Consider the following 72089-nt stretch of genomic DNA (forward strand, 5'->3'; position numbering starts at 1 on the left):
AGCCCACCTTTGCTGGTATTAACATTTGTCTATCACAGATCTTTATGCATTATGATGCTATAACTCATACATTTATATGATATAATCTTTTCAGCAGGATATTGATTTAGTCGCAGTTTTTAATTGGTTTTATTCATTGTTGATTCTCATTGTGTCAATAATTATTGCATGTTAATATATTGGAATAAACTTTTTTGTATTTTTCCCAGTGGTGCTGTACATGTGGGCTTTCTTTTCTTCCCTTTTAAATTAAAAAAAAGTGTAGAGATGTAATTTTACTATTTGGCCACAAGATGACTTTGCGCATAACTTCCATATGCGTAGTATTACTACGTAAAGAGGAAGTAATGCGTGCATGTGTAAGCATCGTTTTTTGTGAATGGCGGCGCCGCCCAATAGTTGGCTGCGGTCATTCACACAGGGACTTAGATCAATGAATGGTAACTGTGTTGAAATGTGAGAAACAGCAGTTGCAAAGTCTAAATGACAAAATAGTGTGCAAGTGAGTAGGGAGGATGGCTGGTATCTATTGTGGCAGTTAAACTGCTATTCAGTAAATGCTGTTAAAAACAAAGAAAACCCAAGAATGAACTGGCCCAAAACATGTCGGTTCTGTCAGATTTTAACTGCCTACTTTTTTTTTCGCAATACTGGTCCTTTCAAGGAAACCAGAGACGAGTCTAACTAAAAGTTTTATACATGCCGGGGCCTCCTCCAGCCCCATCCACACAGATCACTCCCACCTCAGCCTTCTCTATCGCCAGTACCAGGTCCCATAACTTCCTCCAGTTGTGACCAGTCTGTGCAAGAGAAGTGCGCCCTCTAGGTATTTCTCCGGCGGCTGCCAGAGAGATACGTAGAGAGCGCACTTCTCTTGCGCAGGCTGGCAGCGATTGGCTGAAGTTACGGGACCTGGTACCGAAGAGGGAGAAGACTGAGGACGGAGGACGGAGGCGTGGGAGAGATCTGTGCAGATGGGGCTGGAGAAAGCCCCAGGTATGTATAAAACCTTTAGTTAGACTCGTCTCTTGTACACTTTAAGGCTTCAGTAGTGTTTAAATCACAACTGAAACAAGCACATAGATACTGGCTAATTGGATTAGACATCAAACAGAACACCTGATGTGAATATTAGTTCAGGGCCTATGGCTAAAGATATTAGAAGCAGAGGGCATACATCTAAAAAGGGTGTTGTTGTAATTCGGGTACCTGTGATAGCTGTTCCCAGTCTGTGCAGATCATAATTCAAAATTCTCCTCAACAGAGAGAGGAATGTCCATGACACTATACTTGATGTTGTCAGAAAAGACTTAGAGTAGATTCAGTACCCACAAGACACCCTGGGTCAGGGTAAACAGTAACCAAAAATCAACATAAACCAAACCTATACATTCTAACATGACGTTGGAGTGTGGGTGTCAAAGCACCCTCTAGAAAAGACACAGGAGACAAAAAGGGAGCCCAATGGAGTAGTGTGTCACAAGTAAATAGATGAAGAAATGGTAATAGGAACTACTCGCAAAGGTGGGTTGCAGAGGGGCAACCGACCACAAGAAGCAGGTGGAGACAATTAACCCGACTCCACTCGGGGAGGTCACCGGGGACCTGGGTGCGGTCGCTCTCCTTGAAGAAACACAGGAAGCAGATCCTAACCGTGGTGAACCACGGATGCTCTGCTTCCACCCCTCAGACGGGTGGCGTGTGGGGGTATAATAAGCACTATTTGGGTAAAAGAGGCGCCCTGGTGTGTGATAAAAGCATTTAAGAACAGTTTAAAAATGACAAGGAAATGAGGTTGCTTACCTCAATGACGAAAAAATATTTGTAGTAACAAAAGATTTTTATTAGTGATAGCACAGGCAACGCGTTTCCTGAGTCTGAGCCCGCTTCCTCAGGCCAATAACAGTGCCAAACTAAATGAACAGTCCAGCATAGGGAGCCTCTCAATGCTGGACTATTCATTTAGTTTGGCACTGTTATTGGCCTGAGGAAACGGGCTCAGACTCAGGAAACACGTTGCCTGTGCTATCACAAATAAAAATATTTTGTTACTACAAAGATTTTTTCGTCATTGAGGTAAGCTACCTCATTTCCTTGTCATTTTTAAACTGTTCTTAAATGCTTTTATCACACACCAGGGCGCCTCTTTTACCCAAATAATTCTAACATGATGCCCATCCCCCACCCCATCTCTTGCCAAACCATCTCTTATTGTTCATATCTCAAGTTCACCCAGGTATGCACAAATTTTGCCCTTCAGGTACTATTCTGTGTCCTCAAACATCTTTATAACCTGGGCTATTTGTTCCCTTGTATATGTTTTTTCAATAAAAGGCTGACATGTTTTAAAAAACCTACATTTCTGTATTGCTCGGAGGAGTTGAATCTAACCATTTTTTCATTACTACCTTTTTAGCAGCTAATAAAGCAAGATGTTCAAATGTATTAATAGTAGGTGTTTCCTCCTCATCATCAAACAATCCTGGGCTAGGAAAAAGACAAAAGAGTGGATTGAACTCTTGCTTGTAACCCGTAATGGACCCTGAGAAAGAAAGAACTTACCTCCAAAAACATTGGATACTATCACAACTCCATAATATGTGATTCAAATCAGGGGTTAAGTCTTGACATCTCAGGCAACTCACTAAATTCAGTGGAATACAGCGTGACCAAGCGTCCAGCGGGATGCGAAACGGCCGTGGCTTGACCCGCCTTTCTCTCATCTAATAACCTCCTCCACCGACAGCCTGTAGCACAACCTTTGAGGTAAAACTGATGGTTGTATTTCCTCTGTTATCACCGAATTGTCACTACAGTCGCAATAAACCAGTTTAGGGTTTAGGACGGAAAGTACAAATGCTTTTGTCTTTCTACTACAACTCACTAAATTCTCCCTACCTTTATGTTTATATGGTCCTGTGATAGGAATGTATGCTCTATAGACTATTCTGAGGTACATTTCCCTCCAATCTTTTCCCAACACTGCTTTTCGGACCGCATTTCAACCATCTCTCAGAAATTCATAAGCCTCATCTCGAGTTATACCCATCATATCTGCCCATTTTTTAAGATGATGGAAATAGCCCATGGGTTGCTTTTGTGTCTCCATAACAATTAAATAAAGTCATGAAAGAGACACCTAAAATTATTTTCAGCCACTCACCTGAAACAGGTTTGAAGATCAGGAACATAAAGCTCTGTACACATGTGCGACCGCAATCATCGGAAACGTTTTTAAAAATTGCCCCAACGACATTAAAAGAAAGCAATTATCTTCCAGGTAGACTGATCCATCCTGGTGGATTGGTTCAGAAGATAATTGCTGTAAATCTTTTATATCGCATGTTGCCAAACAATTGTACCATTCAACATACTCACGTTGCAAATTTTGCACTCCCGGGCCCTCATTTTCAAGCTTCTGGTAATGATTTCAACAGGAGACAGTTGTTGTGCCATAGTGGAATTCAACTGTGCTCCGACATCGACATTGAATGGCTATCGCTAAATTTTGGTGATTCCTCGTTTCCTGACGACCACGGTCGCACACGTGTACATAACTTAAGTGGAAGATTAAAACATCTTATTCACTTGCTGTAGTAGCAAGCATTATAGCCAGATGGTCTATATTGCCGATAGGAAGTTAATATTTTTAGAAGGAGATGACAGTAGTGGCCACCACCGCTCTCTACTGATGGGTGGACTTTAAGGCCAGGTCTTGCTTCATCATTTTGCACAACTCCATATGGTTTGGTACAAAGCCACAGGTGCACTTTAACTTACATTATCATAACACATATTAGTTGAAAACAGTCTAATGCATTTTAGATTAGATTATATTTACTTTTCCAGGCGTTCAGGCACCTTTCACCCGCGCACCCGCAACGTTATTAATGATATATCAATATTTGATGATGCAGAAAATGTAAACATCTCATAATTTGGCAATCCTAACTTAGCAAGATGAACTAGTATCAGGGTGGCATAGGTGTGATACACTTGAATAATTACAAAGAAAAAGATGGATAAAATTCAAATTAAAAAAAATGAACATGATTGCAGCTATTTTTTTTTACATGAAAACAAAATAAAAATTAAACATTATTCCTCACCTCAGTCGTGCTTAAAGGATGAGCTTTACTGAATGTATTTAATGATTAAAATTGCTTCCATTTTACTATATTCATGCATACATTATTTAGTCAACATTAACCCATTGTAGAACCTTTCCTCTACTGGATTTGCATTTCTTAAAAGATACTTTAGTAGTTCTAATTAAAATCTAAAAATGATGCCCTGAGTGTATGTGGGGAAGGGGGATGCTTATAGACTTAATACACCTTCCATGGCCCTGCACCTGTCATCAGTTCGTCCGCTACTGTCCAGGTCCTGGTCAGAGCAGTCAGCACCCTTTGCCGTGGACATACTGCTCTGCGTACATGCAGTATGTCCTCTTGGGACACTTGTGACCGTGTTGAATTCATCATTGCATGGTGTTCGCAGGTACAACACACCAGGTCCCTGGCCCATGAGGACATGCGCAAAGCAGTATGTCTGGGTCAAAGGGTGCCAACCGTTCCAACCAGGACCTGGACAACGGCAGCAATAAAGCGCAAATGAAGGCATATACTTGGCCATTGGAGGTGTGGTAAGCCTATGTGCCCCTCCCCCCGCACACAGGGTTCATTTTTAGATTTTAATTAGAATTGCTTTTTAGAAGGAGGGCTTTTCAGTCTCTTTTAGTCCCCTACACTGTCCTATTCATTTTGGTTCACCCGAGCTGCTTGGTTACTCTGTAATTAAAACTAAGTTATCCTTTAATTTATCACAGGGGTGACATATTTACTCCTTTCAAGGTGCATCACTGTTTTTGTTGTGTGTCCTGAAATGAACAAAAACATACCTTGTCTCCCAGAGTGCACTGGGAGGAGACGTTTACATAGTTAAAAAGCCTAATCCAAACATCACTTAGAGGGAAGGGTTACATATACATCAATATATAGAAACTGGAAGTGTTTCTGATGCTGAAACCAGGATAATTAACATAAAATGGGGTATCCTGAATAATATATATTCTACTGTATGTCATTGTGGTGCCTTTTTAATGACAGTGGGGATTGGATTCTGGTTTAAAACAAAGTAGGCAGAGAATTTTGTGTCTCGGTAAGTAAAACAGTGGGTCTGGGGAAGGACATGAGCATCACAACTGGTTTCGTTGATGTAACTACATTTTGTCAACGGGGTTGTCGAACATTGACTACACTGGGCAAACAGTAAGCTGAGGCCATTATTAGTGCTGCCTTTGGTGTTGGCACCTCTACAGGAAGAGCATTGATTGCCTTCCTTGAACATGAAAGTATTGCATTGACTTTTGCATCTATGCCCATGTTTATTATTCTAAATCCTCAGGATGTCCACACAAAAAAAGTACCATGGACGTTCTTGCTTATTGCTTACCTCTGTTTGTATTTAGCATGCAATGTCCGCTACGAGCCCTGGATAATTTGTGATTTGTTTTTCGATAATGTTTAGATTAGCTCTGCCATATGCTGAACTCTGAACTCAATACGGATGAATAATGACCTACATTTAATTAAGGAAAACACTATGTACACTAATTAGCAACAAGAGTTGCATAACAAAGTGGAGAAGTGGCAAAGCAAGGCTTGCAGTGGTTAACACATTTTGTGTACTCTCAGCTACAAAGTCTGTTTTTATTTTCTTTTTTAATTAGTGGCCACAAAACCGACAGTTATGTAATTTTAGTGAAGGTTTTAAAAATCAGAAACGCTTTCTCATTTGTGAGAGTTCATTTGCATACAGTTCCCAAAATGCACAGACAGAAGTTATGCATCATTTAAAGGAAATACTGATAATGTTTCAGCAAGTACTTCAGGTTAATGTTTATAAAGCTTTTGAATCCAATGACTGAAGGCAAGATCACTCACTGTCTGTCGATATGACTATATGAGCATCTGCTTAGGGACTTTACTCTGTGAAAATTGCCATCAGATTCCTCGCATTTCAGGGTGGCTCGAGTACTGGATTTCTGGGAAGGCCAGGAAAGGTCATGGCCTTGGGCAGTAAAAGCAGAAGGGTTGCAGGACTTGGGAGAGATAAGTGGTAAAGACCCATATGCAATTCACTTTTTCTCCCGAGTTTTCTCCTAGGAGATAATTTTTTTATTTTCTAACTTTTCAGAACTTTGCAATTAAAAAAGTACCATCAGCAGATAGAAAAGTACTATCAAAACTAGTTTGAGTATTTTATTGCTTGGTGATTTAACCACTTCACCACTGAGGGGTTTTACCCCCTGACCACCAGAGCAATTTTCACCTTTCAGCGCTCCTTCTATTCATTCGTCTATAACTTTATTATTACTTATCCCAATGAAATGAACTATATCTTGTTTTTTTCTCCACCAATTAGGCTTTCTTTAGGTGGGACATTATGCCAAGAATTATTTTATTCTAAATGTGTTTTAATGGGGAAATAGGAAAAAATGTGGGAAAAAATTATTATTTTTCAGTTTTCGGCCATTATAGTTTTTAAATAATGCATGCTACTGTAATTAAAACCCATGAAATGTATTAACCCATTTGTCCCGGTTATAAAACCATTTAAATTATGTCCCTATCACAATGTTTGGCGACAATATTTTATTTGGAAATAAAGGTGCATTTTTTTCAGTTTTGCATCCATCCCTAATTACAAGCCCGCAGTTTATAAAGTAACAGTGTTAATCCCTCTTGACATAAATATTTAAAAAGTTCAGTCCCTAAGGTAACTATTTATGTTTTTTTTTTATTGTATTTTTTTTTTTTTTTAATTACAAAAAAAAAAAAAAAAATTGGGGAGTGTGGGAGGTAATGAGTTAATTTATTGTGTAAATGTAATGTTTGTATATGTAAAATGCTTTTAGGGTGTAGTTTACTATTTGGCCACAAGATGGCCACAGAGTGTTTGTTTACATGCGACCTGTAAGCATCCGGAAGGACGCTTACAGGAAGCAGTAGGAGGCTGGGAGACTCACAATGATCTCGCTGTTTCTGAAAGAAGCAGCAGATCATTGCGGGGGCTTAGATCAACGAACGGGAATGGATTTTCCCATTCATTGATCTCTGGGCGAGCGGGCGGCGGCGTGCACGAGCGGCGGGTGTGCGCGCACGAGCGGCGGGAGCGCGGACAGCGGCGGTAGCGCGGAAGGTACGGATTTCTCCGTCCCTGGTTTTTTAGGAGGTAAAAAAGGGGCGGAGAAATCCGTACGCGTGGGGGTAAAGTGGTTAAAAGGTATTTTATTGACAAATTTGAAAATGTCACTTAGGAGAAAACTCAGAAGAAAAAGTTAATTGCACATGGGCCAAAATGTCAAAGTATCTTTCCTGGGGCCCTATGCAATTCACTTTTTCATCTAGGAGATAATTTTTCATCTTCAAATTTAAAATAACTTTCCAGCACTTTTTAACAAAAGAAAGTACCACAACATAGGTGAAAACTTAATATATAATTATTTTGAGTATTTTCTTGCTTCCTGGTGGCTTAAAGGGCATTTTATTGACAAGTTTAAAAATATCACCTTGGAAACTCAGGAGAAAAAGGTAATTGCATATGGGCCCTGGTCCGCAGCCACCCTGCTTTGCTCTACACACACTTTGTGCTGCCTGCATTCAAGAGTTCCCTGCATCTCCCTCACTTCCTGCAAACCACGGTGTGTTGACTGTCATAGTGTCATCTGCTACATCCAGGGCCGGCATTTCCATAGAGGCAAAGGGGGCAAGTGCCCTAGGGCCCTAGATTTTGTAGGGGTCCCCAAGGAGTGTGTCCCCTTCCCTTCAGCTATGGTGACCCACAACAATGAGGCTGCTGTGTTTACTCTGTGTAGGAAATGGAGGAGGTGAATAATGGGAACCCCAAAAATGCTTTTTAGGGGACATATGATGGACACCTAACAATATTGTGTGATGGGAAAGGGGAGGGGGAGTTTGGATCATGCCTCGCTGCCAGTTCAGGGGCCCTGGGGGTGATTTGATTAGAAGTGGGGGCATCAGGGGAGCCTCCAAGTTACTTTTGCCCCAGGGTCCTATCGTAGCTAGAACTGGCCCTGGCTACATCCACTGACCTAAACTGATGATCCTTTCCCGCGTCTGTGTGAGGAGTGGAACATACAAGCTACCGTGAGATGGGCTAGGAGTTGTACAGCAGAGAGCAGAACTCCTGAGTTCAGTAAGTTTTCAGCCACACAGGGAATATCAGCTCTGCTAGTTCCTTCTCCCCCTCACCTCCAGCTGTCAGACAGTTTATTGCTGGTCAATGACTTGAGCCCTGTATTCAGGGGCATAACTAGACTTAAATGTGCACTATGGAGAAAATTTGTAAAATGTAAAATATGTGCAAACATATACAAACACGAAGTACGTTTTTTTCAAAAGCACTTAGTGAATGGCAGTTGCTCTGTCCAACTGCCAAAAAACTGTGTAGCGAGCAGGGAAGCTGGCCAGCATCATTGTTTAAATCCATTTTAGGGAATATCTTTATAAAGAATAAGAATCCCCTATGAAGAGGTGGACTAGTCCAAAACCTGTCACTTCTGTCAGATTTCTATTACCTACTGTAAGTGACAGCAACATAGGAGAAAAGTAATTTATGCCTCATTTTATAAAAAAACTTACTTCTTATTTGTCTACGTTTGCACATATTTTAAATGTTACAATTTTTCGCCATAGTTCTCCTTTAATAGGGTCCTCCTGCAAAAATGATAGCATGGGGCCCCCTTGGTCCCCAAACCCCATGAGGATCACATGATTGGGAGCCAGCGAATGGCAGTAGCAGAGAGTGTTCTGCTGTGAAGCAGCATCTTGAAGCAGTAAAAAACACTCACACTACTGGCTACTCTGCATGGCAGGAGGAGGTGGCGGGGACAATTTTTGTGAGCGAAAGGGGAGGTCTTTTTGCTAACTGGCTTTACTGCCGGTTGGGAAGAGGAAGGAGGAGGGGCCCCCAAAGCCTCTGTGCTTCCCTGCGATGGCAGGGGTCACAGTTGGTGACAGTAGGCTTTGGATGCTGGAAAGTACTAATCCAGGGTGGCCCCATCCCCACTTTCTAGCTCAGAGCACCAATTAGTGTGCAGAATTCAGCCCGACAGGTTCACTATGAAAGTGGGAAAAGCATGATTTTGACAAGGGGTTAGTGGATTAGGTATTTAAAAGAAATAAAATTAGTATTGTATGGTGTTTAATATGTTTAATCTGTAAACATTATCTGTACATAAATTTTACTTGTTCTCTCTCACCTTTCTCTCTACCACCCTAGGCAGATAAACATGGGTACAGTAGGTAAACATGCGAACATGTAGTACCAAGCCTAGTTACAACTTTTTTCTTTTCATTGGAAATTAAAAAAAAAAAAGCTTGGTGCTCTCCAATTACAGCCAAGTGCAGCTCTATTGAAAGCAGGAACAAAACATTTTTAAATGGCTGTGCAAACAATGCTGATAGCAAAAGGGCACTCTTCTAAAAGTTCTAAAGCTAATGATTTATATTTGGGGGATCTGAAAGAATCATGTTTTACACCACACTGATATGGGAGTTGTGCATACTTCACAGGAAAATGTAACCCCTTACAATAAAGATAAGAATATTATTTAGTGTTTTATATTGTCAAAAACCCCAGTTCCTTGTTACACCTCTCACAGCCTCAGACTGTTAGCGAGTGGGGGAGGGGGGAAGTTGTTTCTAACCTGAGGATAGGAGGAGACTTTTCATCACTGAATGATCCATTTCAGTAATTTCTACATAGTTGGGTAATTTCCACTGAGTTTCATTGACAAGTTTGATTCCTATGAAACCACGGTCTACGCATATTCTCCTTCATGTAGATATGAAAAATTAATATCATCGATTGTTTAGATTCTGATAAATAGTTTATACTGTTTGCCAGCATTGATTAAACATCGGTATTTTGTCATATTACACTTAAAACTAGGAATATTGAATTTGTATCACTATAATGTATGAGCAAAGATTTTTTACTCCTAAACATATGTGGATTTAAGGATGTCTGGCACATGTCTTCTAGCCTTCTAGTGTGTGTGTGTGTAATGTGTAGTGTGTGTGTGTGTGCGTGTGTGCGTGCATGCGTGTGTGTGTGTGTGTGTGTGTGTGTGTGTGTGTGTGTGTGTGTGTGTGTGTGTGTGTGTGTGTGTGTGTGTGTGTGTGTGTAAGTGTGTGTGTGTGTGTGTGTGTGTAATGTGTGTGTGTGTAATGTGTGTGTGTTTGTAAAGATTTCTTGTTGTTTCCAGGGTCTAAAGGCTCATAAACACGTGCAACTATTCCACCCAACTATAGTCTAAACTTGGTATGCTGGACAACCATTGGGCATGTGCAAACAACTAGACAACCAACTGATTACAGGTGGTTTGCCCAATCCACCTGGAGGATCAACTCACATGATTGTTGTGCTGATATCGTGTAGTTGGCCACTTGTGAACAAGTCGACTGAACGACTTGAACTTGTTTTAAAGAACAAGCGACACCCATGCTAACCTAGAAATAAAAAAAAACACATATATAAGTAGATAAATACTACTTATACTTACATAACAGATGTATTGTGCTATCCACATAATGATTCCTGTGAATTTTACAAAGGAAAAGCAAAAAATCCTATTCTAAGCAGTGGCCATCTTGCCAAGCTAATGCTGACATCATATCCTCCCTGACTCTTGTGTTCCCCCCTCCATTCTCTTGCTCATTGTGTATTCATTAGTTGCCCTCCTCCCAGAATCTTCAGACACTCCCACTGAGGTGTATATTAACAACTGCACTGTCGCTTTTTTGATTTACACATCCAATCACTGAGTCACCTCAGCCTTGCTTGTAAACACAAGTGATCAGAGGGTGTTTCTGATAAGCAGCAAGGCAGGGAAATAAATGGAAGAGGAGGAATATATTATAGATAAAAAGAACTCCCAGCATTCAACTGTTTGGCACTAGGGCCAGTGCTCCTAAAGTATGTGATAACTGCAAACCATAACAGCAGAAAATGTTTTACAAGTTTTGAATGCAGGATTAGCATCTTTATCACTTAATACACTCAGACCAGTTGCTGTTGAAATTTGATGTTTACGGTGACAATACCGCTTTAAATGTGGTAAATGTGCAGTCTGTAATTCCACTTGTGTGTGCAATATGTAAATGAGTTGTTTGTACTTGAAAGACAAGTCGTGTCCAAGGGTTCGCGTGTGATTAATCATGTTGTCTTGTTGGTTGTACAATTTGTTGGATGTGTGTACGCAACTTAAGGCAAGAATTTGTCCATTTAATTCCTGTATTCTTGAAGGGAATCTTAAGTTAATATTAAAAAATGATTTTAACTTACCTGGGGCTTCTTGCAGCCCCTTGAAGTCCTCCTGTGCCTACGAGGCTGGTCCAAGTTCCTCCGGCCAGCAGAGGCGAGCCCCACTAAGCTGGCCTGCCATGCATCTCATCATCACGCTCTCGTGGGACGGAAGTGTTATGTGAATGCTCTGTACATGAAAATTACTACTGTGCATGCTGCGGGAGTACGATCAGGGTGCGTATGGATCGTGGACAGACACGCATGCATGGTAGCTACAGGCCAGCTTTGCGGGGGTCACCACTGCTGGCGGAGGGACTTGCACCAGTGTGGTGAGCACAGGAGGACTCCAGGGTCCTGCAAGAAGCCCCAGGTAAGTTAAAATCATTTTATTTTTGTCTTTAGTATCCCTTTAAAGAGAACCCGAGGTGGGGTTCTTCCATCGCAATCCATATACAGAGGCTGGGTCTGTCTATAGAGCCCAGCCTCTGTTGCTAGTTAGTTTCTTTCAAAGCGCGCTGTCAGACCCCATAAAACACAGCCGCGCTGGCGACACGCAGCGTGTCGCAACAGCCGCCTGTGTTTAGCTCACTACTGTCAGTCTCGCCGCTCCCCGCCTCCTGAATCGATCTGGTCCCTGCCCACGTCCCTTCCCCTGCCGCTGATTGGAGGGAAGGAACGCGGGCGGGGACCGGAGCGATTCAGCAGGCGGGGGATCAGCCGAGACTGACAGTAGTGAGGTAAACACAGCCGCGTAGCGCGGCTGTGTTTTATGGGGTCTGACAGCGCGCAGGGGGGGCTTTGGAGGGAACTAACTAGCAACAGAGGCTGGGCTCTATAGACAGACCCAGCCTCTGTATATGGATTGCAATGGAAGAACCCCGCCTCGGGTTCTCTTTAAGTGGAACTCTATGCTAAGTGCATTGCACTAATTCTGATTTCCATGAAATTCCAATTTCCATTTTCTGAAATTCCGCTCGGAAATGCGGATTTCTGATCGGAAATGCGGAAATTTTCAATTCCACGGAATCTAAATGATCATCCCTAGTTGTGGCATATCATATATACTATTGCTATTACACATACGACTCACGACCTGCTATCTCTCAAGTATATTTTCATGTTACGTTTGCTTTAATGTTAGGTCATATATAATGAGTCAAGTATAAGTTTGTGTTGGATCAGTTCTGATTTCCCCACAGGTGATACTTGGAGATCTCTAGAGATTCCTTAGTAAATCAGATTTTCTTTGATAATTTCTCCTATAAAACTGACAGCCGGTTCCTTTTGGAGCCATCACGTATCTATCAAATATCTTATATTAAAGAAGCATTCATATCACACCTTTCGCTTTTATGTTTTATACAAAATTCTCCCTGCCTTTTCATGTTGCTTGAGTATTTTCAATAAAGTAATAAAAGACAAAGATAAAAAGGCTGTAATAAAAGTCAATCAATACTTGAAATTTCTGAATAGCATGGAAATAAAAGGAATCCGAACTAGGTGTCATGATTTCACCTTTCTTTATATCTCTAATGGAATTTAAAATCAACATACAGAGAACGCAACTGATCAATAATTGTAACGAAAAGATGACATTTCTTCAGGTGTCTTTGGGATATGACGAACATTAGAAGAAGAGTAAAGATGTAAAATGAGTGCTCGACTCATTCTGCCTGTGTCACTGTTACCAAGGTTCTTCTCGACGGTAAGTAAGAGGCACCCAAATATATATAAGATAAATAAAAAAAAATATAAAAAGGGCATAAGTGAATTGTGGGCCCAATGAAAAATTGGGCACAGGAACAGTGGCAATAGTAGAAATAAATATTGGTTAATTAATTAATTGTTGTTAGCGAAATATGATATTGGTAATTGTTACTGATATTTTACTATAACTAAACCTAACCCTACTCTCACACAGAACCATCCACTACCTATGCGTAACCCCAAGACCCCCCTGGTGGTTCCTAACCCCCCTGGTGGTTCCTAACCCTAAACTCCCCCGCTGGTGCCTAACACTAAGACCCTCCCACTCCCCCCCCCCCTCGGTGGTGCCTTACTCTAAGACCCCCCTGGTGGTGCAGAAATAATTTAAAAAAAGATAATTATCAGGTGCTACCTGGCACCTGAATTTGCCCCTTGTTGCTGGTTATGCTGGTTTGAAAACAGAGAAAAAAAACATAAAAAAAAAATTAGGGCATTGCCTGGCACCTGAATTTCCCTTTTGGCATCGGCTTGCCAATATTTTCAATTAAATTCAATTTTCTATGGCAGCTCCCAATTTGCCTGATACCGTAAAAAGGAAGTAGTTGCTGGCTTATATCCATAATAGCTAATACACATATCTCTCAGGCATGATATTTGACCCGAAGAAACTGACTGAGATCCGTGAAACGCTTTGCCTTTCTGTGTCATTCAAATACAGCTGATTTTCCATTGCAGGTTTAGTTTAGAGACTGCCCCGTACACGAATAACTTGCAATTACATTTCATACATACAAACAAGGTTGTCTTCATGCACAAAATATACAGTACTGTTTTAACCATTACATATTTTTGTTGCTATATGCTGCACAAGAGAAAGGGATGTGTGCTCTGACCAGTCAACTCCTGATTTAAATACTGGCTGCCTCAAGTCTATTGACTAATTAAAATGGCAAAGCGTTTGCATATTGCATTCGCCCACCAGAATATGCAGGATCTAAGCTATCCACCTGCGCTTCCTGCAGGAGTTGGCCCACGCAATATACATTGCATCTCAACAGGGGTGCCGTGTGTAGGCCTCCTTGTATCCTTCTTGCTATATGTTACAGTATTGTATAAAATGTTGTAAGCAACTTAAAACACATGAAAGGCACATTGAAAACAACAAACATTATTGTTTATAATCCAGACTTGTGTGCAAGTAAATACTTAATCCACGCCTCACTCATTATTTATGACACATGAGTGTCAACTCAACATACAAGCAACCACCCGTGAATGGAACTTATAAGTAGTGTTGGGCGAACAGTGTTCGCCACTGTGCGGGTTCTGCAGAACATCACCCTGTTCGGGTGATGTTCGAGTTCGGCCGAACACCTGACGGTGCTCGGCCAAACCGTTCGGCCACATGGCCGAACTAAGAGCGCATGGCCGAACGTTCCCCGAACGTTCGGCTAGCGCTGTGATTGGCCGAACGGGTCACGTGGTTCGGGCCCGAACGCGCTCTGATTGGCCGAACGGTCACGTGGTTCGGGTAAATAAATACCCGAACCACGTCATATCTCCGCCATTTGTCTGTGGGTTTAGCTTTGGGTAGGCAGGCAGGGTAGTTCGCTCTCCAGCCACGCTAGCCAGGGTCCCCCCCAGTCATTGTGTGTCGCTGCTGGGAACAGTAGTACACCGCTCGCTCAGCCACACTATATATAGCATTGTTTACTGCCACTGTGTACCTCGCTCAGCCACGCTATATATATAGCATTGTGTTTTCTGACACTCTGTGTACACGGCTTAGCCTGACTAATATAGCATTGTGTGTACTGCCACTGTGCACCTCGCTCAGCCACGCTATATATAGCATTGTGTGTACTGCCACTGTGCACCTCGCTCAGCCACGCTATATATAGCATTGTGTGTACTGCCACTGTGCACCTCGCTCAGCCACGCTATATATATAGCATTGTGTTTTCTGACACTCTGTGTACACGGCTTAGCCTGACTAATATAGCATTGTGTGTACTGCCACTGTGCACCTCGCTCAGCCACGCTATATATAGCATTGTGTGTACTGCCACTGTGCACCTCGCTCAGCCACGCTATATATATAGCATTGTGTTTTCTGACACTCTGTGTACACGGCTTAGCCTGACTAATATAGCATTGTGTGTACTGCCACTGTGCACCTCGCTCAGCCACGCTATATATAGCATTGTGTGTACTGCCACTGTGCACCTCGCTCAGCCACGCTATATATAGCATTGTGTGTACTGCCACTGTGCACCTCGCTCAGCCACGCTATATATAGCATTGTGTTTTCTGACACTCTGTGTACACGGCTTAGCCTGGCTCTATAGCATTGTGTGTACTGCCACTGTGCACCTCGCTCAGCCACGCTATATATAGCATTGTGTTTACTGCCACTCTGTGTACACCGCTCAGCCAGACTATATACCGTTGTTTACTGACACTCTGTGTACACCGCTCAGCCAGACTATATACCATTGTTTACTGACACTCTGTGTACACGGCTCAGCCTGACTATAAAGCATTGTGTGTACTGCCACTGTGCACCTCGCTCAGCCACGCTATATATAGCATTGTGTTTTCTGACACTCTGTGTACACGGCTTAGCCTGACTATATAGCATTGTGTGTACTGCCACTCTGTGTACACGGCTTAGCCTGACTATATAGCATTGTGTGTACTGCCACTGTGCACCTCGCTCAGCCACGCTATATATAGCATTGTGTTTACTGCCACTCTGTGTACACCGCTCAGCCAGACTATATACCGTTGTTTACTGACACTCTGTGTACACCGCTCAGCCAGACTATATACCATTGTTTACTGACACTCTGTGTACACGGCTCAGCCTGACTATAAAGCATTGTGTGTACTGCCACTGTGCACCTCGCTCAGCCACGCTATATATAGCATTGTGTTTTCTGACACTCTGTGTACACGGCTTAGCCTGACTAATATAGCATTGTGTGTACTGCCACTGTGCACCTCGCTCAGCCACGCTATATATAGCATTGTGTTTTCTGACACTCTGTGTACACGGCTTAGCCAGACTATATAGCATTGTGTGTACTGCCACTCTGTGTACACCGCTCAGCCAGACTATATAGCATTGTGTTTACTTCCACTCTGTGTCTGCTGGGCCTGGGAACAGTAGTACACCGCTCACCCGCCACTGTATAGCATTGTGCTCTGTGTCGCTGCTGGGAATAGTGGTACTGTATAGCATTTCTGTACTGCCACTGTACTGCTGCCAGTCAGCGTGTACTGTAAGGATAAGTGAAATGAGGAAGAAATCCGGTGAAAGAGGAAGGGGCAAGGGAAGAGGTGTTTCCCCTGACGGTTCACGTACAGGCCACAGGGGAGCACCCAAGAAAACCCACTCAATACCGCCCATGTTGTCCAGGACAACAACCCTCACAAATCCAAAAGAACAGGACCAGATAATTACTTGGATGACCTCTCAAGCGTCCAGCAGTGGGTTAAGCAGCACCAGCACATCACGCACGAGGTCCGAGTCCTCAGCCAGTTACAAGGAGCCAGTGGGCACAAAGCTGACACAACCGGCAGTGACACCACGCACACAACTGCCAGATAACCAGTCCTATGAATTACCTCAGGACACAATGGGGTATTCGCAGGAGCTATTCCCAGCCCAACAAACTTCCACCTATGAAAGGTCAATGGAGGAACAGCCAGAAATGTTGTGCCCGGATTCACAACCATTAACTGTGGGAAATGCACCGCGCACTGAAATACAAGGCGAGTCCGAGGAGGACTCGGAAACCCAAATCCCAGAGCAAGTTGGGCAGGAGGGGTTGCAATTGCAGGAGGTCGGCCGACAAGATCTGGAAGACGACGTTGGAGTGAGCTGCGCAGAGGTTGTTCTGGGGAGCTCTACTCCACGGCGGCGGCCCCCCACAATGACATATGACGAGTTTGAGGAGATGGAAGAGGAGGGTATGGACAATGTGGACAGAGACCCAGATTTTATTTGTGAACGAGAACATCGCCATCGTAGCAGCAGCACAGATGAGTCTGTTGAAGAACCCACTGCTGCACGAGTTCGCCTTGTGCCACAAGGTAGGCGGCGCGCAATTTCAGGCACCACAAGCGTGGAAGTTAGAGTGAGAGGCAAAAGAGGAGGAAACAGAAATCGCCAGCAAGGAGGCAGGTGCTCCAAAGTCTGGGCTTTCTTTGAAGACTGCACTGAGGATGTTACCATGGCGATTTGCAAGGTGTGCAAGACTCGCCTGAGCAGGGGGAAAAGTATTAACAACCTCTCCACCACCAGCATGAGCCGCCACATGCTATCCAAACATCCCACTCTGTGGGCAAACGCGGCAGGACAGGGTACCAGCAACACTGCCTCCCTTGGGTTCACCAGACTCACCACCAGACCCGCCTCAGCAGCAGCAGTAGCCCAGCCATTGCGTGGTTCACAACATTCACAAACATCAGACGACGCTGACACTGTCACTTTCCGGAGTAGTGCTCTTGAGGTCTCCCAGTGTTCATCAAACACAACAACCAACAGCCCTTCCGTGTGCAGCGCTACGGTTCAGTTGTCTGTGTCGGAGATGTTTGAGCGCAAGAGGAAATTGCCAGCAAATGACCCCCGGGCCGTGGCAGTAACAGCCAGCATAGCCAAGCTTCTGGCCTGCGAAATGCTGCCATATCGAGTGGTGGAGACAAACAGCTTCAAGGGCATGATGTCAGTGGCCATCCCACGTTACGTGGTTCCCAGCCGCTACCACTTTGCGCGCTCTGCAGTGCCTGAGTTGCATGAGCACGTGGTCAGCAAAATAACCCGAAGCTTGAAGAATGCCGTTGCCTGCAAGGTTCACCTCACCACTGACACTTGGACGAGTGCGTTCGGCCAGGGTCGATACATCTCCCTTACCGCGCACTGGGTGAACCTTGTGGAGCCTGGCAGCGATTCCTCACCTGCTACGGCGCGGGTGTTGCCCACGCCGCAAACAGCTGCACCGCCGTCCCTCCCACTGGATAACAACAGCAGCACCTACCTCTCTGACTCCTTCTCCTCCAACGCATCTCAAAGCTGTACCTCATCCGGAAACGCTAACCCAGCAGCAGTAGGATCGTGGAAGCAGTGCAGCACAGCTGTTGGCATGAGTCAGCAAGCGTTGCTGAAGCTGATCTGCCTTGGGGATAAGCAGCACACAGGGGAGGAAATTTGGAAGGGAATAAAGGAACAGACGGATTTGTGGCTGGCACCGCTGGACTTGAAACCGGGCATGGTTGTGTGTGATAATGGGAGTAATCTCATTCGCGCTTTAAGGTTGGCTAAGCTGACACACATCCCTTGCCTGGCGCACGTGATGAACCTAGTAGTTCAGCGGTTCCTGAGGACATACCCAGGCGTGGCCGATCTTCTGTTGAAGGTGCGTCGAGTGGCCAAACATTGTAGAAATTCCAGTACTGCTTCGGGGGCACTCGCCAAGATGCAGGAGCGCTTCAATCTCCCCCACCATCGCTTGCTGTGTGATGTCCCTACGCGCTGGAATTCTACGCTGCACATGCTAGCACGCTTTTGTGAGCAGAAGAGTGCAGTGGTCCAGTACATGACGGCGCAGTACCGAGGCGCATCCGGACAGCTGCCAAGCTTCTGTGGATCCTATTGGGCCAACATGTTGGACCTCTGCCAAGTCCTCCAAAATTTTGAGCAATCCACGTTGCTTGTGAGCAGTGACAACTCTTCAGTCAGCATTACCATACCACTGCTGTGTTTACTGAAGAGGTCAATGTTGAAAATCAAGGAAACAGCTGTCATGATGCAACTGGGGGAATCTGAAGGAGAAAACGATCAGCGTGATGGTACCAACATCAGGCCATCCGCCTCAGGGAACGCTGGCCCCAGCAGCTATGACGAAGAAGAGGAGGAGGAACAGCTGGAGTTGGAGCAGGAATTTCATGCCACCACTGACAAGGGCCAGAGCGGTGCACGTTGGACTTCCACAATTCAACGCGAATGGTCAGCAGAAGCAAACCAGGAGGAAGGTGACGACTATGATGCATCACAACAACTATCACAACGCTCACAAGAGGATGATGAGGATTCTGGTAGGACTCTGGCACACATGGCTCAATTCATGCTAGACTTCATTGAACGTGACCCACGCATTGTGCGCATTCTGGACAACACCAATTACTGGGTTTATACCCTTCTGGATCCACGGTACAAACACAATGTTCCAAAACTGCTTGAAGAAAGAGTCAGACAGGTCAAAATGGAAGAATACCAGCAGGCCCTTGTGGAGACTTTAGAGAGGAGATTGACATCCTCCCCCTCCTCTAGCCAGTTGTACGCAGACAGACTGACTTCCGCAAACCCAGGACGACCAGGAGGGCAGCAAACAACGCAAGCCGCAGCTAGTGCCCAAAAGGGAATGGTATCGGCAGTGTCCTTGGAGTGGGAAAATTTTCTGACACCCATGCAGCAGCAGCCCACTGAACAGCAAGCGTGCAGATCCACCTCCAACACCGATCGCCTGGAGAAGATGGTCAAGGACTACATGTCAGATGACGTAGCTGTGTCGAACAATCCATCTGCACCCTTCAACTATTGGGTATCGAAGCTAGACACCTGGCACGAACTGGCAATGTACGCAATAGAGGTGCTGGCTTGCCCGGCAGCCAGCGTTATGTCGGAACGTTGTTTCAGTGCTGCCGGAGGCATCATCACAGATCGGCGTATCCGCCTCTCCACAGAAAATGCAGACCGTCTGACTCAAATTAAAATGAATCAATCCTGGATTGGAAATGACTACGCAACACTCCAGGACCCCAACCAAGTAACATGACCAATGAACATCTGGGATGGTGTAGCATTTCCGGTCCCTGTTTATTGAACCTCTCATCTGTATTACATTTATGACTGCATGGCGGTACAAAGCATTGCTGCTATATCCGCACGCTTTTTGTCCTCATGCAAGGCCTAGGTTGTTGTGTCTCAAAAACCGTGGCCTTCTCCTCCTGCGCCTGCTCCTGTTCCATCACGTCTGCTGCTGCTGGGTTAGCGTTGCCGCGTGGTCCCTGTTTATTGAACCACTTATCTTTATTACATTTATGACTGCATGGCGGTACAAAGCATGCTATCCGCACGCTTCTTGCCCTCATGCAAGGCCTGGGTTGTTGTGTCTCACAAAGCGTGGCCTTCTCCTCCTGCGCCTGCTCCTGTTCCATCACGTCTGCTGCTGCTGGGTTAGCGTTGCCGCGTGGTCCCTGTTTATTGAACCACTTATCTTTATTACATTTATGACTGCATGGCGGTACAAAGCATGCTATCCGCACGCTTCTTGCCCTCATGCAAGGCCTGGGTTGTTGTGTCTCACAAAGCGTGGCCTTCTCCTCCTGCGCCTCCTCCTGTTCCATCACGTGTGCTGCTGCTGGGTTAGCGTTACCGGTCCCTTTTCCTGGAACCTCTTATATGTATTACATTTATGACTGCATGCCGACAAAAAGCATGTTACCTGTGCAAAGAAAACAGACATTTCCCGCATTTAAAAGACAGTTTTCCCTTTGAAACTTTAAAATCGATTTTCTCAAAAACTATAAGCTCTTTTTGCTAATTTTTTTTCCTCTTGTACCCACTCCCAAGGTGCACATACCCTGTAAATTTGGGGTATGTAGCATGTAAGGAGGCTTTACAAACCACAAAAGTTCGGGTCCCCATTGACTTCCATTATGTTCGGAGTTCGGGTCGAACACCCGAACATCGCGGCCATGTTCGGCCTGTTTGGCCCGAACCCGAACATCTAGATGTTCGCCCAACACTACTTATAAGTAGGGGAGCGCCTGTCCATGTTCACATGCAGTTAGGCCAAAAAGGAACTCCTTTTAATTTTTTTTTATTTTTTTAATACATATTTGGGTACCTCCTACCTACAGTTTAGATCAGTGATGGCTAACCTTGGCACTCCAGCTGTGACAAAACTATAAATTCCATCATGCCTCTGTCTCCCCGAGTTATGATTAGAGCTGTCAGAGTATTGCAATGTCTCATGGGACTTGTAGTTTCACCACATCTGGAGTGCCAAGGTTAGCCATCACTGGTTTAGATATTGCCTGCCTTGAGAATGAACCACCCTGATCTTTGAAGAAGGCAAAGGCTGAGTGAGGATGGTACTTCATCATAAGTGCTTACAGGGGCTGCTTGATTTGGCAACCCTGGCTGGTGCGAATGCTTATCTACATATTCTTATATTATAATTAATGTTGTTTTTTTATTTGTTTTTTTTTTGTTCGGTTTGTTTTGTTTTTCTTTAAAGAGTAACTGTCGGGCATAAAATCAAAAATCAATTCTTTATTTTTATCTGGTAAACAAGTAATAAGGATGCTAATCAGGCAATCCAAAAGTTAAAATCACTACTACTTTTCTTGTTAATAAATAATCATTCCCCAGTTTACCTGACTCTTATTTGGTACACGCAAAATTTGGTACACAAAAAGGAAGTTGCAGGGCATGCTGGGTTGTCCTTGTTTGCTTCTGTACTTCCCCTCAGACATAAAGGGGCACTATGGCAAAACATTGTAAAATATGTGCAAACTTATACAAATAATAAGTACATTTTTTTTCAGTGTAAAATGAGCCATGAATTACTTTTCTCCTATGTTTTTGTCACTTACAGTAGGTAGTAGAAATCTGACAGAAGTGACAGGTTTGGGACTAGTTCATCTAATTATAGTGCAGGGGCGTAACTTGAAACCACTGGGCCCCCCTGCGAAACTTTGGATGGGGCCCCCCCATCCAAACTCCCCCTGCTCCCTGATGCCTAACCCTAACCTCCCCACACCCTGCACAAAGTGCAAGTGGGCGCCCAAATTGCCTGCTTTTAGACTCCCCCAAATTGCCAAACTTTCCCCCCCCCCAAAAAAAAAAAAAAATCTGGCTGGAACCCCCCACTAACAAACTAGAAATCATGCAGGCCGCCAAGCCCCCCTGCCCCAAACCGAATTCAGGCACATACCGCCCCCTCTCTCAATAAGTAAATCAGGCAGGAGCATCCTGAATGAGACACACACACAAAGCATAGCACCCTGACTGAGACACACACAGCACCACATCCTAACTGAGACACACACACAGCAGCACACTGACTGAGATACACACACACAGCACACTGACTGAGACACACACAGCACACTGCCAGAGATGCACACAGCACACACAGCACACTGAATGAGATACACACTGACTGAGACAGACACACAGCACACTGACGGAGATGCACACACAGCACACTGACTGAGATACACACACACAGCACACTGACTGAGATGCACACACAGCACACTGACTGAGATACACACAGCACAGCATCCTGACTGAGACGCACACACAGCACACTGACTGAGACGCACACACAGCACACTGACTGAGACGCACACACAGCACACTGACTGAGACGCACACACAGCACACTGACTGAGACGCACACACAGCACACTGACTGAGACGCACACACAGCACACTGACTGAGACGCACACACAGCACACTGACTGAGACGCACACACAGCACACTGACTGAGATACACACACACAGCACACTGACTGAGATGCACACACAGCACACTGACTGAGATACACACAGCACAGCATCCTGACTGAGACGCACACACAGCACACTGACTGAGACGCACACACAGCACACTGACTGAGACGCACACAGCACACTGACTGAGACGCACACACAGCACACTGACTGAGACGCACACACAGCACACTGACTGAGACGCACACACAGCACACTGACTGAGACGCACACACAGCACACTGACTGAGACGCACGCAAAGCACACTGACTGAGACGCACACACAGCACACTGACTGAGACGCACACACAGCACACTGACTGAGACGCACACACAGCACACTGACTGAGATGCACACTGACTGAGATACACACACAGCACACTGACTGAGATGCACACACAGCACACTGACTGAGATGCACACACAGCACACTGACTGAGATGCACACACAGCACACTGACTGAGACGCACACACAGCACACTGACTGAGATGCACACAGCACACTGACTGAGACGCACACACAGCACACTGACTGAGACACACACAGCACACTGACTGAGACGCACACAAAGCACACTGACTGAGACGCACACACAGCACACTGACTAAGACGCACACACAGCACACCGACTGAGACGCACACACAGCACACTGACTGAGATGCACACTGACTGAGATACACACACACCACACTGACTGAGATGCACACACAGCACACTGACTGAGATGCACACACAGCACACTGACTGAGACGCACACACAGCACACTGACTGAGACGCACACACAGCACACTGACTGAGACGCACACAGCACACTGACTGAGACGCACACACAGCACACTGACTGAGACGCACACAGCACACTGACTGAGACACACACAGCACACTGACTGAGACTCACACAGCACACTGACTGAGACGCACACACAGCACACTGACTGAGACACACACAGCACACTGACTGAGACACACACAGCACACTGACTGAGACACACACAGCACACTGACTGAGACGCACACAAAGCACACTGACTGAGACGCACACAAAGCACACTGACTGAGACGCACACACAGCACACTGACTGAGACACACACACAGCACACTGACTGAGACGCACACACAGCACACTGACTGAGATGCACACTGACTGAGATACACACACAGCACACTGACTGAGATGCACACACAGCACACTGACTGAGATGCACACACAGCACACTGACTGAGACGCACACACAGCACACTGACTGAGACGCACACACAGCACACTGACTGAGACGCACACAGCACACTGACTGAGACGCACACACAGCACACTGACTGAGACACACACAGCACACTGACTGAGACGCACACAGCACACTGACTGAGACACACACAGCACACTGACTGAGACTCACACAGCACACTGACTGAGACGCACACACAGCACACTGACTGAGATGCACACTGACTGAGATACACACACAGCACACTGACTGAGATGCACACACAGCACACTGACTGAGATGCACACACAGCACACTGACTGAGACGCACACACAGCACACTGACTGAGACGCACACACAGCACACTGACTGAGACGCACACAGCACACTGACTGAGACGCACACACAGCACACTGACTGAGACACACACAGCACACTGACTGAGACGCACACAGCACACTGACTGAGACACACACAGCACACTGACTGAGACTCACACAGCACACTGACTGAGACGCACACACACAGTCAGTGTGACTAAGACACACACAGCACACTGACTGAGACACACACAGCACACTGACTGAGACACACACAGCACACTGACTGAGACACACACACAGCACACTGACTAAGACGCACACACAGCACACTGACTGAGACGCACACAGAACACTGACTGAGACGCACACAGCACACTGACTGAGACGCACACACAGCACACTGACTGAGACACACACAGCACACTGACTGAGACGCACACAGCACACTGACTGAGATGCACACTGACTGAGATACACACACAGCACACTGACTGAGATGCACACACAGCACACTGACTGAGATGCACACACAGCACACTGACTGAGACGCACACACAGCACACTGACTGAGACGCACACAGCACACTGACTGAGACGCACACACAGCACACTGACTGAGACACACACAGCACACTGACTGAGACGCACACACAGCACACTGACTGAGACGCACACAGCACACTGACTGAGACGCACACACAGCACACTGACTGAGACGCACACACAGCACACTGACTGAGACGCACACACAGCACACTGACTGAGACGCACACACAGCACACTGACTGAGACGCACGCAAAGCACACTGACTGAGACGCACACACAGCACACTGACTGAGACGCACACACAGCACACTGACTGAGACGCACACACAGCACACTGACTGAGATGCACACTGACTGAGATACACACACAGCACACTGACTGAGATGCACACACAGCACACTGACTGAGATGCACACACAGCACACTGACTGAGATGCACACACAGCACACTGACTGAGACGCACACACAGCACACTGACTGAGATGCACACAGCACACTGACTGAGACGCACACACAGCACACTGACTGAGACACACACAGCACACTGACTGAGACGCACACAAAGCACACTGACTGAGACGCACACACAGCACACTGACTAAGACGCACACACAGCACACTGACTGAGACGCACACACAGCACACTGACTGAGACGCACACACAGCACACTGACTGAGACACACACAGCACACTGACTGAGACACACACAGCACACTGACTGAGACACACACAGCACACTGACTGAGACGCACACAAAGCACACTGACTGAGACGCACACAAAGCACACTGACTGAGACGCACACACAGCACACTGACTGAGACACACACACAGCACACTGACTGAGACGCACACAGCACACTGACTGAGACACACACAGCACACTGACTGAGACGCACACAAAGCACACTGACTGAGACGCACACAAAGCACACTGACTGAGACGCACACACAGCACACTGACTGAGACACACACACAGCACACTGACTGAGACGCACACACAGCACACTGACTGAGATGCACACTGACTGAGATACACACACAGCACACTGACTGAGATGCACACACAGCACACTGACTGAGATGCACACACAGCACACTGACTGAGACGCACACACAGCACACTGACTGAGACGCACACACAGCACACTGACTGAGACGCACACAGCACACTGACTGAGACGCACACACAGCACACTGACTGAGACACACACAGCACACTGACTGAGACGCACACAGCACACTGACTGAGACACACACAGCACACTGACTGAGACGCACACACAGCACACTGACTGAGATGCACACTGACTGAGATACACACACAGCACACTGACTGAGATGCACACACAGCACACTGACTGAGATGCACACACAGCACACTGACTGAGACGCACACACAGCACACTGACTGAGACGCACACACAGCACACTGACTGAGACGCACACAGCACACTGACTGAGACGCACACACAGCACACTGACTGAGACACACACAGCACACTGACTGAGACGCACACACAGCACACTGACTGAGACGCACACAGCACACTGACTGAGACGCACACACAGCACACTGACTGAGACGCACACACAGCACACTGACTGAGACGCACACACAGCACACTGACTGAGACGCACACACAGCACACTGACTGAGACGCACGCAAAGCACACTGACTGAGACGCACACACAGCACACTGACTGAGACGCACACACAGCACACTGACTGAGACGCACACACAGCACACTGACTGAGATGCACACTGACTGAGATACACACACAGCACACTGACTGAGATGCACACACAGCACACTGACTGAGATGCACACACAGCACACTGACTGAGATGCACACACAGCACACTGACTGAGACGCACACACAGCACACTGACTGAGATGCACACAGCACACTGACTGAGACGCACACACAGCACACTGACTGAGACACACACAGCACACTGACTGAGACGCACACAAAGCACACTGACTGAGACGCACACACAGCACACTGACTAAGACGCACACACAGCACACTGACTGAGACGCACACACAGCACACTGACTGAGATGCACACTGACTGAGATACACACACACCACACTGACTGAGATGCACACACAGCACACTGACTGAGATGCACACACAGCACACTGACTGAGACGCACACACAGCACACTGACTGAGACGCACACACAGCACACTGACTGAGACGCACACAGCACACTGACTGAGACGCACACACAGCACACTGACTGAGACGCACACAGCACACTGACTGAGACACACACAGCACACTGACTGAGACTCACACAGCACACTGACTGAGACGCACACACAGCACACTGACTGAGACACACACAGCACACTGACTGAGACACACACAGCACACTGACTGAGACACACACAGCACACTGACTGAGACGCACACAAAGCACACTGACTGAGACGCACACAAAGCACACTGACTGAGACGCACACACAGCACACTGACTGAGACACACACACAGCACACTGACTGAGACGCACACACAGCACACTGACTGAGATGCACACTGACTGAGATACACACACAGCACACTGACTGAGATGCACACACAGCACACTGACTGAGATGCACACACAGCACACTGACTGAGACGCACACACAGCACACTGACTGAGACGCACACACAGCACACTGACTGAGACGCACACAGCACACTGACTGAGACGCACACACAGCACACTGACTGAGACACACACAGCACACTGACTGAGACGCACACAGCACACTGACTGAGACACACACAGCACACTGACTGAGACTCACACAGCACACTGACTGAGACGCACACACAGCACACTGACTGAGATGCACACTGACTGAGATACACACACAGCACACTGACTGAGATGCACACACAGCACACTGACTGAGATGCACACACAGCACACTGACTGAGACGCACACACAGCACACTGACTGAGACGCACACACAGCACACTGACTGAGACGCACACAGCACACTGACTGAGACGCACACACAGCACACTGACTGAGACACACACAGCACACTGACTGAGACGCACACAGCACACTGACTGAGACACACACAGCACACTGACTGAGACTCACACAGCACACTGACTGAGACGCACACACACAGTCAGTGTGACTGAGACACACACAGCACACTGACTGAGACACACACAGCACACTGACTGAGACACACACAGCACACTGACTGAGACACACACACAGCACACTGACTAAGACGCACACACAGCACACTGACTGAGACGCACACAGAACACTGACTGAGACGCACACAGCACACTGACTGAGACGCACACACAGCACACTGACTGAGACACACACAGCACACTGACTGAGACGCACACAGCACACTGACTGAGATGCACACTGACTGAGATACACACACAGCACACTGACTGAGATGCACACACAGCACACTGACTGAGATGCACACACAGCACACTGACTGAGACGCACACACAGCACACTGACTGAGACGCACACAGCACACTGACTGAGACGCACACACAGCACACTGACTGAGACACACACAGCACACTGACTGAGACACACACAGCACACTGACTGAGACTCACACAGCACACTGACTGAGACGCACACACAGCACACTGACTGAGACACACACAGCACACTGACTGAGACACACACACAGCACACTGACTGAGACGCACACAGAACACTGACTGAGACGCACACAGCACACTGACTGAGACGCACACACAGCACACTGACTGAGACACACACAGCACACTGACTGAGACGCACACAGCACACTGACTGAGACGCACACAGCACACTAACTGAGACACACACAGCACACTGACTGAGACACACACAGCACACTGACTGAGACACACACAGCACACTGACTGAGACACACACAGTACACTGACTGAGATACACACAGCACACTGACTGAGACACACACAGTACACTGACTGAGATACACACACAGCACACTGACTGAGACACACACAGCACACTGACTGAGACACACACAGCACACTGACTGAGACACACACAGTACACTGACTGAGATACACACACAGCACACTGACTGAGACACACACAGTACACTGACTGAGACACACACAGTACACTGACTGACATACACACAGCACAGCATCCTGACTCCTGACAGACACTCACACACAGTTTCTCACAACTAACGGCAGGGTGACATCTTCCTCCTGGCTGACGGCTGTGTCTCCATCCGTCTTGCGTGCTTGAGGGGGCGGGAACCGGAGGCCAAGAAAGCATCTGAGCATCCGAGAGGAAGTAAGCCCCCAGGTCCTAGTGCCCTCCACCGCACAGAAAGCCTGCTGCTGCTCTGCTCAGCAAGGAAAACATTATTGCGTCCGTCCACCCGCTCGTTACTGCATACGGGCGGGCGGTGGGTCCCAGAGCCGCGGGCCCCCTCTCACTCCGGGCCCCCCTGCATTTGCTACCCTTGCAGGGGCGGTAGTTCCGCCGGTGTCATAGTGGATTCTGAGGGGTTTATTTATTTATTTATTTTCAAAAGCACTTAGTGAATGGCAGTTGCTCTGTTCAACTGCCAAAAAAACTGTGTAGGGAGCAGGGAAGCTGGGCAGCATCATTGTTTAAATCCTTTTTAGGGAATATCTTTATAAAGGATAAATGTAACAAACGTGGAAGAGACAGCTGTAGTGAACAGAGATAACACCGCAGCTGCCTCCATCTCCCTGCTTAGCTATCTATCCGTGCCTTGGGCGTCTAGCACGCCGAGGACGGGTTTTTCAGCAGCACATAGGGTCGCATGGAAAGACCTTTATGCGGGGAGGAGGCGCGTCAGCTGACCGGCCGGTCGCCTGACGTCAGAGGAGCCGCTCGCCGCTCCTCATTGGTTGATGGGAGTGGGCGTGCCGGAGGGGTCTCCTCTGCTTCTTAAGCCTTGCCGAATCACTCGCAACTTGTCTGCTGTTGCGAATACTCTGTGTTAGCGCTCAGACCTTAGATAGATCCGGTGTGCTTTGATCCGGGAGGAAACCGGGGATTTCACACAGAGATGGGATTTGTTTGATAGCAATAATTATAATTGAGAAACTGTATATTATTTGTGTATGACTCTGGCTCGTTCTGACTACTCTTCCGCTCAGTGATTCTGTACGTCTGCCCATCTGATCTTGCTGCCAACTCTGCCTGTTATACCTTCTTGCCTTTGCCTTCTGATTTTGTACTGTATCTGTCTGTCTGTTGCCAACTCGATTAGTCTGACCACTCTACTCTCACCAGAGGGCCCTTGTCTCTGGTGAGGGGCTCTGTACTGTGAGTACCCACCAGCTCCTCTGGTGAGGTATAGCTAAACCTATCAGTACTACTGTTGCACCAAACACTATACTTTGCTAGTAGCTATCTCATTAGCTGTCTAAAATACTTGTATTATTGGTGATTCTGCAGATCACCATATAATCAGGTATACGTCTGTATTATAGGTGATACTGCAGATCACCTAATAATTACTTGCTGACACATATCGTTACAGAACAGCAGACCAAAATGTCTATGGACGCACTGTGTAGCCAAGTTGGGGCCTTGACCACAGCGGTGAACAATTTAACTGTGCTGGTCAATACCCAACAGACTCAGATCACCCAGCTGTCTGGAGTTGTGCGGATCCTCCAGCCTGCAACTGCACCAGTGCAGTCCCCTCCAGTTATAGAGCTTAGAATGCCTCTCCCTGAAAAGTTTTCAGGGCACAAATCTGATTTTCAGAATTTCAGAAATCGCTGCCTTTCTTACTTTGAGATGAGACCTATTTCATCAGGGACAGAGAGTCAGAGGGTGACCTTCATTAAAACCCTATTATCAGGGGATTCACAGGGGCGTTTAGTCTTCCTAGTGATCATGAGGCATTATCCTCAGTTCAGGAGTTTTTTAAGACCATGGCTATCATTTACGTTGATCCTGATATCGCAGTCAATGCTGAAAGGAAGCTAAAGACCCTCAGACAGGGACGTAACATGGTGGAAACTTATGCCGCAGAATTTAGAAGGTGGGCTGTGTCGGCTAGATGGGAACAGTTTGCTTCATTAGATTGTTTCTTAATGGGGTTATCTGACCCGGTCTCTGATGTGATGCTAGCTCATCCAGAGCCTAAGACTGTTGATGAAGCGATTGCATTGGCGGCAAAGATTGATCGCCGCATTCGTTATCAAAGGCAAAGTCGTGGGAGATACTCTGTGAGGTCTGTTCTTAACGTCTCTCCGTCACCTTCTCCTCCTCTGGATGAACCAATGCAAATCGGACATTCTAAATTATCAGAGGTAGAGAAGAACCGAAGACGTCAGAGAGACTCTGTTTATACTGTGCAGAAAAGGGTCATTTAGTACAGAACTGCCCTAAGAAGTCGGGAAACGCTGCCGCCTAGGTGTAGTTAGAGGTCTACCCTAGGTGAGCCAGCATTACCTCTAACAGAAAATCGCTTGCTCCTCCCCTGTTCTATCAACTGGGAAGGTCAAGTTTTGTCCACTCAGGCATTTGTGGACTCGGGCTCTGCAGCCAATTTTATCGACTATGATTTTGTTCAGAAATTAGGGATTCCCCTAATCCCATTAGACAGATAGATTTTGGGGACAGCAGTGAATGATTCCTCCCTGCAGTGTAAACAGCCCCTTTCTCAGACCCCCGTACTGTTGTGTCATATAGGGGTATTGCATAAAGAAAAGTTAGTTTTTTGTGCTTTTAATGGCAACCTCCACTGTGATCCTTGGGATGCCGTGGTTGCAAAAGCATTCTCCTCAGATTGACTGGAGTTCCGGCAAGTTGTTAAGTTGGTCATCCTTTTGTCATCATCATTGCATGGAGAAAGTTGCTGTTTGCGCCACCAAGGTTCAGGTGGAGGGGGTGCCTATGCAGTATGCAGAATTTGCGGATGTGTTCTGTCCCAAGTCGGCAGACACACGTCCTCCACACCGAAGTTTTGACTGCCCCATATAGTTAAGGCCAGGTTGTATGCCCCCTAGAGGTCATTTGTATAACCTTTCTAGTCCTGAAAAACTTGCTATGCAGGATTACATTAAGGAAAACCTGGCCAAAGGGTTTATTCGTCCTTCTAAGTCTCCGGCCAGAGCAGGTTTCTTTTTTGTCCAGAAAAAGGATGGTATTGATTATCGGGGATTGAACAAGATTACCGTAAAAAATCATTACCCACTCCCTCTAATTGACGATTTATTCTCTCAAGTGACAAATGCAAGTATCTTCTCTAAACTCGATTTAAGAGGGACATACAACCTGGTACGCATAAGGGAGGGTGATGAATGGAAGACGGCGTTAAACACACCCGACGGGCACTACGAGTACCTTGTCATGCCCTTTGGGTTGTGTAACGCTCTTGCTGTCTTCCAGGAGTTGATCAATGAGGTGTTCAGAGAAGTCCTGGGGATGTTCGTTCTGGTATATTTGGATGATATACTGATCTTCTCATCTAACCTGACAGAACACAGGTAACATGTAATTTTTGTTTTGAAAAAACTTAGGCAGCATTCCCTGTATGCAAAGCTAGAAAAAATGTCTCTTTGAGGTGTCTGAAGTTCCATTTTTGAGGTATATCATTTCTACCTCCGGGCTTTCCATGGACCCATGAAAAGTCTCTGCCGTTCTGGAGTGGCCACAACCCGTGGGGTTGAAGGCACTCCAGAGATTGCTAGGCTTCGCCAACTATTATAGAAGATTTATTAAAGGATTCTCTTCTGTAGTGTCACCCCTCACTAACCTCACCAAGAAAGGGGCGGATACTTATAACTGGTCTGCAGAAGCACACTCTGCTTTTTCATCATTAAAGAAGCTGTTTTGTTCCGCTCCTATCTTGCGGCATGTGGATGTCACTCATCCCTTTATTGTGGAGGTGGATGCATCAGAGATTGGGGTTGGGGCTGTACTGTCACAACATTCTGGCTATCAAGGCAGGTTGCACTTCTGTGCATTTTTCTCACGTAAGTTCTCCCCCGCTGAGAGAAATTACGATATCGGAAACAGGAAGTTTCTGGCCATTAAACTCGCATTTGAGGAATGGCGTCATTGGCTCGAGGGGGCAGAACATGTGATCACGGTCTATACGGACCATAAGAATTTGGAATACATCGAAGGGGCTAAGAGACTTAGTCCCCGACAGGCTTGCTGGTCCCTATTTTTCTCGAGATTCAGGTTCGTCATTACCTACAAGCCAGGTAGTAAAAATGTCAAAGCAGATGCCCTGTCTAGATGTTTTGAGCCTGAGACAGTTCAGCCACCAACCCCTGAGAGCATTCTTCCAGAGAAGGTGGTCTTGGCAGCCACTGAGACTTGGGAAGACTGGTCCACCACTCTAGGCCCCTATCAACAAGATATTCCCGAGGGAAAACCTGAGGGGGTTCTATTTGTACCACTTCCCTTTCACCTGCAGATCTTACAGTTATTTCATGCACATAAGAATGCAGAGCACCCCGGGGCTGCTCGGACACAGGATCTGCTTTCTAGATGTGTCTGGTGGCCCTCCTTGGCTCTAGATTGTAAGGAATTTGTGAAGGATTGTTCCATATGTGCCAGGAACAAACCGTCCCGTCAGGCTCCTGTGGGCACTCTGCAATCATTGCCAGTGCCTAAGGAACCATGGACCCATTTGTCCATGGACTTTGTGGGGGAACTCCCCAGGTCCGAGGGTAAAACGGTCATCTGGGTGGTAGTCGACAGGTTCAGAAAGATGGCTCATTTCATTCCTCTGGGCGGATTCCCCTCTGCCCAAGAACTGGCGGATCTCTTTATTCAGCACATTTTCTGGTTGCATGGCATCCCGGAAAATGTGGTGTCAGATAGGGGAGTTCAGTTCGTGTCCAGATTCTGGAGAGCCTTTTGTCATCATCTCGGGATGGACCTGTCATTTTCCTCCGGCTACCACCCACAAACCAATGGGCAAACTGAAAAGGTGAACCTGTCGTTAGAGCAGTTCCTTAGATGCTATGTGGCTGATGCGCAATTGGAATGGGCGAAATTCCTGCCATTCGCAGAATTCGCGCATAACAACTTGAAAAGTACTTTCTCAGGCCTTTCATGTGTTAAAGGAATACTTAAGGCAAAAAAAAAAAAAAATGATATTTACTCACCCGGGGCATCCCTCAGCCCCCTGAAGCTGGATGGTGCCCTCGCAGCCCCGCTCCGATCGTCCTGTCCCCGCCGGCGGCTACTTCCGGGTTCGGCGACAGCCACCGACAGGCTGGGAACGCGGCTGATTCTCCGCGTTCCCAGCCGCTATATCACCCCCTATGCTGCTATAGCGTATATACTGTATATACGCTATAGCAGCATAGAGGGTGATATAGTGGCTGGGAACGCGGAGAATCAGCCGTGTTCCCATTTTTTTTTTGCTTAACTATTCCTTTAACGGGGAGATCTCCCAAATTTTCCCCGTTGTCAGTGGTTTCTTCTCCTTTTCCTGCTCTGGAGGATTGGCAGGGAGCATTAAAAGAGATTTGGATTATGGTGAAAAGGAATTTGGAAAAGGCCTTTCAGACTCAGAAGAAGCAGGCAGATAAAAAGCGGCCATTGGAATGGGAAATTGAGATACTGTATATTATCTGTGTATGACTCTGGCTCGTTCTGACTACTCTTCCGCTCAGTGATTCTGTACTTCTGCCCATCTAATCTTGCTGCAGACTCTGCCTGTTATACCTTCTTGCCTTTGCCTTCTGATTTTGTACTGTATCTGTCTGTCTGTTGCCAACTCGATTAGTCTGACCACTCTACTCTCACCAGAGTGCCCTTGTCTCTGGTGAGGGGCTCTGTACTGTGAGTACCCACCAGCTCCTCTGGTGAGGTATAGCTAAACCTATCAGTACTACTGTTGCACCAAACACTATACTTTGCTAGTAGCTATCTCATTAGCTGTCTAGTATACTTGTATTATTGGTGATTCTGCAGATCACCATATAATCAGGTATACATCTGTATTATAGTTGATACTGCAGATCACCTAATAATCAGAAACTCTGTTACTTGCTGACACATATCATTACAATAAAAACCTTGCATAGTCGAGGTACAAGGCAAGGTTAGCAACAGGAATCCAGCAGAGATTAAGCGTGATCAGGATACAAGGCAGTAGTCAGCAGCAGGAATCAAGCAGAGGTAAAGCATAGTCAAGATACAAGGCAATAATAGGCAACAGGAATCCAATATGACAATGAGCGCTACCCAGCAACAAGTCAAACCTAATGCTATCACGGGCGATGACTGGGGGCGCTCACCAGGTTTAAATACTAGAACTAACCAATCAACAAAAGCAGAATTGAAAACAAACCAATAGCAATCCAGCATGCCAGCTAATCAGCTGACATGCACACATGAACGTCAGAGTTACTGCTTACATCTGCGGAGCGCGTACTGGGAACGTGTCCTCCGTCTATTCCGTCTATCCAATGAGATCTGGGAAACACCTTGCGTTCCACTGATGTCAGTGGCTTGCCGAGACCCGGAAGTCGAAACTGCAGCTCGAGTCTTGGCATTCCACCGATGCCTAGGCACAGCGGACCTTACAACTCTCGTGTGAGACATCTACTGGTGTGCAGGTGTAAGTCTTATACTATGTCTTGCCAATAATACCATCGTCAAGAGAAAAATGAAGTTATTTGCAAGTGCATTCAGTCTGCAGAGGGCCACATGCTGGTGGGCAGTGGAAGTTCAGTTCAGGTGCACACTGCCACTAGCAGGTGAAACAAAAGTATTGCATGTTTCCTAACATCCTATCTCTTAACTCTTCTATTCCTGTAAATTAATCCCCCTGTCCCTGCATCCTCTTGTGTCCATGTGTCCTTGGTGCCTGGGGTGCATGCGCAGCATGCGGGTGGACCCCAGCAACAGTTGTCGACAGTGTGGCGGGGGGCTCACAGCTGTGGCCTATCACCCATTTTTTTAACGGGTAGGACTTTTAACAACTCTAGGACTTTTAGCTAGTTCATAAATAATCTCAAAAGATTTTCAACTTTTATATTATTAACACCGCCCAGTGCCTATGCCACTATGCTCCTACCAAACTCTTCTCTTCCTGACTGTGGCTGTCCAAACCACTGACCACACTGAATCCAGATGCTTTGGGCTAGAAGAATTTCAAGGTAAAGATGCATATTATTACGGATGATTTTTTTTTTAACCGTCTCTCTTCTTTAACATGTTTGCTGTGATGTTGAAAGGCAAGGTTTTGACCTCCCAGGAGATCCATGCTTCAAACAGTCCCAGGAAGCCATTAGTCTGAAATTACTGTAGAAAGAAGAGTAGCAGCAGATCCGTCACCTGTCTAGTCCCACCTCGCCACCAGTCAAAGCCCTGTTGCCTCCGCCAAGCCGCCTGAGACTGTTTTTGGTGTTTGATCCTCCTTCGGCAGAAGAGCAGGTGATGACAGTAGAACAGGTTCTCTGATTAATGTCACTGATCTATATCAGATAAAAGGTGAGGAATGGAAAGATATATGTTGATTAGAAAGAATCCCTGATAAAAGTCTCTGAACAGAGAGTGGGGCGGCCATAGGGCACATTATAAAACACGGAAATATATTAAACTGGGCCCATAAAAGATGAATATGTTGACATCTCCGTGCTCCATGCTGAATAATGTTGAATGCAAAGGTCACAATTTACGAGCATTCATTTTCTTGCAGCTTGGCTACTGTGCTGAGCTAGAAATGTTTCAAAGTGTCCAACTGGAAAAATGTACGCTCTTTACTTATTGTGAACTTTTTAGATTGTTGTGTTGAACTTAAAGAGAAACTTCTTAAAGGGACCCTGAGCATTTATAAAAAAGGGAAATCGGGACTTACCTGGGGCTTCCTCCAGCCCCCCATTGCCCGTGAGGTCCCTCAACATCCTTTGGGTGCCCTCAGTAGCCCCACTGGCGGCTCCATTTACCCACCGACTTTGGCTGAAGTCATGTATGTGCTGCCCAATTATATGGTACAAAAAGAAAGCCCTTAAAAATAGCACCTCCCACAGCAAAATTTGAGCATAACAAAAATCTTTATTCAACTTTAGGTATAATAATAATCACAATAGTGATGATTCAATAAAGAATAAAACCATTTAAAAAACAAGCAAATATTCCAACATGATCCCTGCTGCATATGAAACAATCACTCGAAATGCAATATATTGTATAATGACACAATGCTGCTGTCAGATATAAAACCCCACAGTAGGCTCAATATTGAGCCCAACAGGGGGAGAACCTGGGTTCAGTATACAACCTAGTGTGATGCAAGACCAATAAACAACACCTGTGCAATGAGAACTAAAAAAATAAACACATGAATAAATATCACGTATATAAAAAAATAAAGTGCACAATTGCTATCCAGATATACAGTATTAATAGTGATAAGATGCCTGGTAGAAAATTGAGGCAAAGGAGCAGCCCATAGGAAAAGGAGCATAAAGTGGAGTAGTGCAAAAAATAGGAGATACTTAGCCGAGAAATGATGAGGTCAATCTCAGCAGCACAACAGGGAACAAGGAATCCCCTCAGAGGACAAGATCCCACTAGTTCCGCGAGCGTCACCTCGCTTTATCAAGGAGAGAGGATGGCACCACACTAGGTTGTATACTGAACCCAGGTTCTCCCCTGTTGGGCTCAATATTGAGCCTACTGTGGGGTATTATATCTGACAGCAGCATTGTGTCATTATACAATATATTGAATTTAGAGTGATTGTTTCATATGCAGCAGGGATCATGTTGGAATATTTGCATGTTTTTTAACCACTTCCCGACCGCCGCATGTACAAATGGCGGCCATGAAGTGGACCCCGCAAGGACCGCCGCATGTACAAATGGCGGCGGTCCTTGTACGGACATGGGCGGAGCGATCGCGTCATTCGTGACGCGATCCTCCGCCGGGGACTCTCGCGCTGTAACCCGTCGGCCGTTTGGAAGCGCCCGCGGGTTACTAGCATCCGGATCGCCGCATACAAAGTGTATAATACACTTTGTAATGTATACAGTACAAAGTGTATTATACAGGCTGCCTCCTGCCCTGGTAGTCCCAGTGTCCGAGGGACCACCAGGGCAGGCTGCAGCCACCCTAGTCTGCACCCAAGCACACTGATTTCCTCCCCCCCTGCCCCCTGATCGCCCACAGAACCCCTCAGACCCCCTTCCTGCCCACCCCCCAGACCACTGTTTGCACCCTATCACCCCCCTAATCACCCATCAATCACTCCCTGTCACTATCTGTCAACGCTATTTTTTTTATGCCCTAAACTGCCCCCTGCTCCCTCCTGATCACCCCCCCACCCCTCAGATTCTCCCCAGACCCCCCCCCCCCTGTGTACTGTATGCATCTATCCCCCTGATCACCTGTCAATCACCCATTAATCACCCCCTGTCACTGCCACCCATCAATCAGCCCCTAACCTGCCCCTTGCGGGCAATCTGATCTCCCACCCACACCAATAGATCGCCCGCAGATCCGACGTCAGATCACCTCCCAAGTGCAGTGTTTACATCTGTTCTCTACCCTAAACACCCACTAATTACCCATCAATCACCCATCAATCACCCCCTATCACCACCTGTCACTGTTACCCATCAGATCAGACCCTAATCTGCCCCTTGCGGGCACCCAATCACCCGCCTACATGCTCAAATTGCCCTCAGACCCCCCCTTATCAATTCGCCTGTGCAATATTTACATCTGTTCTTCCCTGTAATAACCCACTGATCACCTGTCAATCACCTGTCAATCACCCATCAATCACCCCCTATCACTGCCACCCATCAATCACCCCCTGTCACTGCCACCCATCAATCAGCCCCTAACCGGCCCCTTGCGGGCAATCTGATCACCCACCCACACCAATAGATCGCCCACAGATCCGACGTCAGATCACCTCCCAAGTGCAGTGTTTACATCTGTTCTCTACCCTAAACACCCACTAATTACCCATCAATCACCCATCAATCACCCCCTATCACCACCTCTCACTGTTACCCATCAGATCAGACCCTAATCTGCCCCTTGCGGGCACCCAATCACCCGCCTACATGCTCAGATTGCCCTCAGACCCCCCTTATCAATTCGCCAGTGCAATATTTACATCTGTTCTTCCCTGTAATAACCCACTGATCACCTGTCAATCACCTGTCAATCACCCATCAATCACCCCCTGTCACTGCCACCCATCAATCAGCCCCTAACCTGCCCCTTGCGGGCAATCTGATCACCCACCCACACCAATAGATCGTCCGCAGATCCGACGTCAGATCACCTCCCAAGTGCATTGTTTACATCTGTTCTCTACCCTAAACACCCACTAATTACCCATCAATCACCCCCTGTCACTGCTACCTATCAGATTAGACCCCTATCTGCCCCTAGGGCACCCAATCACCCGCCCACACCCTCAGAACACCCTCAGACCCCAGCCCTGATCACCTCGCCAGTGCATTGCTTGCATCTTTTCCCCCCTCTAATCACACCTTGAGACACCCATCAATCAACTCCTGTCACCCCCTAGCACACCTACCCATCAGATCAGGCCCTAATTTGCCCCGTGTGGGCTCCTGATCACTCGACCAGACCCTCAGATCCCCCTCAGACCCCCTTCCTATCACCTACCCAGTGCATTGATTGAATCTATTTTCCCCTCTAACCACCCCCTGAGACACCCATCAATCACCTCCTGTCACCCCCCTAGCACTCCTATCCATCAGATCAGGCCCAATACAACCTGTCATCTAAAAGGCCACCCTGCTTATGACCGGTTCCACAAAATTTGCCCATTTTCCGCTAACTTGTGACAAAAAATAAAATCTTCTATGAACTCACCATGCCTCTCAGTGAATACTTTGGGATGTCTTCTTTCCAAAATGGGGTAATTTGAGGGTATTTATACTATCCTGGAATTCTAGCCCCTCATGAAACATGACAGGTGGTCAGAAAAGTCATAGATGCTTCAAAATGGGAAAAATCACTTTTTGCACCATAGTTTGTAAATGCTATAAGTTTTACCCAAACCAATCAATATAGGCTGAATGGGTTTTTTTTATTAAAAACATGTTTGTCCACATTTTTCGTGCTGCATGTATACAAAAATTTTACTTTATTTGAAAAATGTCAGCACAGAAAGTAAAAAAAAATCATTGTTTTTTTACAAAATTCATGTCTTTTTTGATGAATATAATAAAAAGTAAAAATCGCAGCAGCAATCAAATAGCACCAAAAGAAAGCTTTATTAGTGACAAGAAAAGGAGCCAAAATTCATTTAGGTGGTAGGTTGTATGAGCGTGCAATAAACCGTGAAATCTGCAGTGGTCTGAATGGAAAAAAGGGTCTGATCCTTAAGGGGGGGGGGGGGTAAAGCCCACGGTCCTCAAGTGGTTAAATGGTTTTATTCTTTATTGAATCATCAATATTGTGATTATTATTATACCTAATGTTGAATAAAGATTTTTGTTATACTTTTTCAAACTTTGCTGTGGGAGGTGCTATTTTTTAAGCGCTTTCTTCTTCTACCATATAATTGCTCTTGTTTTGAGCGCTAGAACACACAGTTATTTGGTTGAGGTGTTGCAGACACTTTCCAGAAACTGTGTATGTGCTGCCCGTCTGCTCACCCGTCACGATCATCCACTTTTTGTGGCAAGCATCCTGCGCATGTGCGGCTCAGTCTTTCATGATGACACGCTGCATGTGCGAACATAGAGTGCATGCACGACTTTGGCTGAAATTGCCAAGTTAACTGAGCCACCAGCAGGACCATGGAGGGGACCCATGGGACTCCAGGGGGCCTTGCGGGCTACGGGGGCTGGAGAAAGCCCCATGTAAGTCCAGATTTCCTTTTTCTAGCTTTGCTCAGGGTCGATTTAAGTTCCAGTTTAACTCCTTAATGTATAATAAAAAATATATATATCCATACGAATGTAAAGTTAACAGAGGCGTAAATATGCCAAGTACCACATGACACGTGCCAAGTGCCGAGTGACAGTCAGACAGCAGATAAGAAGACACTAGTGCACACTAACTGTCACACTGCCACTGCTCACAGCACAGCAGTTCTGTAGAAAGCTAACACAGTAGTACTACTACTCTAACAACTACTAGCACACTGACTGCAGTGCTACAGTACTAACTACACAATAACACAGTAATCCTATCCCCTGATCCCTAACCTAACTTATACCTAAGGCTAATAGCAGGCCAGTAGGCAGTAGCTGGCCTGGTCTGTGCACATCACACACACAGACACATAGCAGCTGCCTGCAGCACACACTCTGATTGTCACACAAATGACATCAAGCTAATTAATGATTTAACAATAGTGTAGTGATAGTGAAGGGGTTAATCACTGAACAGCTTTCAGTTTATCACTGCTAGGCCAGCAGCACTGGAGCACACACTCTGACTGTCATACAATGGCATCAATCAAGCTAATTAACGATTTAACAATAGTGTAGTGATAGTAGTGAAGGGGTTAATCACTGAACAGCTTATCACTGTGTACAGCCCTTGGCCCAGCAACACTGGAGCACACACTCTGATTGTCACACTACGACATCAATCAAGCTAATTAATGATTTAACAATAGGGTAGTGATAGTAGTTAAGGGGTTAATCACTGAACAGCTTTAGGTTTATAACTGTGTACAGGCCCCTTGCTAGGCAACCAGCACTGGAGCATGTCTCTCAGTGAGCATTCAGCAAGCTAATACGATATGTCTCATCATGGCAGCCCTCCTTATTATACAGGGGGGCTGGCCAGTGTTCCTTTCTGTGATTGGGTGCCAGGGTTTAGGCTGGGAGCCCTCTGATTGTCTCAATGAGGTCAGGTGGGGCTGGCCAGAGTCCCTCTCTGGGACTGGTTGCTAGGGCTTCTGCTGGGAGCCCTCTGATTGTCTCCAGGACGTCAGCTCCTTAGTTACAGTATTTCAAGTCCGGATATCCGCAATATCGGTGGATATCCGGGTTATGTGGCCAAATATCCTGAGATAGGAATTCATAATCTGATCCGGATAGCGTAAAAATGGTCGGATATGTGGGTTACCCGATAGATAGCCAGAGCAAACCCCGCCCTCCCTTTCCCCATCTGGCATAGGTGGCTAATGTGCTATCTCCCGTATACAAATAATGTAGCCAGTGCCATTTGGCTCTTGTGCTTCAGGAGAGCATCTTTCAACTCATTAAGTCCGGTGGTTCAAAGGCTTCCGGTACTGGTTGCTTGGCTATAGCATGGCCAATTTCCAGGAGGTTACTTAGGTTATATTTCAAGTAATAGAGTTATAGGATCAAGACTAAGAGTACTACTGAGCATTGTGTTGTGTTAATCAATTTGAGCATTTTGTGTCAGGAAAACTATCCAACACCCCCCACTGTATCTAATAGAGGGTTCCCTCTGCATTACATCCTCAAAAGCATACATTTGATATAGTAGGATCAATATTGTGTAATCTCATTGTGTAAGATATATTATATAGATTATCCTTACAGTTACTTATAAATTAGTAGGTTGAATGCTCCCTTATGGACAAAGGAGGTAAGAAGAGTCCAGAAGTATATAAAACTGAGTTGAAAACAGCTAACTAGACCACCAGGAAATCATTTAAAGTGGACCCAAATTAAAATTACAAAAATCTATTAACCCTTCGCACACTCACATGCAAATGTTCAAACAATTGCATTCACAGATTCACTCATCCAGGCACAACTGTTATCCCTACAGCTAAATTCAAAGCCAGGGTTTTAGTTCACAGAAGAATGCATTCTTATGCTATATCACCTATACTGCGCAGAAGTACCCAGGTAAACATAGGTGTCCTAACTCTGGCCCTGTAACATGCATAGTGCAGACATGCAAACACATTCATTGCATCAAACCTATCAATGGATTAGGAGCACACATCCTAACTTCCTCTCCTGGGAAAGACAGTGCATCTTACCAATCGCACAAGGGAGCTAATGTTATGTGTCCATGTGCACCATGCACATACACCAGCATAAGCTGTCTGCCTGCTGACAAACATACAGGGGAATGGGGGAGTGCACCGAATTGGACCCTAGCCACAGGGGTCAATGATAAGAATAAACATACATATATCCAGGCACATCGCCTCTAGTTAGGACATTAAATAAATTATTAGGGAAAGGGAGGTGCTGAAGGGGGTGTGGCTAGAAAACAGCAAAAATCTATTAACCCTTCGCACACTCACATGCAAATGTTCAAACAATTGCATTCACAGATTCACTCATCCAGGCACAACTGTTATCCCTACAGCTAAATTAAAAGCCAGGGTTTTAGTTCACAGAAGAATGCATTCTTATGCTATATCACCTATACTGCGCAGAAGTACCCAGGTAAACATAGGTGTCCTAACTCTGGCCCTGTAACATGCATAGTGCAGACATGCAAACACCTTCATTGCATCAAACCTATCAATGGATTAGGAGCACACATCCTAACTTCCTCTCCTGGGAAAGACAGTGCATCTTACCAATCGCACAAGGGAGCTAATGTTATGTGTCCATGTGCACCATGCGCATACACCAGCATAAGCTGTCTGCCTGCTGACAAACATACAGGGGAATGGGGGAGTGCACCGAATTGGACCCTAGCCACAGGGGTCAATGATAAGAATAAACATACATATATCCAGGCACATCGCCTCTAGTTAGGACATTAAATAAATTATTAGGGAAAGGGAGGTGCTGAAGGGGGTGTGGCTAGAAAACAGCAAAAATCTATTAACCCTTCGCACACTCACATGCAAATGTTCAAACAATTGCATTCACAGATTCACTCATCCAGGCACAACTGTTATCCCTACAGCTAAATTAAAAGCCAGGGTTTTAGTTCACAGAAGAATGCATTCTTATGCTTAATCACCTATACTGCGCAGAAGTACCCAGGTAAACATAGGTGTCCTAACTCTGGCCCTGTAACATGCATAGTGCAGACATGCAAACACATTCATTGCATCAAACCTATCAATGGATTAGGAGCACACATCCTAACTTCCTCTCCTGGGAAAGACAGTGCATCTTACCAATCGCACAAGGGAGCTAATGTTATGTGTCCATGTGCACCATGCGCATACACCAGCATAAGCTGTCTGCATGCTGACACACATACAGGGGAATGGGGGAGTGCACCGAATTGGACCCTAGCCACAGGGGTCAATGATAAGAATAAACATACATATATCCAGGCACATCGCCTCTAGTTAGGACATTAAATAAATTATTAGGGAAAGGGAGGTGCTGAAGGGGGTGTGGCTAGAAAACAGCAAAAATCTATTAACCCTTCGCACACTCACATGCAAATGTTCAAACAATTGCATTCACAGATTCACTCATCCAGGCACAACTGTTATCCCTACAGCTAAATTAAAAGCCAGGGTTTTAGTTCACAGAAGAATGCATTCTTATGCTTAATCACCTATACTGCGCAGAAGTACCCAGGTAAACATAGGTGTCCTAACTCTGGCCCTGTAACATGCATAGTGCAGACATGCAAACACATTCATTGCATCAAACCTATCAATGGATTAGGAGCACACATCCTAACTTCCTCTCCTGGGAAAGACAGTGCATCACCGAATTGGACCCTAGCCACATTGACCCCTGTGGCTAGGGTCCAATTCGGTGCACTCCCCCATTCCCCTGTATGTTTGTCAGCATGCAGACAGCTTATGCTGGTGTATGCGCATGGTGCACATGGACACATAACATTAGCTCCCTTGTGCGATTGGTAAGATGCACTGTCTTTCCCAGGAGAGGAAGTTAGGATGTGTGCTCCTAATCCATTGATAGGTTTGATGCAATGAATGTGTTTGCATGTCTGCACTATGCATGTTACAGGGCCAGAGTTAGGACACCTATGTTTACCTGGGTACTTCTGCGCAGTATAGGTGATTAAGCATAAGAATGCATTCTTCTGTGAACTAAAACCCTGGCTTTTAATTTAGCTGTAGGGATAACAGTTGTGCCTGGATGAGTGAATCTGCGAATGCAATTGTTTGAACATTTGCATGTGAGTGTGCGAAGGGTTAATAGATTTTTGCTGTTTTCTAGCCACACCCCCTTCAGCACCTCCCTTTCCCTAATAATTTATTTAATGTCCTAACTAGAGGCGATGTGCCTGGATATATGTATGTTTATTCAAATTAAAATGACAAGATTTCAGAAATAAAATCTATTTTCTAAATTATAATAATAAATAGCAGCCTTTTTTCAGCTGCATGATGACAAATATAAAATATTTTACATTTATAGTAGGAACCCCTCCCTTCCTTTCATATTACCGGGACAGAATCTTGCCGGGGCAAACTGGTGGAGTAGGTGGTGTCCTGCAAAGGAGGAATTGCTAATGGCTGCCACCTGTATAACCCTAGTTATGAAAAGATAAGGGTGAAAGGCATGCACTGAAATGCTCATAGGCTTGAAGGAGTGTTTATTTATCTTTGTATGTGTCAGAGTGATGCAACTAAATATTTTGAATTAAAAAAAATGTTTGGTTTGGGTCCCCTTTAAATGGAAGGGGTAGCACCATTGGATTACCATGGAGATCTGTGTGAAAAAGGGTGCCTACTGGACTACCCAAAATGGCTTTAGAGGGAAGCCACATAAGAGTTAAAAAGGTTCAGGTCAGATAATCCTCCCATGTGCTTACAATATGTTGCATCATAACAGTTTAATTGATTATAGATTTTATATGGCTCCAGATAAATAGAAAGATTTAAAGATTTCTGGTTATGTGCCACATCATCTGGCTAAATTACAATCAGGAGCACTTTAAAATAGCCATCTTCGGAAGGAGGGTCAACTTTATAGCTGTAGCTCACCCAGAAAAAAATATGTTATAAGTATGCCAGATCTTTAATAGGTCATGCAGCTCTGCACATGATGGAACATAATTCCATTTATATAGCTGAGTAGGATCAAAACAAATTTTCACTTCTAAATAATTCAAATAATGTTCTCTAAATTGGAACATAAACCGTTTGGAGTAATGCTGACCCATAAGATATAGAATAATTACCAAACAATGCCTCCGATTTGTCATAATTTAGTTTTAGGCCTGATAAGGTCTGAAAATGTTTCAGAGCAGAAATTAAATTAGGGACACTTACAAGTGGATTAATAATAGTCATTAGTATATTGTCTGCAAATAGACCTAATTTAAATTTAGACTCATGGATTTTATATGCTTGTATATCAAGAATTTGCGCGGAGATACATGACCAAGAACTCAATTATTAGTGCAAACATTGCTTTGGAGAAGGGGTGTCCTGCCTTGTCCCTCTACATACATACTGATAGAATACGTATTTCATTTTATGGTGAACCTCATTACAAATGGGCCATTGATGCATATGGGATGTATTCTATGAGGCTGAGAAATGAGCATGGGATATAAGCCTAAGAAGAACTGAAGTGCACACATACCATTTTGCAGCTTTGTAGCACTGACACCTGAGGAAGTGTGGTTGAACCCAAAAATGCATTGTTTCTAGTGCCTTTTAAGTATTATATTATTACAATGGTTGCTCTTCCAGGAGTTAAGTGATGATACTTAATTGCTTTTAAAATGTTATAAAACTCAAATTCCATCTATAGTCTAAAGCATTAAACACAACATAAAATTAACAGCAAAAAAAAAAAAAAAAAAAAGAGGTTTTATTTGTTTCCAAGTTACTCAAAAGGTTAACACTCAAACTTTTCACTTCACTTAGAAACTAAATTAATAAGATTGCCATTGCCTTACCAGAGTTATGAGATTGATGTGAGCTGTACTAAGCTGTGCAAACAATGCAGAATGCAGTAGGGAAGTAAATCATTTTCTCTCTTTTATTTGCGCAGTAATTGCTAAAGGCCAGTATGTATGCATAATCAATGTCAGCTAGTGGGGATCAGTACCCAATGGCTTGGGCGACATTGCATGGCCAAGATTGACAGTTGTGTCAGTAGGTTGCAGGCTAGGGATTTGTACTTTTACTATGCGGGGAAAAGAGGGCAGAGGGATTATGAAGTGGCACCTTTGTGATGTAATGCTGCATGCATGGAGGTAAGTGAGGAGAAAAATGCTATTGTAGTTCGACTAAAGTGTTCTACCAGGTCGGAACGCTGGCCAAGTGGTCGAAAGGGTTTGGGGCTGCCATATACACGATGGATTCTTGGCATTGGCATCATTATTGGCCGCTTCAGCAGGGTTTCATCTGGCAGGTTTCGGCAGTTTTAGTAAGTAAATCTGATCATTTGTCCTGAAAGCAGGAATATTATCAATTTTATTTGCTTTCATATGACATCAGAGCAATCTGTTTTTGTTTCAAAAATGTTATTTTGAGTTTTATTTCACTTTTATTATTACACATATATTAATATTTGTAGCAATATTAACCACTTCAGGACCAAATGAATTTTCACATAGCACTGCTCCCATTCATTCGCCAATAACTTTATAACTACTAATCACACCTAAATGATCTATATATTGTTTTTTTTTCAGGACAAATTAGGCTTTCAGTGTGTGATAATTTTGTTTAGTAATTACCTTATTTTCAATGCATTTTAAAGGGAAAAGTAGAGAAAAAAACTGAAAAACACTATTTCTCCATTTACATCCATTATAGCTTTACAATAAACATTGCTAACTATAAGGTAAACTCACTCATTTTATTTGCTTATTCATCCTGGTTATAACAACATTTAGATTATGTTCCTAGCACGATGTATGGTGACAATATTGTATTTGAAAATAAAGGCGTCTTTTTTCTGTTTTTGTTTTCTTATTGTACACTATTGATAAGTATAACCACTTTTGATAATTATAAGACTTTATTCGCAAAAATAATAGTAATATACCCTCATGGCATACATATTCAAAAAGCCAAGTTTCTAAGGTAACAATATATGTTGTTTCTTTCATATTCTGTCACTTAATTTTCATTTTACAAGTCTTTTATTTTGGTACAGCATATGCAAAAAGTTAATTGCCTTTGATTCAGTTTGGACTAAAAAGAATACACAAGACATGGGCCTCAACCCTAAAACTTTCTCAACTCTACTCTACTACTTATCACGGTTAATATGTTACATATGTCTCTTGTAGTTTTGCCAAAACTTTCATAAATGTTATCATAATTTAGAAAATTACTTTTTTTTATGTTGGATTGAGTTTGTCCGTACCTATTTTTTAGGTGATGTGTGTCCAAGCTTTAAGACACACCAAAATGTATTCTACAACTCGCCTCAGTTAAAAATGATACCATACAGTATGTGCCTCATTTAGTAACAAACTGATGGTGCACTCTCCACAAATACACTGGACGTTTATAAATGTCCAGTTGTCATTAAGCGGTTAAATTACAAAATGGCTTATGCAGCATTGATAGATGTTATAACAATTATTTTTATTTATTTTTAATTAGGCTAAAAGAAGATATTTACTTTGAGCTACAGGAAAAGAAAGTGAGATTACTCTTCTCATTGGTATATAAACAATAATAAAAATTCACCATACACTTGCAGACCAGGGGCGTATATATACGTATTGTTTACTCACCACCACTATTCACAATCGCCGCGCTGTTTCCATTTGCCTTCATCGCACTCCTGCCGTTCCATGATCAGTGAATGGGAAATAACTGTTTCCAAACCCAATCACAATGCCTGTGATGAATAAAATTTGGCGTCAGCAAGATGCAAACTTTTACTCACAAAAGGTGAAAGTAAACAGTTACATTCACTAGTTTCCATCTACTCGGGAACCAAGTGTGGATCCATCTTGTGGCCAAAAAGTAAAATTACACTTACATACACAATTTTACACTATAAAATAGAAAACCCCTTCCACTGCTTCCACATAGTTACAAAATAAAACACTTATAAAGAAAAAAAAAACAGAATTAAAAAATTGTTACCTTAGGGAATGTTTTTAATATGTATGTCATGAAGATATATTACTGTTATTTTTGTATATAAAGGCTTGTAATTATTGTTATAATATAAAAAAAACTAAACGGAAAAAATACACCTTTATTTCCAAATACAATATTATCACCTTACATTGTACTAGGGACACAATTTAAACGTTGTAATAATAACCAGAACAAATAGGCAACTAAAATGTGTGGGGTTTATCTACAATAGCAAATTTTATTTTGAAACCATAATAGACAAAAACTGAGAAATGATTTTTTTTTCCAATTTTTTCTTCTTCTTCCTTGTAAAATGTATATTAAATAAAATAATTATTTGCAAAAGTACTGCCTAAGGAAAGCCTAGTTTGTCTGACAAAAAATAATATATAATCACAAACAGTTGAGATGCGCAAATGTATATAATCAAATCAGGCAGTGCGCCAATATTTTTATAGACAGTTCAATGTTGGGTTTGATATTAAGCGCTACACAGTCCTGCTCCTGAAGGAGGGGAATCCTCTCTATCATAAAAGTTCTTTTGTGTTGCCAAAATGGTTCTCACCACCACCACACCAAATATTGGAAAGGGACTCACCCTTTTCTAAGACCCCCAATTAGGTCTTAGTCTCGCCTTGGGGTTATTCCCAGGTCACCCCCGACCTTATCGAACTGTGTCTTTAGTGGGCTAGGCCAATCCACAAGTGCTGACAGATAACCTCCAAATAAAAAAATCTCACATAGCGTAATACTGTATGGTTTTAAAAACCTTAAAAATTTATTGCACTTACAATTTTCTCCAGATAAAAGACAGCATGAGTTTTTCAACGGGCTCTCCCCCGTATTGGTGGCCTCCGAAGGGCTCCCCAAATGTTGCTACTCGGTCTAGCTGCCGCGCGGTCAGCCTTCCGTGTAGTTTCCGCGTTTGCCCCGCTGTTAGCTCTGCACTCCACGCCGTCTCAGGTCCCGCCCAACTAGTTTCGTCACAGTGCGTGACTCATCAGGAGCTCCTGATGAGTCACGCACTGTGACGAAACTAGTCGGGCGGGACCTGAGACGGCGTGGAGTGCAGAGCTAACAGCGGGGCAAACGCGGAAACTACACGGAAGGCTGACCGCGTGGCAGCTAGACCGAGTAGCAACATTTGGGGAGCCCTTCGGAGGCCACCAATACGGGGGAGAGCCCGTTGAAAAACTCATGCTGTCTTTTATCTGGAGAAAATTGTAAGTGCAATAAATTTTTAAGGCTTTTAAAACCATACAGTATTACGCTATGTGAGATTTTTTATTTGGAGGTTATCTGTCAGCACTTGTGGATTGGCCTAGCCCACTAAAGACACAGTTCGATAAGGTCGGGGGTGACCTGGGAATAACCCCAAGGCGAGACTAAGACCTAATTGGGGGTCTTAGAAAAGGGTGAGTCCCTTTCCAATATTTGGTGTGGTGGTGGTGAGAACCATTTTGGCAACACAAAAGAACTTTTATGATAGAGAGGATTCCCCTCCTTCAGGAGCAGGACTGTGTAGCGCTTAATATCAAACCCAACAAAAAATATTATATAGATCATTTCAGTTTGTAAGTAGTAATAAAGTTATTAGCGAGTGAATGGGAAGAGCGTGATGTAAAAATTGCTAGTTTTGAAGGGGGAAAAAAAACCTATGATTTGTAACTGGTTAATGCATCCTCAATCCATAAAAAACCCGTACAAGTCCTTCTGCTAACATCTGCAACATAGGCCTGTCCTCTGACCCTTTCCCCTTCTTTAACGGCACAAGGCAAGGGTGCCCCCTCTCTCCTCACCTCTTAGCCCTATGTACAGTATTTATGTATTGCCATAATGGTTAGTAGGGATGGCCCGAACAGTTTGCTGGCGAGCAGTATTCTGCAAACAAAGGCATGTTTGTCATTGACGTAGAACACACATAAAAAAAATCATGTTCACATTTTTCCCATAGACTTTAATGGAAGGTGAGCAGCCGCCGACTTTAGCGGTTAATGGCAAAGCCCCCTTACCAGCTAGAAGCACCAAATTTGGAGGGGATGTGGACAGGGACAGTGGGTAAAAGAGAACAAAATACAAAAACACCTTATAGTTTTTGAGAAAATTGATTTGAAAGTTTCAAAGGAAAAAAAGTATATATTTAAAGTGAACCAGAGACGAAGCACCCTCATGTATTTTACCATGTATATATATATCGCTATAGCTCAGCCTGCTTGTTATCGGCCCTGATAAGAGCATTCAGTCTGGCTTTGCTCAGGAATCATTATAGCTTAGTCTGTCTTCTCTGATGTATTTTTAAGCCCAAGCCTGCCCCCTTGTGACTCTGCTAAAATTACTCAGCTATAATGATTCCTGAGCAAAGCCAGACTGAATGCGGGGATTTTATCAGGGCTGATAAGAATCAGGCTGAACAGTGAAGAATGAAACAGAGAGCAGGGTAGGTGTTTTCTCTAATGTTCCCACTGATATATACGGTAAAATACATGAGGGTGCTTCGTCGTCTCTGGTTCACTTTAAATGTGGTAAATGACAGACAATGTAGCAAACCTAACGATAGTGTAAATTTACATATATCAAAAGAAAGATCAACTAATTTCCTGACGGGGTTTCCAGGGGTTCCATATGCACTGCGTACCCCCTGGAAACCCCTCCGAAGCCACAACACTTTGGCCAGGGATCGCTATACAGCTGCAATATGGCTGTATAAAGATCCCTGGCATATTTTCCTATTTTTTAAAACTTTTTTTAGGTTCAGAGAGTCGGAATATTTTTTTTTAAATGATGTGTGGTCCCCCCCTCCCAAGCATCTTTAACCCCTTGTCTCCCATGCAGGCTGGGATAGCCAGAATGTGGACCCCCAGCCGAGTGAAGCTTCGCACCCTGAGCTATACCAGCCCACATGGTCCATAGTATGAGGGGCTCCGAGGGAGAGGGATGGCAAAGCCTTTCCCTCCTCAATGGAGCCCTTGTCAAATCGATGGACAAGGGGCTCTTCCCCAGCTCTGGTGCCCCAAGAGGAGGTGGGTTCAACGACTCCCTGGGGAGTTCGTGGTGGCATCTGGAAGTCTTTTTGAAAAATGGGTGTTCCTCTTGTACCCACTGTCCCTGTCCACATCCCCTCCAATTTGGTGTTTATAGCATGTAAGGGGGCTTTGCTGTTAACCGTTTAAGTCGGTGGCCATTCTCCTGCCATACAAATCTATGGAGCTAGCTGGAAACAGCTGGTTCATGACTAGAAGCTGTCCGTGAATAGAAAATTCTATGCTCGCAACATCTCTAATGGTTAGACACTCTGCCAAGGTCCTGGGTATTTACATAAATAAGAACAGGTTTAAAATCACGCTTTTTGCGGATGACACCATCTTATTGATTGGCAATTCTCATACCTCCCTCCCAAGCCTCTTTAAGATTCTAGGGGCTTGATTCACTAACCGGCACTAAGTGTTAGCGCCGGAGTAAAAAAGAGTATTCCGGCGCTAAGCCGGTTAGTGTGCCTTATCTGAGGTTAGTGTGCCTTATCTGAGTTAGTGTGCCTTATCTGAACTTAGTGCCCCTTAAAGAGACACTGAAGCGAAAAAAAAAAAATATGATATAGTGAATTGGTTGTGTACTATGAATAATTACTAGAAGATTAAATAAAATATTCTCATACTTTTATTTTCAGGTATATAGTGTTTTTTCTAACATTGCATCATTCTATAATATGTGCAGATTACACAATACTCAGCATTCAAAATGAGTCTTTCAGAGCAGTCTGTGAAGTAATGACCTCTCCTCTAGCAGAGGAAAAGTAAATAGTCCAGGAACAGTTGAGATAATAAAAGTCAGATAACAGCCCTCTCCACGACTAACTTAGTCGGAGAGCTTAATGGCTTGTTTGCATAGAGATAACAACTGGAGTTTCTCAACTCTTCCTGTACTGGAAACAATTACACTGATGTATCTGATCTTAATGTTTTATTTCTTAGCTGTGCTACACATACAAATCATAATATCATCATTTTTTTTTCGCTTCAGTGTCTCTTTAAGTAGCTTTGTGCACACTAAAAGATGCACAAAGCTACATCGCGAACTGCACTGCACACAGTGTAGTTAGAACTGGCCAGAAGAGGGATCTGGAGGGGGGAGGATGGTGCTGTGTGCTGTGAAAGTCACACAGCACCAGTAATAAAATCATTTAAAACTAAATCCCTACCAGGTCAGCAATAAAAACAAATCTGTGACTATGGCGTGTGGTCTTACGTGGGAACAACAGGATGACTTGGCCTCTAAATTTGGATTTAAGATTAATTAGGCTGGTCTCAAATACCTTGGGTTAACGCTCATGCCACATTATTCATCACTTTATAAGGCTAACTATACCCTCTCCTGATCAAATTGCATAGAGCCCTGAATGACTAAACTTCCTATCCCCTATCACTCACAGGCCTTATAAATGCAATTAAAATGACCCTCCTTCCTAAAATACTCTATTTGTTTCACTCACTCCCATGTAGAATACTCCTGGGTGATATATATTAAAAAATTGCAATCCCACATGGTGACGTTCATATGAGGTGAGAAACCTCCCAGGATCCAGTATCGCTACCTGGCTAGGGATAGACCCAGTTGGGTGCTCCTATCTTCCCCAGTACTTCTTTACCTCCAGGATGGCTCAGATGATAGAGTGGTCAGCTTCTGTGAGTTTATGAATCAATCTGGAGGCTTCTCTCATTGCCCATAACTTTACTTCTATGGACACCGCATCCATCAATTACAATCCCTGTCATGGCTTTGATGATCTGGGACACTCTATATATCTGTAAGTCTCTCTGCAGGAGGCTTTCCCTGAAAAGCTGGCTGTCCACCAGCATCTCCCAATATTGTAACAAAGAGTTTCCTCCTGGTTGTAACATGGGGGCCTGGGTGCAATGGCACTCTAGGTCTGTAACCAAACTATCGGACCTCATTATGGATGGCTCCTTTATCTCCTGGCAACAGTTCCAGGATACATTTTTTCACCCGTCCTCTGAGCTATTTAGATAGATAGATCAAAAACTCATCAGTTTGCCACCAATTTCTTGAAGGACAATCCAGTGCACCTCAACACCAATGTTGTGACTATGCTCTCTCTCTCCCACATCGCTAGAAGTCTGGTGTTCACCCTCTACCCCTTCCTGTGGTATCAACGTCTTTCCTTGATTACCCCAGCTATGTTAAAATGGCAGTATAGGTTGAATGTTGTTCCGGGGTCAGAGGAATGGAATTCTATTTTTCTGGAAATAAGTATATAATAAGTAAAGCCTCCATTAACTATGACGTTAAAGAAAGGGCCTGGAGCCTATTAGATTCCAATACTTGTTTTAAAGGCTGTGGTTTAGCGAGTGATTAAGTACACTGCTGGTGGTCCATGAATTTTGGCCTTATTTGACCAACCCCCTCTTGGGTACACCACATTTCAAAGTACTTTTGTTAGCCATGTATGCAACGCATCCCAGACATCGCTTGCTAAGAGTTGGAGGCCTCCCCTCCCCATACGTAAACTCCAAACCATTTACCTATTTGAACGCCTCAATTCGGACTTATCGAATAAGCCCTCTAGATTTGAAACTGTGTGGGATCCCTGGTCTACTTGGTACTCAGAACTCTTTGCAGTACTGGGGGGGAGGGAGGGGGGGGGGGACTAACCAGTTATGTTTTGCTTATTCACTTCTCCTTTTGACTCTGCTTGGCTGTACCCTTACCTTTAACACTGTACCAACTCATGCCTCACTCTGTGTATGGGAATGTTGCGTCCTTTGTCACCTGCGCCTCTTTTTTCCTGGTTTTTGTCAACCATCCATTTAGTACATTTCGGTTTTATTGGATGGTTTAGGTCTTTTTTTTTAATTTTTTTACTTTAACATTTTTATTGAGCATTTTTTCAACAAAGGACAGGTACTATCCTTTGTTGAAAAAATGCTCAATAAAAATGTTAAAGTTAAAAAAAAAAGACCTAAACAAAACTTTAGTGTGGCCTTGCTCTTCCAGGTGTTTGATTATGTCCTTACCAAAATAGGACAGGTTTTGTGCTCCTGTATTAAGATATAAGAGAAAGATGGACTTAGTGTGAAAGTGGTCTGTTTATATCCTTTTCAAAATTCAAAGCTCTCCCCTCAAAAATAAATAAGTAAATGAATAAAAATAAAACAGATCTTATAAAGGCCATAATATTTTGCCTTTCAGAATTGCATAAACACAATGAGCAATCTGCGCAGTGATGGAATGCAGCAATTTGGACTCAGCCTATATCTGTCTCCTCATTAAGTTTACTTAATCATGAAGAATCTCTCACAGCTGGAATTTAGGTCAAGTTACTCATTTATTAGTTATATTTACAAAGGCTGTGCTCATTACATTCCCCTCTTTTTCTCATCTCGGAATTTAGACTTATATAAATACATATGTTTTAATTGGTTTGTTGGGTCTAACAGTGTCAGTGCAGTTCCCGAATCCCAAATTTTATTTCTGTTTCTTAGCAACCGTAGCGGTTTGCTAAATTATTTTTTTTCTGAAGTACCAAGATGTTTTGTTCAGTTTTATGTGTGTGGCATTGAAATCTTGACACTAGCCTGACATTGCTAGTTATTTTGAACATATTTTCTTTGTCTTGACCAGCATAAAATACTTTGCTGCATCTTGTCTTTGCTGTCCCTTTTTGAACTTTAAATATATGAATTATTATTTATTCATGTTTTGATCTCTAAAACAAACCTTCTGGTCTTTTGGTTCCCTGTAGGAACAGACCAACGTTTCAGCCTGCACTGTTAATCTGCATCTGTTAATTAGGGATGGTTAGAAATATCCCTTTCTGATTCCGCAGAAATTCCGGTTTCCCCCAATGCCAATTTCTAATTTCCATTTTTCCAATTTCTCAATTTCCATTTTTCCGATTTTCCAATTTCCAAGGAGTATTTTATTTCTCTTTTTTTGCAACAGAGAATGCAATATATGGAAAAAGAAATCAGAAAAACTGAATCTCGTGATTGGTCTAAAATTACCGCAGTAATCTGATTTTTGTGCTAAAATTCTGCATTCTCTGATTGAATCTGAAGACATAACAACAAAAGTTGTTTAGGTGATACCTTTAACCCTTTCAGGACCGGGCGTCTAACCTCCCTTAAGGACCAGGCATTTTTTCTGAAAGGGGGGGCGCGTTTGGGGGGTTAGGGCAGCCAGATACCTGCAGGGTCTTGCTGGGCATAGTGTCCCCTGTGTGGCCAGGTCACAGGTGTCCTCCCTTTAGTCAGCAGCCATCACTCACCTTCCAGGCTCCAGCGATGAGCCACAGCGGACCCCTCTGCTCCAGCCGGCATCTCTGTTCCTACTGCCGCTCAGTTCCGGGTCACAGCTTGATGACGTCATCAAGCCGGGACCCGGCACTGATGTCAGGAGGAGCAGAGATGCCGGCAAGAGCAGTGGGGAGCGCTGATCGTCGCGGGAATGGCAGGGAGGTAGGGATGCTCATTCGGATTCCGCGGAAATGCAATTTCCGAAATTCCGATCGGAAATTGCATTTCCGCATCGGAATGCGGAAATCAGTAATGCAAGTGCCGTAGGCGGATTTCTGCCGGAAATCGCGGAAATTTCCGCCGGAAATCGCGGAGATTCTGCCCGACTTTAACATCAATTTTCTCAAAAACTATAAGGTCTTTTTGAAAACTTTTTTTCATCTTATTCAGAAGATTCTGTTTAATAAACCCTGAAAATTTGGTGTTTCTAGGACTTACGAGGGCTTTGCTATTAACCGCTAAAGTCGGCGGATTTTTACTGTAATGTAAAATGCAGAAAGTAGGCAGATGCAGACTTTTTGCATTTTACATTACAGTAAAAATCCGCCGACTTTAGCGGTTAATAGCAAAGCCCCCGTAAGTCCTAGAAACACCAAATTTTCAGGGTTTATTAAACAGAATCTTCTGAATAAGATGCAAATAAAAAGTTTTCGAAAAGACCTTATAGTTTTTGAGAAAATCGATGTTAAAGTCGGGCGGAATTTCCGTGATTTCCAGCGTAAATTCCGCATTGGAATGCGGAAATTGGTAGCGGAAAGCGGAATCCGTAAATGGTACATGACGGAATGCGGATTTACCGCGGAATCGGAAATTGGCATTCCGACCATCCCTACAGGGAGGTGAGTGGATCCTCTTTTTTCCCTGTACCATCGCAGCTGTCACTATGATCCGCCAGCGATCATAGTGATCACGTGATCAGCAGCCATACGCGATGGCTGCTGATCACTGAGGGGAGATGTCAGCTGTCATATGACAGCTTAATCTCCCCTCTCCGGTGTGCATGATCGCGTCAGGACGGTTCCTTAGCGCGGACGTTGAATCAACATCCAGTCAGGGCGGCAGCACCACCTGCTGGACGTAGATTCAACCTACATCGGTCCCCAAAAGGTTAATGACTAACTGTACAAGATTCCTTTGCAAGCTTTCGAAACTTTAAGTTTCTTCTTCAGGCATGTTTCAGAGTTGGATCAGAACCATACAAAATAGTGTCACATACACAGGCTTTATATATGATTTTGTAGAGAGAACACCGCAATTAGTGTTGGGTGAACATCTAGATGTTCGGGTTCGGGCCGAACAGGCCGAACATGGCCGCGATGTTCGGGTGTTCGAGCCGAACTCCGAACATAATGGAAGTCAATGGGGACCCGAACTTTCGTGCTTTGTAAAGCCTCCTTAAATGATACATACCCCAAATTTACAGGGTATGTGCACCTTGGGAGTGGGTACAAGAGGAACATTTTTTTAGCAAAAAGAGCTTATAGTTTTTGAGAAAATCGATTTTAAAGTTTCAAAGGGAAAACTGTCTTTTAAATGCGGGAAATGTCTGTTTTCTTTGCGCAGGTAACATGCTTTTTGTCGGCATGCAGTCATAAATGTAATACAGATGAGAGGTTCCAGGAAAAGGGAGTGGTAACGCTAACCCAGCATCAGCACACGTGATTGAACAGGAGGAGGGTGGCGCAGGAGGAGAAGGCCACGCTTTGAGACACAACAACCCAGGCCTTGCATGCGGACAAGAAGCGTGCGGATAGCAATTTGCTTTTTATCGGCATGCAGTCATAAATGTAATACAGATGAGAGGTTCCAGGAAAAGGGACCGGTAACGCTAACCCATCACAGATGTTCATTGTTCATGTTACTTGGTTGGGGCCAGGGAGTGTTGCGTAGTCGTTTCCAATCCAGGATTGATTCATTTTAATTTGAGTCAGACGGTCTGCATTTTCTGTGTAGAGGCGGATACGCCGATCTGTGACGATGCCTCCGGCAGCACTGAAACAGCGTTCCGACATAACGCTGGCTGCCGGGCAAGACAGCACCTCTATTGCGTACATTGCTAGTTCGTGCCAGGTGTCTAGCTTCGATACCCAATAGTTGAAGGGTGCAGATGGATTGTTCAACACAGCTACGCCATCTGACATGTAGTCCTTGACCATCTTCTCCAGGCGATCGGTGTTGGAGGTGGATCTGCACGCTTGCTGTTCTGTGGGCTGCTGCATGGGTGTCAGAAAATTTTCCCACTCCAAGGACACTGCCGATACCATTCCCTTTTGGACACTAGCTGCGGCTTGTGTTGTTTGCTGCCCTCCTGGTCGTCCTGGGTTTGCGGAAGTCAGTCTGTCGGCGTACAACTGGCTAGAGGAGGGGGAGGATGTCAATCTCCTCTCTAAAGTCTCCACAAGGGCCTGCTGGTATTCTTCCATTTTGACCTGTCTGACTCTTTCTTCAAGCAGTTTTGGAACATTGTGTTTGTACCGTGGATCCAGAAGGGTATAAACCCAGTAATTGGTGTTGTCCAGAATGCGCACAATGCGTGGGTCGCGTTCAATGCAGAGCACAATGCTATACAGTGGTGGGCGAGCGGTGTACTACTGTTCCCAGCAGCGACACAGAGCACAATGCTATACAGTGGTGGGTGAGCGGTGTACTACTGTTCCCAGCAGCGACACAGAGCACAATGCTATACAGTGGTGGGTGAGCGGTGTACTACTGTTCCCAGCAGCGACACAGAGCACAATGCTATACAGTGGTGGGTGAGCGGTGTACTACTGTTCCCAGCAGCGACACAGAGCACAATGCTATACAGTGGTGGGTGAGCGGTGTACTACTGTTCCCAGCAGCGACACAGAGCACAATGCTATACAGTGGTGGGTGAGCGGTGTACTACTGTTCCCAGCAGCGACACAGAGCACAATGCTATACAGTGGTGGGTGAGCGGTGTACTACTGTTCCCAGCAGCGACAGAGCACAATGCTATACACTGGTGGGTGAGCGGTGTACTACTGTTCCCAGCAGCGACACAGAGCACAATGCTATACAGTGGTGGGTGAGCGGTGTACTACTGTTCCCAGCAGCGACACAGAGCACAATGCTATACAGTGGTGGGTGAGCGGTGTACTACTGTTCCCAGCAGCGACACAGAGCACAATGCTATACAGTGGTGGGTGAGCGGTGTACTACTGTTCCCAGCAGCGACACAGAGCACAATGCTATACAGTGGTGGGTGAGCGGTGTACTACTATTCCCAGCAGCGACACAGAGCACAATGCTATACAGTGGTGGGTGAGCGGTGTACTACTGTTCCCAGCAGCGACACAGAGCACAATGCTATACAGTGGTGGGTGAGCGGTGTACTACTGTTCCCAGCAGCGACACAGAGCACAATGCTATACAGTGGTGGGTGAGCGGTGTACTACTGTTCCTAGCAGCGACACAGAGCACAATGCTATACAGTGGTGGGTGAGCGGCGTACTACTGTTCCCAGCAGCGACACAGAGCACAATGCTATACAGTGGTGGGTGAGGGGTGTACTACTATTTCCAGCAGCGACACAGAGCACAATGCTATACAGTGGTGGGTGAGCGGTGTACTACTGTTCCCAGCAGAGACACAGAGTGGCAGTAAACACAATGCTATACAGTGGTGGGTGAGCGGTGTACTACTATTCCCAGCAGCGACACAGAGCACAATGCTATACAGTGGTGGGTGAGCGGTGTACTACTGTTCCCAGCAGAGACACAGAGTGGCAGTAAACACAATGCTATACAGTGGTGGGTGAGCGGTGTACTACTATTCCCAGCAGCGACACAGAGCACAATGCTATACAGTGGCGGGTGAGCGGTGTACTACTGTTCCCAGCAGAGACACAGAGTGGCAGTAAACACAATGCTATATAGTGTGGGTGAGTGGTGTACTACTGTTCCCAGCAGCAACACAATGACTGGGGGGACCCTGGCTAGCCTGGCTGGAGAGAGAACTACCCTGCCTGCCTACCCAAAGCTAAACCCACAGACAAATGGCAGAGAAATGACGTGGATCGGGTATTTATTTACCCGAACCACGTGACCCGTTCGGCCAATCACAGCGCTAGCCGAACGTTTGGGGAACGTTCGGCCATGCGCTCTTAGTTCGGCCATATGGCTGAACGGTTTGGCCGAACACCATCAGGTGTTCGGCCGAACTCGAACATCACCCGAACAGGGTGATGTTCTGCAGAACCCGAACAGTGGCGAACACTGTTCGCCCAACACTAGCCTAACCTAACCACATGTATACACAAACTCTAATTAAATTAGCTGCTAAAGAACAACAGAACAAGCAGTAGCTTTGCAGCAATACCGAGCCTTCACTAGGGCTTTTACAAAAAAAAAAAAAAAAAAAAGTCCTCATTCAGCTTTGTGCTACTGCGCAAGTGCAAACCTTCACGGCCTGTGCAGAGCAGCCAAGCTCCATCCTCAAGTCCTTGTCAATGGACTTTGGGGGGTCCTAGGACTGGAATGGAGAGAAGGAGTGGGACGGGGTATGTGTAGTATTGAATAGAATATTAGTAGCAAAGGAAAAGTCTCATATTTTTATTTTTAGTTGGCTTTTTTTAAAAAAATTGCATCATTCTGTCATATTTGCAGTTTAGAAACCACACTCTGTCTTTTAAGTCATAAAACAAAGCAGACATAATGACCCTTAGAACTTTCCTGCAGTAAAACCTTATATCAAGCTTTCTCTCTCTGTTCCTTGGATGTTTGAGTGCTTCATAAAACAGGACTGTTTCAACCCAGTGGGTCGAAGCTCAGATAAGCTCTTATGCATAGAGAACAACTATTTTTTTTAACTCTTGGTGTACTGGAAAACAATGTGAGACTTACTGGCCCAGTCCTACAATTGTTCTCTTTATAGTTTGGTGTGGTTTTAATGGTCATTCTTACAAGCATGGCCCTAAAGGCTTGTATTTCTTACATCTCTATTCATCTCAGTTTTATTTTATTTCTTTGTGTGTTACTGCTAACAAGACTGAGAAGCAAGACTGAGAAGGATATTGTAGCAGAGCTCATCTGAACTACAATGACACGTGCCGGGAAGCAGCTAGCACCTCTTAATGCATTGTGGCAGACACCAGATGATTCTTCTTAGTGAGCTCAACTTTATTTATAAGGAGAGTCAGAGAGCACAACCAAGCCAAAGAAAGAGAAAGGGTGCCGAATGTTCATCTTTTGCCGAGTTTACTTTTTGTACGGTGAATCAAAATATTGTACTTTAAAGAACGTGTTGCCACTTTTGAAACAGCTCTCTATGCCTCTGATGTGAAGAATGGAAGTAATAGGGTCAGTCAACCTAAAACTTCTAACTCAGTTTTCCAGTGAATTCTGTTCAAGTCAAATCATTTGTAGGCGTCTCGGAGTTCATTGTGTGTTTCAGGTTTTCAAATGTTTTCCTTCTCCTACAAAGGGCCTCTACGGTGCACAACAGAGATTGGCAAAACTGCCCGACGTTGATTTGCAAATCATTTTTTTTAACCCCTTATCAGCCAATTTATTTTTAGGCTTGCAAATGCTCCAGGCCAATTTATTTTATAAATTATTTTTTTATTTCTTATTTGTTACATTTGCTTGCTACAAAATAGTACTGCCTGCTGTAATGTGTATTTATGGCCACTTGTCACTAGGGGGCAGTGTGAGACAACAATAGAGGACTTCTGCTTTCGGTTTCTGTATTTTCTGTTAGCAGGGAGAGATCAAAGCATATCAAGAATTTACAGCACAACGGGTTCTGCTGACGGAGGTCCAAAGCAGTGCACTTATCTCAAACGAGATAAAACTATTGAAGCTGCTAATGTTGTTAAAACATAATGTTCTTCCCTTTGCGGAGTCAAAATGAATTTAACTCAAAGAAGGAACTGGGAATTGTTTCCTCAAAGAGCACCAAAAGGGGTCTTCAAGTCTACCTTTAGGCAAGAAAAAAATCTTTACGCACAAAGTAATATATTGTAAAATATATATGTTGGTTGTATTAAAGCGGATCCAAGATAAACGTTTACACATTGCATAGTTGTGTTCCTTTCATATAGTTTATAGGGCATTCCTCAAGCCAAATACCTTTTTTTTGTTTTGTTTTAATACTCTAATTCCTTATAAACTAAACAAGCCTCACCCACAGCTCCTTTTGTGCCTTGGACCTGTAGCAAGGGCTTATGGGAGCTCAGTCTGGGCAGGAGGAGGATAAGGTTAGTAGCCATTGATTTCAGAGGCAGAGGGGAGGAGGGAGGAGGAGAGGGAACTGAATTTACACACAGGTAAGCTTATAGCATCTCCATCCCTCAGCCTGTGACAATGTGACAAATGAGCATGGCTGCCCTCATTGTATTACAGGAATAAATAATCATAAATGTTTGAAGCTTTTTGCAGCTAGATATGATGTTTAAACTATCTAAACTTTAGATAAGATATATAGACAAGTTACTTGTTATAGTTAGTTTTTCATCTCGGATCCGCTTTAAAAAAGGTACCTGTATTGACACGTGACATGATGAGATAAACATGTGCATGTACACTGCCATGCCTATATAGGTCTAGGTTGTGTTCCTGTTTTTGATTTTCCTTACTGTAATAGGGTTCAAATTTCAGGGCTCAGAATGTGACAGTTACTATCCAGTAAGACTTTAGTAAGACTGTAGCTTAAAGAGGAACTTTAACCCAGGATTGAGCATTGCCCCAATCAGTAGCTGATACCCCCTTAACCAATCTTTAACTTTTCTCAAATGATTAATCAGTAGGGATGGTCGTAAATGATGATTTCCAATTCCGCACAAATTCCGATATTCACCAATGCCGATAACCGAATCTGCAGATTTCCAATGTGCTGATTTCCGAGTTCCTATTTCAGAGGAGTCTTTGTCATTTTTTTTTGCATTCTCTAATTTGCCAAATACTTCTGACTTGACTTGGAAGTATTGGACCCATCAGAGAATAGAGAATTTTTACAGCAATAAACAGAATACCCTGGAAATCTTAGGCCAAACCCAAGACACAGAAATACTCAGTAGTATCAGAGTCTTGCGATTGGTCTACCATTCCCACAGAAATCCAATTTTCTGATTGCTTCCGAGTACCTTGATTGGGCTAAAATTACCGAGTTGTGGTAAATCAGATTTTTGCGGAAATTTGATTTCTATTCCTTTTTCTGATCAGAAATGCCAATCTCTGATTGAAAATGTGGAAATTTAAATTCCATGGAATCTGAATGAGCATCCCTAATCATCAGGGACATTTGTATGGCTGATATTGTGGTGAAACCCCTCCCACAGTGTGATGTCAGGGCCATGGTCCTGACAGTTTCCTGTCTGTTGCAATGTGAGAAATAACAGCTGTTCCAACTTCAGAGCAAGCAGTACCTCCCTCTGTGCATAAAACTTCCAGTATTGAACATTCCACAGAGATTACCTGGCAGGATTAACGATGTTGCCACCTGTGCAAAAATGTCAGAATGTAAAGCATGGTGGGGAAATATTTTACAATGGGCAAACACGGAGTAAATAATTTATAGATTCATATTTATATATAAAAAAAACTATAACATAAATAAACAGTGGTAATATATAATGGAAAGAGTGCTTCTCTATATATGAGCCAATATTTTGTGGGACATCAAACATATCGTATAAGAAATACAGTATACATCATGTGGAATAAGCAGTGAACATAAACAGTGGCCCCATTCGGTGGACTTACCCAGTCCTGCCATATCCTGTATACTCCAGGGCTAAGTATCATGCTCTTTACTATTGTTGGTGCATGTAGCACCATACCCTTTGCTTACACTTAATACTGCTCCATCCCAGGGCAAGTATCTTCCATTCAGTTTATGTTCACTGCTAATTCCACATTATATGTATTTCTTATGCACTGTTTCTTATGCACTATTTTTTATATTACACAGAACTTTAGCTCATGTGTAGAGAAGCACTTTTTCCATTATATATGACCACAGTTTATTTCTATGCTTTTCATTGTAAATATTCTGAACCAGGGTTTCATAGTTAAAGCAGAATCCCATCTGGAACTGTATGACTAGCTATATATCTATTAATGGACACAAAAAAAGGAATAGAGGAGCACCAAATGGAGGTAAATGGGTGTGCCACGACCTTGACCCCCATGTCCCAGGGGGTACACACAGTCCACAAGCAAGCAAAGGTCAGCACCACTACAACATCTTGGAGCTTTTTATTGCATATTAGCTACTTGCTTGTAGGCGTGGCCGGAATTTCGACAAGGCCACAAAGGCCATGGTCTAGGGCGCCAGGAAAGGGGCGTGCTGTGGGCAGAAGGGTGGCAGTAGCAGTGAGCCTGCTAAACATTCGTCCTGCTACAGAGTTTGCACATAACAGTGGGTGGCTATAAACAGATGCATCTGGCAGTTAAGGGATAAATCGAAATTCCGCTGAAAACCGATTTACGGCAACTTGGTAATTTTAGCCCAATCACAGAGCTCGGAAGCATTGGGACAATCAGGAAATGCATAATTTTTCCACAAAAATTGGATTATCGTGGTAATTGTAGATCAATCACAAGATTCTGTTTTTCCGATTTTTGGATTTCCATTTTTTTTTTCATTTTTTTGCATTATCTGATACTCCTTGGAAATTGGAAAAACGGAAGGTGTAAAATAAAAAAAAGTAAAAATCGTACAAAGGTAATCAGTAATTGACATTGGCGGAAATCAGAATTTCTGTGGAAACGGAAACTGGCATTTTCGATCTGCTTTTTCTATATTGATACCATGCAATTTACGGTGCTTTCTGCGTTCTGATATTTTTGGTGCGTGTTGAGGAAGAAGAACATATTATAAGACCCATATCAGACCGCGAGAAGATACGACTCACATAATGTGGGTCCTCTGGTTTAGTGAATTGCTTTCAGTAAGGCGGAGGATGCTGTTATACAGGGAGGAATATCTTTTGGCACCCACGTGAGCATCTGTCTTTTGCGCTGGAATATTTATATTTTATGGTTTGTAACTATTATATTGTAAAAGTTTCTTGGTGAAGCCTAAACTAGATGGATGCAGACATTTATCACACCCTATTGCTAGAGACTTGTTTACTGCAGCAGAAAAAACATGAATCTTGTCTGCAGGCAAACCAGTGAGGAATTCTGAATTTCTGCAATATAATATATAATATAAACTTAGGGCCTTGGCACATGTTTCTTGATGCATCATGGTCACATGTTTTATGCACATTTAAATAATAACTTAGTCCTTGAGAAAAATTAAAAACAGGGGCAGCAGGCATGTGTGGTGGGCTCTCCTCATACCTATCATTCTCCCCAATAGCCCTCCGTTTTCACGCACTAACCCTCCAAAGCTATTTCCTGGTTGGGAGGGTCACTGAAGACTGTGCAGGTGATGCCCGGCGATGCCCTTCCTTGATGCGCACCCGTGGTCAGGAGCGATCTGAGCATACACACTATGTCACAACTAGTGTTGGGCGAACAGTGTTCGCCACTGTTCGGGTTCTGCAGAACATCACCCTGTTCGGGTGATGTTCGAGTTCGGCCGAACACCTGACGGTGCTCGGCCAAACCGTTCGGCCATATGGCCGAACTAAGAGCGCATGGCCGAACGTTCCCCGAACGTTCGGCTAGCGCTGTGATTGGCCGAACGGGTCACGTGGTTCGGACCCGAACGCGCTCTGATTGGCCGAACTGTCACGTGGTTCGGGTAAATAAATACCCGAACCACGTCATATCTCCGCCATTTGTCTGTGGGTTTAGCTTTGGGTAGGCAGGCAGGGTAGTTCGCGCTCCAGCCACGCTAGCCAGGGTCCCCCCTGTCATTGTGTCACTGCTGGGAACAGTAGTACACCGCTTGCTCAGCCACACTATATAGCATTCTGTTTACTGCCACTCTGTGTACCTCGCTCAGCCACACTATATAGCATTCTGTTTACTGCCACTCTGTGTCTGCTGGGAATAGTAGTACACCGCTTGCTCAGCCACACTATATAGCATTCTGTTTACTGCCACTCTGTGTACCTCGCTCAGCCACACTATATAGCATTCTGTTTACTGCCACTCTGTGTCTGCTGGGAATAGTGGTACACCGCTCGCTCAGCCACACTATATAGCATTCTGTTCACTGTTCTGTGTCTGCTTGGAATAGTGGTACACCGCTCGCTCAGCCACACTATATAGCATTCTGTTTACTGTTCTGTGTCTGCTGGGAATAGTGGTACACCGCTCGCTCAGCCACACTATATAGCATTCTGTTTACTGTTCTGTGTCTGCTGGGAATAGTGGTACACCGCTCGCTCAGCCACACTATATAGCATTCTGTTCACTGTTCTGTGTCTGCTGGGAATAGTGGTACACCGCTCGCTCAGCCACACTATATAGCATTCTGTTCACTGTTCTGTGTCTGCTGGGAATAGTGGTACACCGCTCGCTCAGCCACACTATATAGCATTCTGTTTACTGTTCTGTGTCTGCTGGGAATAGTGGTACACCGCTCGCTCATCCACACTATATAGCATTCTGTTCACTGTTCTGTGTCTGCTGGGAATAGTGGTACACCGCTCGCTCAGCCACACTATATAGCATTCTGTTCACTGTTCTGTGTCTGCTGGGAATAGTGGTACACCGCTCGCTCAGCCACACTATATAGCATTCTGTTCACTGTTCTGTGTCTGCTGGGAATAGTGGTACACCGCTCGCTCAGCCACACTATATAGCATTCTGTTTACTGTTCTGTGTCTGCTGGGAATAGTGGTACACCGCTCGCTCAGCCACACTATATAGCATTCTGTTTACTGTTCTGTGTCTGCTGGGAATAGTGGTACACCGCTCGCTCAGCCACACTATATAGCATTCTGTTTACTGTTCTGTGTCTGCTGGGAACAGTAGTACACCGCTCGCTCAGCCAGAGTATATAGCATTGTGTTTACTGCCACTCTGTGTACACCGCTCAGCCAGACTATATACCATTTTTTACTGACACTCTGTGTACACCGCTCAGCCAGACTATATACCATTGTTTACTGACACTCTGTGTACACCGCTCAGCCAGACTATATACCATTGTTTACTGCCACTCTGATTCTGCTGGGAACAGTAGTACACCGCTCGCTCAGCCAGACTATATACCATTGTTTACTGACACTCTGTGTACACCGCTCAGCCAGACTATATACCATTGTTTACTGCCACTCTGATTCTGCTGGGAACAGTAGTACACCGCTCGCTCAGCCAGACTATATACCATTGTTTACTGACACTATATAGCAGACTATATAGCATTGTGTGTACACCGCTCAGCCAGACTATATACCATTGTTTACTGACACTCTGTGTACACCGCTCAGCCAGACTATATACCATTGTTTACTGCCACTCTGATTCTGCTGGGAACAGTAGTACACCGCTCGCTCAGCCAGACTATATACCATTGTTTACTGACACTCTGTGTACACCGCTCAGCCAGACTATATACCATTGTTTACTGCCACTCTGATTCTGCTGGGAACAGTAGTACACCGCTCGCTCAGCCAGACTATATACCATTGTTTACTGACACTATATAGCAGACTATATAGCATTGTGTGTACACCGCTCAGCCAGACTATATACCATTGTTTACTGACACTCTGTGTACACCGCTCAGCCAGACTATATACCATTGTTTACTGCCACTCTGATTCTGCTGGGAACAGTAGTACACCGCTCGCTCAGCCAGACTATATACCATTGTTTACTGACACTCTGTGTACACCGCTCAGCCAGACTATATACCATTGTTTACTGCCACTCTGATTCTGCTGGGAACAGTAGTACACCGCTCGCTCAGCCAGACTATATAGCATTGTGTTTACTGCCACTCTGTGTACACCGCTCAGCCACACTATATAGCATTGCGTACTCTGCCAGTCAGTGTGTATATTGCTGGGATCAGTAATACTCCACTCACCGTCAACCACTATATGAGCTCAACATGAGTTCCCCAGAGACCTCCGCTGTGAGCAGCACTCCCAACAACAGCAACAGCCAACGCCCCACGCAAGCTATAACATCCACCCCAGCAGCCAGTGGTCAGCAGCAGCCCTCCCCGGAGGAGAACGTTGTGTCCATCAGTCCGTCGCCAGAGCGATTAATGAGGGCTGCCATTGAGGAGATGATGGGGCCTGATGTGGAGGAGGAGGTCTGGCTCAGGCCAGCATCCCAAGTTAATGTTGAGGACGATGAGGGGTCTGTGTCTGGGGATGTTGGGGTGGCAGAGGTGGTGGGTGGGTCAGACTCAGGACAAGAGTTGTATGATGAGGATGATGATCGGGACCATCTGTATGTGCCTCAGAGTCCGACCCCGGAAAACATGTTGTATCGTGTGTTTAGGTACTAAAATCTGCGTTCCCTCCCAGTAGTGTTGGGCGAACAGTGTTTGCCACTGTTCGGGTTCTGCAGAACATCACCCTGTTCGGGGTGACTATATAGCAGACTATATAGCATTGTGTTTAATGCCACTCTGTGTACACGGCTCAGCCACACTATATAGCATTGTGTTTACTTCCACTCTGTGTCTGCTGGGAACAGTAGTACACCGCTCACCCGCCACTGTATAGCATTGTGCTCTGTGTCACTGCTGACAATAGTGGTACACCGCTCACCCACCACTGTATAGCATTTCTGTACTGCCACTGTACTGCTGCCAGTCAGCGTGTACTTTAAGGATAAGTGAAATGAGGAAGAAATCCGGTGAAAGAGGGAGGGGCAAGGGAAGAGGTGTTTCCCCTGACGGTTCACGTACAGGCCACAGGGGAGCACCCAAGAAAACCCACTCAATACTGCCCATGTTGTCCAGGACAACAACCCTCACAGATCCAAAAGAACAGGACCAGATAATTACTTGGATGACCTCTCAAGCGTCCAGCAGTGGGTTAAGCAGCACCAGCACATCACGCACGAGGTCCGAGTCCTCAGCCAGTTAAAGTCTGGGCTTTCTTTGAAGACTGCACTGAGGATGTTACCATGGCGATTTGCAAGGTGTGCAAGACCCGCCTGAGCAGGGGGAAAAGTATTAACAACCTCTCCACCACCAGCATGAGCCGCCACATTCTATCCAAACATCCCACTCTGTGGGCAAACGCGGCAGGACAGGGTACCACCAGCAACACTGCCTCCCTTGGGTTCACCAGACTCACCACCAGACCCGCCTCAGCAGCAGCAGTAGCCCAGCCATTGCGTGGTTCACAACATTCACAAACATCAGACGATGCTGACACTGTCACTTTCCGGACTAGTGCTCTTGAGGTCTCCCAGTGTTCATCAAACACAACAACCAACAGCCCTTCGGTGTGCAGCGCTACGGTTGAGTTGTCTGTCTCTGAGATGTTTGAGCACAAGAGGAAATTGCCAGCAAATGACCCCCGGGCCGTGGCAGTAACAGCCAGCCAGCATAGCCAAGCTTCTGGCCTGCGAAATGCTGCCATATCGAGTGGTGGAGACAAACAGCTTCAAGGGCATGATGTCAGTGGCCATCCCACGTTACGTGGTTCCCAGCCGCTACCACTTTGCGCGCTCTGCAGTGCCTGAGTTGCATGAGCACGTGGTCAGCTAAATAACCCGAAGCTTGAAGAATGCCGTTGCCTGCAAGGTTCACCTCACCACTGACACCTGGACGAGTGCGTTCGGCCAGGGTCGATACATCTCCCTTACCGCGCACTGGGTGAACCTTGTGGAGCCTGGCAGCGATTCCTCACCTGCTACGGCGCGGGTGTTGCCCACGCCGCAAACAGCTGGATAACAACAGCAGCACCTACCTCTCTGACTCCTTCTCCTCCAACGCATCTCAAAGCTGTACCTCATCCGGAAATGCTAACCCAGCACCAGCAGCAGTAGGATCGTGGAAGCAGTGCAGCACAGCTGTTGGCATGCGTCAGCAAGCGTTGCTGAAGCTGATCTGCCTTGGGGATAAGCAGCACACAGGGGAGGAAATTTGGAGGGGAATAAAGGAACAGACGGATTTGTGGCTGGCACCGCTGGACCTGAAACCGGGCATGAAGCTAGACACCTGGCACGAACTGGCAATGTATGCAATAGAGGTGCTGGCTTGCCCGGCAGCCAGCGTTATGTCGGAACGCTGTTTCAGTGCTGCCGGAGGCATCATCACAGATCGGCGTATCCGCCTCTCCACAGAAAATGCAGACCGTCTGACTCAAATTAAAATGAATCAATCCTGGATTGGAAACGACTACGCAACACTCCTGGACCCCAACCAAGTAACATGACCGATGAACATCTGGGATGGTTTAGCGTTTCCGGTCCCTGTTTATTGAACCTCTCATCTGTATTACATTTATGACTGCATGGCGGCAAAAAGCATTGCTGCTATATCCGCACGCTTTTTGTCCTCATGCAAGGCCTGGGTTGTTGTGTCTCACAAAGCGTGGCCTTCTCCTCCTGCGCCTCCTCCTGTTCCATCACGTGTGCTGCTGCTGCTGCTGCTGGGTTACCGTTGCCGGTCCCTGTTTATGGAACCTCTTATCTTTATTACATTTATGACTACATGGCGGTACAAAGCATGCTATCCGCACGCTTTTTGTCCTCATGCAAGGCCTGGGTTGTTGTGTCTCACAAAGCGTGGCCTTCTCCTCCTGCGCCTCCTCCTGTTCCATCACGTGTGCTGCTGCTGCTGCTGCTGGGTTACCGTTGCCGGTCCCTGTTTATGGAACCTCTTATCTTTATTACATTTATGACTACATGGCGGTACAAAGCATGCTATCCGCACGCTTTTTGTCCTCATGCAAGGCCTGGGTTGTTGTGTCTCACAAAGCGTGGCCTTCTCCTCCTGCGCCTCCTCCTGTTCCATCACGTGTGCTGCTGCTGGGTTAGCGTTGCCGCGTGGTCCCTGTTTATTGAACCACTTATCTTTATTACATTTATGACTGCATGGTGGTACAAAGCATGCTATCCGCACGCTTCTTGTCCTCATGCAAGGCCTGGGTTGTTGTGTCTCAAAGCGTGGCCTTCTCCTCCTGCGCCACCCTCCTCCTGTTCCATCACGTGTGCTGCTGCTGGGTTAGCATTACCGGTCCCTTTTCCTGGAACCTCTTATATGTATTACATTTATGACTGCATGCCGACAAAAAGCATGTTACCTGTGCAAAGAAAACAGACATTTCCCGCATTTAAAAGACAGTTTTCCCTTTGAAACTTTAAAATCGATTTTCTCAAAAACTATAAGCTCTTTTTGCTAAATTTTTTTTTCCTCTTGTACCCACTCCCAAGGTGCACATACCCTGTAAATTTGGGGTATGTAGCATGTAAGGAGGCTTTACAAACCACAAAAGTTCGGGTCCCCATTGACTTCCATTATGTTCGGAGTTCGGGTCGAACACCCGAACATCGCGGCCATGTTCGGCCTGTTCGGCCCGAACCCGAACATCTAGATGTTCGCCCAACACTAGTCACAACTACGTAGAGTGCATATACAGAGTGCTCCCTGCTGCGTGCGCATGATCAAGAATAGGCTTCGCCGGGCATCTCCAGCACAGTCTTCACTGACCCACCCAACAAGGAAGTAGTTTCAAAGGGGCAGTGCACAAAAGCAGAGGGTGACAAAGGAGAACAGGGGGAGCAGGGGGCATGAGGAGAGCCCACCACACTATCCCATTTGTAATATTTTTTCATGGACTACTGTGTCCTTTAAGGGTGCGTACACATGTCCAAATTTAATTGGTCAATGTTATCACTTCCATACAGTTTGAGAGCTTACCTACACAATCTTTTTATAGTTCAAAATCTTTTGACCCTTGAATTAGTTATAACTATGAGTTACCCTACAGACTGCAGAGAAAATGTCATTCACTGCCCTAGAAACTTGCAGTAAGCAAGCATTCCATAGTGATGTACCTTCCAGCAGTTAAAGGGGAACTTCAGCCTAAACAAACATACTGTCATTAAGTTACATTAGTTATGTTAATTAGAATAGATAGGCAATATAATCTCTTACCCACCCTGTTTTATAAGAACAGGCAAATGATTGTGATTCATGGGGGCTGCCATCTTTGTCATGGGGGCAGCCATCTTTGTGGTTAAAAGGAGGTGACAAGGAGCAAGAGACACAGTTCCAACTGTCCTGTGTCCTGATTACCCCTCCCAGCTGCACACGCT

This window comes from Hyperolius riggenbachi, chromosome 12, assembly GCF_040937935.1.
Source record: "Hyperolius riggenbachi isolate aHypRig1 chromosome 12, aHypRig1.pri, whole genome shotgun sequence".
Classification (NCBI taxonomy): domain Eukaryota; kingdom Metazoa; phylum Chordata; class Amphibia; order Anura; family Hyperoliidae; genus Hyperolius; species Hyperolius riggenbachi.